This window comes from Eutrigla gurnardus (genome assembly GCF_963514095.1).
Source record: "Eutrigla gurnardus genome assembly, chromosome: 12".
In the NCBI taxonomy this organism is placed as follows: domain Eukaryota; kingdom Metazoa; phylum Chordata; class Actinopteri; order Perciformes; family Triglidae; genus Eutrigla; species Eutrigla gurnardus.
This window is the reverse complement of record NC_139926.1, coordinates 11,778,883-11,850,971: the sequence shown is the minus strand read 5'-3', so window position 1 is coordinate 11,850,971 and position 72,089 is coordinate 11,778,883. Positions and strand designations below refer to the sequence as shown.

General features: G+C 41.7%; 1 protein-coding gene and 1 pseudogene across 2 annotated transcripts; both read right to left on the bottom strand.

Annotated features, from left to right (window-relative positions):
* Positions 1-3,745: 3,745 nt before the first annotated feature.
* On the bottom strand, positions 3,746-4,898 carry LOC311021857 (cyclin-dependent kinase 5 activator 1 pseudogene; annotated as a pseudogene). Its single transcript has one exon. The product of its transcript is annotated as a cyclin-dependent kinase 5 activator 1 pseudogene (transcript).
* Positions 4,899-49,886: 44,988 nt separating this feature from the next.
* On the bottom strand, positions 49,887-71,801 carry wnt10a (wingless-type MMTV integration site family, member 10a). Its single transcript, XM_084023247.1, has 4 exons — positions 71,663-71,801; positions 69,843-70,108; positions 64,484-64,857; positions 49,887-52,158 (listed from the first exon to the last, which is right to left on the bottom strand). Exons 1-4 carry the CDS (start codon positions 71,722-71,724, stop codon positions 51,598-51,600), a joined length of 1,263 nt encoding a protein of 420 aa, XP_083879373.1. The 5' UTR covers positions 71,725-71,801; the 3' UTR covers positions 49,887-51,597.
* Between the last annotated feature and the right edge of the window lie 288 nt (positions 71,802-72,089).

Sequence of the window (72,089 nt, the reverse complement as noted above, 5' to 3'; positions counted from 1 at the left end):
CAAGTTAACAACCTTGAGAAGGAACCGGTGCTGTGAGACACATTGTCCTTAAACACAATAAGACAGGATACATTTTGAGTGATTGTTTTCACTGTGATAGGTAATAGAAAATAAAACTACATGCACTGTAAAAAGGTGAACGTCCTACATCGGTAATGCAGAGCATGAACTGTGGTGTTTGCATCTCTTTCAATACCGCTAAGAAGATAAAGAGGGCACATCTACAGCAGCACTAGAGCAGCAGTAACTCAGAGAAGACTGGATGTGGAGGAGTCAGAGACACGGCTGAACCGACAGACGCTCACAAACGCTGTGTGCATGCCTTCAATTGACAACCACAGTGTGTATGTGGTGTGCAGTGGTTCGGCCCCCGCACAGGCCCACACAGCTTACTTTGTCCAGCTCTCATTCACTTACCTACCCGTTACTATAGAGACACGGCGGAGAAGAATGCAGAAGGCAGGCTGGCAGACATATATGCAGGAGACCTGGGCTGAATTTTAATAATAAAGAGAAGGCTGACAACACTGCCCTGGGAGGCTGTTACATAAGTGCTGCTGCAAGATTCGGCCACAAACGTCTAAAGAAAACAAAACAAGACTATTGCAAAAAAAGCTAGTTTGACCATCGTAATGTGTTGTTTTCCATCCATCCCTTTAGCTGTTTGACCTCACAGATCATGCATCTGTGTGATTCTACATGAAGTTAAAATGATCTGGATGTCATGCATCATCGATGTTTAAAAGACATGTTTCAATAATTAAAGCGGATAAAGATTTTGAATTTCAAATGAATTTTATAGCATGCTTACATCGGGTTTATAGCACTAGAAATTCATGAAGTGACGATATGTTTTTACGTGAGTGTCATTTCAGTATGTCAGGCTTATTAAAAATGCCCCCATCACTTATTAATAAGTCAACATACTGGTACACAATATGCAACAATGTAAAAACTAGATGCTAGTATTCATTCATTTTAAAGGGCTTAGTTAAGAACAAAATTAAAACTTAATGTGGCTACGTTTTCACCTCGATGGTCATTTTGAATAGTTTTGATTATTGCAAGGCAACTTTGATCCTATTATCACCAGACTGACATTAGATGGCAGTAACTCCTCCCTATCCATCTTTTCAATTACCTCCTATCTGTCCACTCTAACTATTTTGCTCCTGAACCCTTTCTGCATCATGACTTTGGTGTCATTTTATGTCTGCCTTCCTTCACTCTGCTCTGTAAGTGAAACTGTATGTCCCTATAAGACATGCACAGATAGAGAAAGACACAGATAGAGAGAGAGGGGGGGGGGGGGGGGGGGGGACAGAGAGAGTCACAGGCAGTTCTGAGACTGCAGCAGATTCTAACCAATCACATGAAGGAGCCCTCCAACCCGTGTGGCTTATTCATAAAACAGGAGGAAACCCTTATCAATTCAGCTCCATTCTCTTGTACAGCATCAGTGTATCAGTGCTCTAAATGAATGAAGCTACGGAAAACATCCTGAACATTTTAATGTATTAGATGTGAAAATCCTTCCTCAATTTTGCATATCGCTGAAAATCGTTAGTACAATATGTGTGTATAATAACATGAGACTAGTTCTTCTGGGATGCATGCAGATTTCCCAGAACACATTTTTCCTATGCACTCTCTTACTGTTTGGTCTCCGTGTTCCCATTTCATGATGTGGCCCCGTTTAGAATATCCAGGACACAGACAGGATACTAAAAATATCCGTTTTTTGTGCCAGTTTACCTGTGTCAGTGCATTCAAAAAGCAACTTTTTCCAGAAGTTTTTGTTCCATGGCAACCACTTAAAGACTCATGAGCTTCATTCCCATGGCAACCCATGGTATCATCCCAGTAAGCATATTCGTCATGGACTTATTTCTATTGCATAACCATGTCTCAAGGGTTCCCTGCAAGTCAATGGATTAGTGGGTGGAGTGGGGATAAGAGGATGTCCAAGTTAATTACTGCTTCAGCAAACTGAAAGATTTGTACAAACATGGGCCGTAAGTAGTGCACTCACATATTAAGACATATAAACACACAAACATTGATGTAATTGTTAAATCAACAAGCAAACAAAAATATGGGAGAGACAAGAAGTTTGTATTTATTTCATCATTGTCACCAGAAACAATTACTGTATTGACCTTTTATTAACATGTAAAGAGAGTGAATGCAACTGTGTGTGCAACCACAGACAACACACACGTCTAAATATCACTTTCCATAGCTGACACATAGCTGAAAAAAGAACCGTACAAAAGATCTGATTCACAGATGATCTTCGTAGAACGAGACTTTATGACATTAACTGCATGGCAAACTCTTCAGTGCCTGACAGGAAACACTGCAAAAAACGTCAAGGGTTTGTTCACGGCTGTGCAAATTAGCAGCGTTATATTGCACTTTCCAAGCAACGGGCTCACAACACGACATCACAACGACCACTCGGAAGCATAATACTGAATGCCTTATAAGCTTGGTTTCGGAGTTGGAGTCAAATCACATTTTCTCTTATAGAAACTGCAACGCAAACGATAGTCACTTAACAATGAGTCCTTCACATTCAATATTTACATCGTGACGAAATACCCTTCCTGACTGCACTGAAACTGCTCACAACACACTTAGAGCAAAAGCAATCATTTGAGCATTGTTTTTAATTCTGCTTGAAGGCAGATAAATATAAATCAGAGAGCACATCTAAAATATGGAATTTGTACATGTAAACCACATAGATCCAGTCCAAGAATATAGGCTAGTTGGCACATATGAGATCTTATAACAATCTGTTCAAACTCTACATTCCATTCAGTTATATTGGCCTCTGTAATGTGCTGGAATCAACACACAACAGGGGGCTTAGGTTGATAATCTTGCTGTATGGCCATCTATGGGCCCATTGTGTACCGTCAATCTCATCCCAGGGGGGAAGATGCCCCCTTCACTACTCGTACATGTCCAGCCTTCACCCTCATGTTTAACTTGAACCAAGGCCCGATTACAGGTCGATTTATCATGGCGGTAGGCAAAAAAAAACAAGTGAGTTAAATTCAAAGCGAGGTGGTTTATCTGAAGAAACTGGTGGTTTTGATCACATCATAACAAGATACCCAAGCACTTGTCACCTCTGTTGGGGAATATCTACCTGTCCCCTTAGAAACATGCTTCATCTGTTGCATGTTCAACAGCTTAGCTATCAGCTGGTAGAGAATCTAAAATAGAAAGAAAAAAAACACACACACTATGCTGTCCACCTCTAAGGCTTAGGCTTATGTGCTGAATGTGTACCGGGCCGTCTCTTGTCCTCTTAAGCCACCGAGGTGACTCAAATAGCAAAGGGAGCGGAGGAGGAATGGCTGCACAGGTCAGCACCTCGGACAGCTCCGCCTCTTGACTCCTCACGGAGCTATTCTGGTCCCGGAGCTCACCTCACTGCGACATCCACGCACCCACCAAGTAGGCTAACCATGAATGGATGTAGGACAGCGATGCGCACAAAAAAAAAACCCCGCGCCGCTCAAAGGTGCACAAGACAGAATTGGAACAATATTAACAATTGGCATGCATTTATGAAATGGCCTACACTGTATACAGCCTAAACACCACACCGAGGTTGTGTAACATCATAAGAGACATAGCCGGCCCGGACGTTTCGATGTTGTTGATGTTTACATTCAAAACCACCGTTGTGTGATTTCGCAACACATTCAACGTTTTTTTTTTGTTGCTGTTTAATGATCATTATAAAACACCAAAGTGTCTTGTTTTCGTCAGCGGTCCAGGTTCGCCTCGCTCGTGTCTCGCTGGTTCTTGAGGTCCTGGAAGACCTCGGTGAAAAAGTGCGGGTCCGCATTCAGCTGCAGCATCCTGGCGCTCAGCCTGTCGATGATGCGCAGCGACGTCTCCCAGAACACGTCCTTGTTCGACTCGTTCATGAAGGGCTTGAGCGGGTAGGAGATCTCGTTGCCCATGTAGGAGTAGGCGAGGTACAGGCAGGTCTGGAAGGCGCCCTGCAGCTCGGCCGGGCTGCCGACGCTGTCCGCTATCGTGTCCTCGCACAGCAGGTACACGAACACCACGTTGGCCGGCGTGATGAAGCCCTGGTCCTGCCAGCCCTGGATCAAAAGAGTCCGGTCGATGTTCCGGAACCACAGGATCACGTCCCCGCTGTTCAGCTCCTTCAGCTTAAAACACCTGCGGCACACGAAGTCCCCCAAACAGCGGAGCAGCTCCCCGGTGGAAGCCTGGATGACGATCCGCCTCGGCGACACCAGGGACAGGTTGCTGGGCTGCTTCTGGACCGTGGACAGCCTCGCGTTCTGGCTGAGAGCGTTGCCGTTCAGCGTGGGGACCGTGGGCACCGGGACCGGGATCGGCACTTTGGGTTTCCTCTCTTCCTGATGCGTCTTCCTGATGTTCTCGCTGTTGAGCTGAGCCACCTGGCTGGACGGGGGCTCGACGGCGGGCAGCGGGTTCGGGGTCACTTTCTTGGCACTCTTCTTGGCCGAGTTGGCCACCAGCTTCTTCCAGGAGAGAGACACGAACATGGAGTGCCGCTTGAGGCTCTTGTCGTTCTTCAGCCCCTCTGCCGCCAGCTCGGCGTCCATGATCGACGCCTTCTTGGTCGCCGGGGAGATGGAGAGGACGGTGCCCATGTCTGCAGCGGAGAGATGCGCGCTGGTATGTGGACGCTGCTGCAACTTCAACGCAGTCTTGTGCAGGGTGAGAGGCGGCGGAGAGCAGTCACGACGACGACGGAGACTCCATCTCCTGGGCGACAAGGGGACGAGGATGGGGTCAACGTTGTATTCCAACAGATAGTCGGCGCCTTCAGCGGGGACGCGCTGCGACACAATCCGACGGTGGAGCTTCAGAGAGAGATTAGTCGCCGCTGCGTTAGGTGATGGGTTTAAACGAGCCCCGACTGACAGCGGAGGCAGCCAATGAGGAAGCCGACACGCGAGCCAATCACCCACGGGCTGTTGATTTGAGTCCTATAGGTGTTTACAGGCTGCAGCCTACAGGTGTAAGACGTACTATTCTGGGTCGTGTGCTCTTCTTCTCCTCGAGTCCAGTTTGGAGGGCTATTTATAAATGCGTCCCATTTATTCTTTCAGCAGTCAGACATGTAGGTCCATATAACCAGAGATGATCGATTATGTGGTGCATGGGGTGTCAGGAGCCCTGCCTGACATTCTCTAAAGGAGAAAAATCAACCAGGAAGAGACTCAAAATGACCATAAATAAACTATAAAAATGGGGCAAAACACACTGAGTCACAAAATTACCACAAATAGACACAAAAGACCACAAAGAGAGCACCCCTCACAATAAAGAAGAAGAAGTTCAAGAATGTTCCCTACAGTTGTGTAGCCTAAAGAAATGAAAGAACATTTGAACTATGTCATTTTCAAAAAGAAACATCACTCGGTGCCAAAGGGACTGTAGCCTACATTTAATAACATTAGTCCCTTGACCTTCTTAAGGCTGTGATCTTTAACTGCAAGATGTCCGATCAGCTCTTAGAAGTGTCCGATTGCCTGTATACTGAGATATCCCTTTGACCACTACATGTGTTTCAAAGCTTTTATTGTTATGATGACTGAAATCATTTCAAAGCATCTTGGTCTACCACCCTACTATGGTTTTGCTTAGTGATTCTACTGACCACAGTTTTAATCCCGCCGCCAGCTACTGTAACATGCCTGTATGTCAGGAATCTCCATGGCTGATCCAATTAGCCTCAACAGAACTGGTCCCTCTCCAGCGAGTTACATGACTGCTGTCTGATCATTCAGAATGAAGCAGAACAGATACAAATAGTGCTGGAAGTGTATGGAGTCTTTTCTGACAGGTAAATCTCTGTAAAATACATGACTTCTGATTGCATTCTTCTCATTGCATTTTGAGATATGGCTCAATCGGTCCATTTATTTAATACGCATTTTTTTTCAAGAATATGGAAAGCTGTAAGAGAAATATCCAACAGCTTCTTATAGCTTTTCTTCTCTTCCTTTTTCCCCAATCCCACAATCATCAGAGCGGTTTGACTGAATTCCTCTGCAGTCACTCTCAGTCTGAAGGGATTGAGCTCAGCACAATACAGCTAACATGTAATGTGACATCAAATTTGGCTGCAATTAATCTACAAAGTCTTGGTAAAAGGTTGACAACTAAAAGCAGACAACATAATATGAGGTACATAGATGTAGTTGCAAACACACAAATGTAGGTGGTGCAAAAGAGTTACATCATGTATGTTGTCCTTTACTGGTTTAACTGAGAAGCAGGATGTAGGCTAATTGTCACATCTGTTTGCTCTGTTTAATATGTAACAAAAACAGATCTAGACTATAAATAACCTTCCCCAGGGATGTTTCCATAACTTAAACATAGTGTGATCCACTCTGTCATTTGCTCCAAAGTTCAAAGTTCAGAGGGTTCTTGCTTGGCCTATGCTTCACCTTTTTCAAGTTTAATGGACATTGGGTTGGTATTTTTCTTCTTGTTCTTTTTTTCTTGTTCTTGCTCATTTTTACATCAACAGACACCCTCCGTATAATCTAAATCATCATCAACACCTTCATATGATTGATTGATTGATTTATTGATTGATTGATATTATTTTTTGATTTAAGAGACAGAAACATAATCCAAAGGATAACATGTTAAAGTGATGACACTTATTTCCAACATGGTCCTTGGTGTCAACATATAAAACACAAAAACAAAGAAACACAAGAACACTGACATCAAACACAAATCCAAAAGAAACCAAAGTTACTGAAAGTTATAAGAATAAAGAAAAAAAACATATCAAGTAAAGGCATAAATAGGGCATAATGATAAATCAGATTCCTCATACTGTCACCTTGTTCCATAAAAAGGTCTTAACCTGACTTCTAAAAGACCGTCAACAATTTAAAAGTTTGGTGACAGGTGGCAAACTGTTCCATAATAAGATACCAGTAAAAGAAGGTATTGTGGCTTCATTGTTAACTCTGTTTTTCAGCTTGATTTAATCATTATATAAGTTACTCAATACAGGCCTCACAGTCATCGTCAGTGACGACATGAGATACTGAAGTGAAGGCAATTTAAACCCAACTTTTCAAATTCAGATGAAAGACAATAACATCCCGAAACCGTAAAGTGCCACCCATTTCACACAAATCCGTTTTATCATGCCAACCTTTGATGTAACACAACATTAATCAGACGGTGAATAGATGGACCTCTTTCATCACAAATCAAACAAAACGCAGCAGGATGTTACAGAGGAATAATCTAAATGTATTAGACTTGAAACATCAGGCTTATATCACTATTTAGGTCCCAGAGAACAAAAGAAAAGTCTAAGGATCATACGGTTTGGTGATGAGGGTGGTAGAGGGTATTAGTATGTATGTTGAGTTATTATTTAGTATCTATATGGCTACATTCAGACAGGCAAACATAGCCAATATCTGATTATTTTGTCCACCTATGTGACTCAAATCTGTTTGTTTTCTTCATAACAGTGAACAGCACAAATCCCACCAAATCTGATGTTTTCCATTCTTATGTGGATTACGTTCATATGGGGTCCTAAATCTGATACTGGTCAAGAACTGATCTCGTTAGGCTTCAGATAATGCCTTTGTTGGGACCAGTCATCATCCTGGTATAAGTTAATGGCCGCTACGGCAGCTCCTGAAGGGGCACAGATGCTGCGATAGGATGAGTTACATCTGGAGAAGTTTGCTCATTGAAAGAATGAATGCATGCCCAGGCATGGCCTTTTCAAATGATGGCTTTTCAGAGAACTTTGTAAAACCATCACCTTTAATGACTGAGTGGAGCCGTAGAGCTGGGGGATAATGGTCTGTGGGTTCATCCCTTCACATGGACATCTGATCCATCATTTATGCAAATATTGATTAGTGCAGCAACACATCTAAACAACATCTTTTCTTTCATTAAATACATAAAACGGTTATATATGTAATTTATTTGCTAGATGATGATACAAAGCACTTCATTTTATTCTGGTTGGTGGCTGCCTGATACATACATATATAGAATCTGAGGCTAATTAACCAGAACTCATTGCAAAGTTAGTAATTAGGTTATTAATGTCAGTTACTTCAAACATTTGAACTGCTTCTTTTACACATTTGTGTTACAGCGGAGTGGGAATAACAGGAAACAGTCATGTCAGAGAATTGTGGCTCATGTATAATGATAGAAAGGCAACAGGCTGGCAGAGGGTTTGAAAATGACCCGTGGAGGGGACAACACAAAGAGAAGGATGAGGCTGACAGACAGTAAATCCCACTGGAATGAAATCCGGCCACACATGAAATATGGACATTAAAAGAAATATGTCAGAAACAAAATATAACAAAGAAAAATAAATAAAATAATAAACTACAGCAAATGCAATACATAAATCTAGACATTTACATTACTATCCTTATATAGACTGTCTCCACTAAGGGGGAGATGTTTTCTGTTCCAGATGTTCACTCATTTTATTCATGTCAGGATGAATAAACTGATGTGTAAATTAATCAGATATACAGAACACCTGCTGTCTACAAATCGGAAAACTATGAATTTCTATTGCACATGATTTTTACCCCTCAGAAGGAATAACCGGTAAAAGGAAAACAGCTTTTAAATTAATTACATTTGGTCTGTCCGAGTATAAGGTGAAGGTAAATGCCTCATTGCAACACTTCCTTCACCTCCCTTAAATGCTGCGCCATACCTACCAAAAATATGTATGTAATATAACCTGGAGTGATTTATTCATATTCACGTCAATATCAACCTCACCATGGTGTTTTGCCTTGCTTATCAAAGTCTACTGCTGACTGAGCTGCTGTGTGCATATGCTGTATTATGCAAGAAGATACTTAAAGGAAGAACATTTAAAAGATTCTCTCTCCATTTCCTGTGGCAAGTTTGCCCCCTGGTGGTGTGTTGGTGATATTGCAGCAGCTGCAACCATTTCCATGGTCTCCTACAGTAGGTGCTTAATGTATATCCAATGCAGTCTCTCTGAGTGTGTCACAGGACGTAGAATACATCTCAGCTTGGTTGGGACACATATTGTCTAGCTTTACAAATACCTTAGTGACTATTGATGCAAAATGTGTAATTATATGCTGTTTATTTATGGTACTCGCCTCACCAATAATACAAGCTTGATATGGTTCAAAATGATTTAAAACTTTAAAACTTCCATTTTGAATCCCCAAGTAGAGTTTTTGTCTTAATTTCATAAAAAAACACTCTGTAAAGACAACACATTGTCCATCCATGTCCTCTCCAGTAGATGTGCACTGTAACATGAGAAAGTGGAAGAAGTTAAAAAGTACCTAAAAATAAAAAAACATTTTATTTGAACACATACGATACTTGCAAATTAGACCCCATGAAATAGACTATTCTGAATGTGCTTTGCGTATTATGATTTATCAATATTGGAGGGAGGGGAGTGTTTTTTCTACTCTCAACCTGTATTTTTTGGGGAGGACAAGAGACAAAATGGACCACTGGAGGGCACTCGCTTCCAGCTGCAAATGAGCCCGGAGCGAGTGAAAATATTTATCATGAAGGGCTCGCTGGTGACATTTCCTGTCAGCAGACATCTTCGCCACCTCATCCTAACATTTAATTAGTTGGAGTGAAACTGTGGGATGGCATATCAGGCAGAAGGCCTGAAGAGAGGAGGAGTGAAGGTTTCTGAAGGCGCTGACTAATATGTGCTTTAGTGACAGAATTCTCCTGTCAGCTAACTCGGGGTCTGCCAGCAGGACAGGGGGAGTAACCAGGGAAAAAAGATACTGTGATGTTTTACATCCTTTGTGTTTAATTGTTGTACACGTATACAACATTGGTGCACACATAGACATGTACAGAAGGTGGAAAACTAATGTTAATATGTAATGAAATGAAAATATTCACTAGTGTTTTTTATTTTGTGTAACTCCCAAGTAGATGTTTTCAGCCCAGAAAGCACAACTCTGCATACAAGCAATGCACATTGAAATGAATTGTGAAAGAACATCTTTATGTATTGTTTCTCTTCCTTAAAGGGTTACTATCTGGAAAAGATTATTTTCGTCATGCACCTCAATATGCTGAACTCAATAGGTGTCTTTTGAAGGCTGCATGAGTAATTTACAGCTTTTGACACATATTGATGAAGGCACGGTAAATAGATTTTTCTATCTGCTGCCTTTTATTGACTGTTTTGGTCTACCGTCTGAAAGCAATCTGCCTCTGTGATTGTATGTGTGTGTGTAAGTGTGTGTCTGTGTGGGTCTCTGTGTGTGTGTGTGTGTGTGTGCTGAGCTGCAGATCAAACGGTAATAAAGGGATTGGGTGTCGTGTCTTATCGCAGACATGTCTGTCAAAGCTGGTGGGAGGGATTAGCATGGACAACGCAGGCAGGTGGAGACAAAATGCAATCTGAGGGGAGAGTGAGAGAGCGGCAGGTGGGATCATACAAACTGAGACACACACACACACACACACACACACACACACACACACACAGGTGGGTCACTATGGTTGTCAAAGACTTGTAAAAGAGCTGCCTCTCCTCTCGTCTGCAGCTGCATGGCCATGGAGTTGCTGATAATGGTGCACACACACACACACACACACACACACACACACACTAGACATTCACATATTTCCCATCCATGACAAAGCCGGATTGTTAACACCACTGAATGGGGCAGTTCATACATCATAACGAGTCCTCCTCTCATTGAGAAATATGCAACTGCCTGCACTGTAGTTCTTTTGAGCTGCTTATACTCACCTACATGCTGCTTATACCCCGTCATGCTAATGCATTCAAATCAGCTGTCATTAAAACTGTTGTAGTGGAAAGCATCTTTACTTAAATAGTGCAAATGTTAGCACCTCATGTGACGTGATCCGCAGCAGCAAAACCGTACCAGCTGATGAAATTAAAATGTGGCACGGCCAACAGCTCTGAGCACACTAAATACACAGGGTTGTGTCTTTTAGTACACAGCTGGATATATTGCTAACGGCTCAGTTAAAGCAAACTGTGGACGCCAGCTTTGAAGCAGGAGCTGACAAAGCCAATGGGGTCACCCTGTCCAGGCACATGTAACATGCAACCACACAAAAGCAGCATCTGGTGTTAAACAACCCGACCTGCTGCTTCCTATTGAATCATGTAACAAAAGACAAAACAGAGATATCAAAACAGGGCTTTAATTCTGTACCCATTCAATCAAACACAGCCAGGTGATCAAAGGCTGTGATTTCTCTCTCTCTCTCTCTCTCTCTCTCTCTCTCTCTCTCTCTCTCTCTCACTCTCTCTCTCTCTCCCTATCTCTCTCTCACACACACACACACACACACACACACACACACACAAACAGAGTTACCGGTGGATGTGGATCTTTCCTCTTACATAAAACCAGCCTGTAGTTCTGTTGTGGCTCATTGCTATAATTAGAACAAGCGGATGATAAGCTTTCAAATGCTTTGATGCTCTTATCTGGAGCAGCCAAAAGGCGGATGGGGACGCACAGACATAGGCTGCATCTCATGCATGCATGCATCCACACACACACACACACACGCACGCACGCACACACACACACACACACAATGGTGTAACAAAAAGTTGTTCTTCATTAACATCACGTAAGGACCAGGAAGAAAAGTATTCCCACAAAGAGTCAAACAGAAATGCTCATCTGGAAATCATTTCTAGCTGATTATGGGATCTGATAGAATTTACCTGAATGATTACAATAATATACAACTTCTACTAGAGGTGTTTAGATGAGCGTTTTTTGAGAAAGCAGTAATACCACAGGCCAAGCTTTTGGCCTGTTGCAAACAAGCGTGTTCTGAATGGGTACAGCAATAGTTTATTGCAATGATCTCACATAAGAGTATACATTTTTTTTTCCTGCACAAAAAGCCTTATCTGGACACTATTTTCTCGTAAGCGCACAGTATGGTGTGCCCCTTCATTGATGTTAAAGTCGCAGTCGGCAAGTCTGGCAGATCGAGTTGACTCAGTCAAATTTTGAATGTTTACAACACTCAGGCCCATGGGCGTCGCTAGACACCTTTTACTGGGGCACGTGCCCCAGTATTGATCTGCCGCGCCCCAGTAAAATCTACCACGAGCTACTATATTTGGCAGTGGATTCATTTATATTGATAATAACGGTAAAAGAATGGATTTTCTTTTTCATCCACAATCTCAAACCAACGCAGTTTAACCCAAAATACAAACTGAGGCCCGCACCTTGTGGTCCGGGTCCGGCGCGCACATTACGTCCGTGCACGGCAGTGTGCATGTCGTAGCCGGTGCACCGCTGTTTTTTGTGATTTTAGTAATAGGGGGCCTGTGCCCCATTAGAGCTTTATGTCTAGCAACGCCCCTGCTCAGGCTCCTCCCCCTCTACCACCGAACTCCTCCGCTCCCTCGCATCGAGTGCTCGTCAGTGCGCGTGCACCAGATTCCTGTGAACGCGCCCGTGTTTTCTCTCATCGATAGACGGCATGGAGTACACGCTACACAGAGGTAGGCTGGCTAACTTACTCATAGATAGCAACTTCTAACGTCATTAAGCGTAGCCTAGCTTGAGGCGTGTGCTTGTGATATTGTATTGCACGAACTGTGAACTGCGCTGAGTGGACAGGATGATACGGGCGCGGTGGATTTTTGCAAAACAAACAACAAGTTTTATGTGCAGGTAGAGGCTAGTTTGATTTACCCCAGGCAGTTTTTGGGCTATTATTATTCCATGTGTTCTTTCGGTCCAGGGAAAAGAAAAAAACACACCTTTGTCTGTAGATTTCTCCTAAATTCATAGTGTGAAGCTTAGTGCCACTGACCAAGCATTGGTATTTGACAAGTTGGGAGTTTGAATATGTTGAACTAATCGTTAAAATCTTTACCCTATTCACCGTCAGTGACTTGTAAAATGTATGGAATTTTTACAATACATATCGTTAAAAGGCGGTTTCCTCAAAATTAGATTTTTCTCATCATCGCAGCTAGAGATCTTCACTTCAGTAGCATTCTTTTTTTTTTTACGACTTTGTTTGTATATTTCATAGCCTGAATTATAGGCAAGGCAAGGCAAGGCAACTTTATTTGTATAGCACATTTCATACACAAGGCAGACTCAAAGTGCTTCACATCATAAAACAAAGTGAGAAGAAAAAAAGAAAAAAAATAGAAGAATTAAAAGAAAATAATAAAAATTTTAAAAATGCATTACAGAAAGAAAATAGAATAAAAACATATTTGCAATAATTAAAAACAGTGCAGACATTAAAAGATTTAGCAGAAAGCTATGGTGAACATAAAAGTTTTCAGTCTAGTTTTAAAAGTGGTCAGAGTTGGGGCAAGTCTTACATCTTCAGGGAGTTTATTCCAGCCATTTGTTGCATAGTGACTAAATGATGCTCTCCCGTGATTGTTGTTTACTCTGGGAATCACTAACAGATTGGTCTCAGAAGATCTTAGTGGTCTAGAAGGCTTATGTAGTGGGAGCATATCAGTGATATACTTCGGCCCTAGACCATGTAGTGATTTATATGTGAGAAGGAGGATTTTGAAATCAATCCTCTGACATACAGGGAGCCAATGTAAGGATTTAAGAATTGGTGTAATGTGCTCACATTTTTTGGTCTTTGTAAGAACTCTAGCAGCAGCGTTCTGAACAAGCTGTAGCTGCCTGACAGTTTTTTTCGGAAGACCTGCAAGGAGACCATTACAGTAGTCTAGCCTACTAGTAATAAAGGCATGTACAAGTTTTTCTAAGTCTTGAGCTGACATGAGCCCTCTAAGTCTTGCTACATTTTTTAGGTGATAGTAGGCTGATTTTGTTACTGATTTAACGTGACTGTCGAAATGTAAATCAGAATCCATAATAACCCCAAGATTTCTGGCTTTGTTTGAGGTTTTCAGGGACAGAGAGTGAAGGTGTTGAATTACTTTAAACCTTTCTTTTTTAGCACCAAAAACAATTATCTCAGTTTTGTCCTCATTTAGTTGTAGGAAGTTTTGGCACATCCAGTCTTTGACTTGCTCAATGCACTGGCACAGAAGATCTATGGGGCGATAGTCGTTTGGTGATAGTGCTACATAGATTTGGGTGTCATCGGCATAGCAATGGTGGTCAATGTTATTATTTTGCATGATTTGTCCTAGTGGGAGCATGTAGATGTTGAATAAAGTTGGCCCCAAGATTGAACCTTGGGGGACTCCACACGTTACATTGGTAGGTTCTGATACAAAGTCGCCAATGGAAACAAAATAGTTCCTATCTTGTAGATATGACTTGAACCAGTTTAAGACTGTGCCTGAGAGCCCCACCCAGTTTTCCAACCTGTCCAAGAGTATTGAGTGGTCGACAGTGTCAAATGCAGCACTGAGGTCTAATAGCATTAATATTGAAGTTTTGCCAGAGTCTGTGTTAAGACGGATGTCATTTACAACTTTAATAAGGGCCGTCTCGGTGCTATGAAAAGGTCGAAATCCTGACTGGAAGTTGTTGTGGCAGCCAGTTGAAGCCAGGAAGTGATTTAGTTGTTGGAGGACAACTTTCTCAATTATTTTACTTATGAAGGGTAGATTTGAAATTGGTCTGTAGTTGTTGATAATAGAGGCATCTAGGCTCCGCTTTTTTAGAAGAGGTTTAATGACTGCAGTTTTGAAGGCCTTTGGGAAATTGCCTGATTGAATGGAGTTATTAACTATTTGCAATACGTCTATTGATAGGCAGTCAAAAACATTCTTAAAAAAGTTGGTAGGTAAAGCATCAAGGCAGCAGGTGGATGATTTTAGATTTGTCACCGTTTCCACTAGAGTTTTAGAGTCTATGGCATTAAAGCTTGCCATCATTGCTGTGTTACTTTTATGCACCATTTTATTCCTAAAAACAAGGTGAAAGTTGATTTTTCTTTTTATGGCAGTATTTTCTGATTTAGAGTGATAAAGAGAGATATCCCAAATTCCCTGAATGTCAACAACATGAGACAATTTTGAAACTGACTTTACGTAATGTTCAGATTTTTCATCTTGAAATGTTTGCAAATTAGTGCATATTTGATAAGAATAATTGAACATAAAATGTCAGTAAAACTTGTAGTACAAACGGTCTTAATTTAATCATAATTTTGAGCCACCTGTTGTAGCTCTACTTCAGGGAGAGTTTTTTGTGAACAATGATTGTTGTTTGCATGGTATTTATAGCTTGAGAGTTCAAGAAGTGCACATGTGATAATGACAGTTCAGATGAGGTGAAACTACTCTTCATACCCACCAGGCTGCGCCCTTGTCTGGCTGTTGAGCAATACTTTTTTAGCAGAGTAGCCTAATCAGCCTTATGTGTGTGTACCGCCACACACACACACACACACACACACACACACACACACACACACACACACACACACACACACACACACACACACACACACACCTGTGTGTACCTACTTGCATGTGTGTGTGCATGAACTACATTCATAGACAGAGTTGAATGCCAAGTCCTCGCTAGACAAAACCCACACTTCATAAAAGCGCCCAAGTACTGTAGATAGCACCGTGACACACACACACACACACACACACACACACACACACACACACACACACACACACACACACACACACTCTCCCTCTCTGCTTGTCATCAACCCCTGCCTTTGATGGCATGCTGTCTAGTCCTACCATCCCCTCTTTGTTCTTCCAAAATAAACCTTTCTCCCTTCCCCTTCCCCTCTCATCCTCTCCTCAGTGTCATGTCACACTTAGTCTTCCAGGCAAAGAAGATACACACATTATTATTATTTGTTTTTATTAAGTTAAAATAACAACAGCAATAATCACTCTATTGTCTTCAAAAATGGCCTTAATTCATCGACACTGTTTAAATTCTGGCAGGGCGCCTTCTTATACATTTTCTAATATGTTGCAACCAAAATACTGCATAATGAATCAAGAGCTTTGCCACTGAATGCAAGTTTTGTGATGGATACCATCCATCTTTCCCTGAAAACTGGTGATCAGTTTCCATCCATGCTGTCCTTGTGCTTTAGGTAAATTAGACTCGAAACAAGATAAGCCTCTTTCCGCTCACACCCTAATTTTCCTTTGGCTGCATACAGCATCAATGTTAAGGTTCACACGCAGGTTCAAATCCAATGTGTTTCACAGTTGGGAAGGACTGCAGTGCTGTTTACACAGTAGGGAGATTCCTGCTCCATAGGACCAGAGTGTTGAGGCTTTGATGCTCAATAGGAGCTACTGAAAGAGAGCAGGAGGAGGACGGGGAGAGAGTCGGGTTGGAGATAGACGGAGACTGACGTGATGATGACCTTCTTAGAGTAACCTCGGTTCGCTCCGCTTGGAAGCTTCACAAAATATGGGGAACAGATGTTTTAATGTTTTTGTCTGTGGGCTTATCGTGCCCACAGGGCAGAGCCACTGATCTGTCCTGGTTTCTGTGAGTTGTATGTGCGTAAATTCAAAATAAAACTATAGATTCTGCATTATGTATGTTTTTAAGGAACTCATCCCTTGCGTGTTATTGTACTTTAAACATTCATTAAGTTGCAGGTGTGAGTCCAGCTCACAAACTGGAAAAACATTTGCGCTGCCATTCTAAACAAGACAAAGACGATCCACTATAGCAATATCCATTTTAACTGCAACAAGACACAACTGCCCCGTGAGCTGCAATGCAAATAGACCCTTTTCAGCCCCCCTCTAGCCTCTGGCTGTTGTATTTTCTCTGAGCCAGAGATCAGGGAGAGCTCCACAGTTCTGCGGCTGCTGGCCAGCTGGCTGATACATTTCTATCAACTGGTGGCCATCTAAATTCCCCTCCCTCCCACATCCTTCTCCCCCCTTCCTTTTTCTCTACATCCCACCATCACATCAACACAAAAATATATGCGTCAATGCAAGGAGTTTCTTTTAGTGGTTTGCCACTAAGAAGTAGTGTTTATAGGCTTTGTGTCATTTATATGCCATTCCGAATTTAATTTAATAAAAGGCTGGTTTCCATCCAGGAGTCAGATATTATCCATGTCTCACCAGCAGCAGATGGCAGCATTGCATCCCACATTTCTCTCTTTCTCCATCTTTGTGTCTCGTACTCTTTCTCCCGCTCTTCAAGCTGGAACACATGACATCAACCCCTGCGTTCTCCCATGTGAATTACCAGAGTCCTCACCCAGGGGTAAGGAGTCATCCAAGGAAAACAAACCATAGCAACCAAAAGGCTCTATTACTGGAATGTGGGTTTGTTACACCCACAGTGATCTACCATCTCTTCAACAGGTGCTGCAAATATGTGGAGGACAGTTTTTCATTAGTTTGACTACACACATTTTACATTTTTTTTAATTGGCTGTCACCACATATAAACATTGGAAGGAAAATGTACACTGGAATCTCAGCTTTTACAGAGTGGTCAAGTATTTGGCCTACTTAAATGTCCCTTTAACACAAAATGCTACTCATATGAGATACCAAATACATATGAAAAAAATTACATCTAAATCAAGCTACATTCTACAGCTGAAAATCATTTACTCCGATCGTGTTCGATTTGTTGTTTTTGTGCGGCAGCGTCACACATCACACAGTAGGCAGCGACACGGCCGAGCTTACTGTAGCAGACAGATCACACGGCTACTGCTAATGTGGATCCTGTTATTGCAAGGGCACCCAGAGGAGCATTTTAGCCCCACAGCGGGCCTCCTTCGCTGGTCTGCTATCGTCCCACATCAGCCCTGGGCTCCTTGATGTGGTTTGGGAGGACATGACGGGGCCGAGCAGGGCCCAAAGTGATCAGTCGCGCAGTAACATCTGAAACCCATTTCCCCACAATTAAAGAGAGAGAGAAACTATCAGGACCAAACATCGCCCGTTTCCACGGTATCGAGTCAAACATTTGCGTGTGTGTGTGTGTGTGTGTGCGTGTGTGAGCTGTACCTCCCCACCACAATCACTCACAGACACACTCACACACTTCGTTCCCACCCTAAACAGTGACAGAGCATTTCCAAATGTGTTTACTTACAAAGAAAACCACTTGCCACCAAAAAAAGAGAGAGATATTAGGACTAATACAGACAGACACATAAATAGGGAGAATAGAAAGCAAGGAAAGAGACGGGAGATTATTTACTGTCTGAGGTTTCCAGCAGATGGTGGCAGGCTTCGTTTCTTTCTGTTCACCTGTGCTGCTAGCGTCACATACAAAGTGTTGGCACAACAGAGAAAAAAACATTCAGAATATGGCCGTTTAATGGCCCTCTGTCTCAGATTCCTCTCCGCCATGTGTGTGTGTGCATGTCCGTGTGTACATTTGTATGCTATGCGTGTTGAGCTGCTCCGTCTGGATGCTCATCGGACATCAAACACAATAAGGCAGCGAGTGGAATGGAGCTGATTTTTATCTCCAAATGTAATCAAACCAATTCAACCCACTAAAACAGAGCCACATACTGTGTCTCTCTGCTACACACACACACGCACGCACACACACACATTCTCTCCTACTCCAAACCCAGACTCAAGGCCACACTCTTCCACTCCTTTTCTCAGTGCCTCCTCCCTGGTTCAGATCATTGGTCATGCTGTGCTCGCTATGTCCTTGGCCCAGGATGTACGGCACAGTCATCGAGTGCTGCTCTTTGCTGTGGTATCAGTGGTCGGCCATTTTACAAACATCCTCCAAGAGAACCTGTCAGTGAAGTACTATCCAGTGGAGCCAAGAGCTGCAGCTTCCCATGACCCCTAACTTTCATGGGGTTGCGTTGACCTACTGTGAACCCAAAGATGACCTTTCTGAGTAACTGTTGCTTTTTTGATCAGTATGTCCATTATGAAGCATGAATACGATAATATCAGACCATCCTGTGCAGCTACTTTTCATGCTCTTCGGGGTTTTTTGGGGTTAAGTGTGCTCTGATTGTCTTTGGCCTGGTGGCACTCGATGATGTGAGCATGTGTGTGTGTGGGTAAGCGGATTGGATAGAGAAAAGGAGTGCAAGAAGAAGGAAAAAGAGGTTGTGTGTGATACAAAGATGAGCTGCGGGATAAGTACTTGATCAGTGAAATGTGGATAATACCTGACAACTACGGGGTAAAATGTCACATTTTGATGAGAGAAAAGCTGCCAGAGATAATTTCTGGTTCAGGGACCTTGGACCTTAGATGTTATAGGTTTGTTTGACAGGTTCAGGTTTTTTTTGTCGGCTTAGCCTTCATGAAAATATCTGTGAGAACATCAGACCTTGTTGAATCTCCTTTAGCTCTTTGATCGTGTTTGAATGAGCAAGTAGGACTGCGTGCCCGAGTATGTGTGTGTCTGCGCATGCATTTTCTTGGATAAGCAATCTTTTGTTGGCTGTAGTAGTAGTAGGACTACTTTATACAGAACACATCCCAATCAAAAACAGACAGCAGCAACCAAACCACTGAAATGTGATGAGGTAAAGAGGACAGAGAGAGAGAGAGACTGACAGAGAAGAAAGCGAAGACAGAGATAAAGCCAGAGGCAGATAGAGACAAACCAGAGATGAGGAGGCAGAGACAAGTTAGAGAGCACTGAGATAAAACCTTGAGAGTGAGAGAGAAGGCACAGGCAAGAGTCAAACAAGAAACTGAGCCAGATCATCATTGTTTGATTCCTCGCTAAGACAAGCATGGTCTAAGTATCCAGGCGTGAGCCATTCTTTCACTGGCCTTCTCTGAAAATACCACCACAGGGAGAGGCAGTCCTTAACCTTTCACCTTTTGTAACTTGGCAACAGCCAGCTATCATCTCCTATTTGCCAATTTGTGGCTGGGGAAAAATAAAACCACTGAAAAGAGAGAATCACAACCAAATGTGTTTTAGTTTTGGATTATGAGGCTTCCTTGAAATGCTCAAAGTATACAGGTTTTACATTTTAGGGATTATTAAAATATATCTATAACCAGGTGTAGGCTGCACTAAGGGATTCAGCGGCAAACCCCTTATGTTTCTGTACATGGAAATATATTCATACCCGGCAGACAGCGAGGTCGACAAAAAAACTCCAAAAACACGTATTGAGTAAATATACCGATCAGCCAAAATATTTTGACCACTGACAGGTGAAGTGAATAACACTGACTATCATGTTATCATGGCACCTGTCATGGGTGGGATAGATTTAGCAGCAAGTGAACAAAAATGGCAAGCGTAAAAATTTGAGTGACTTTGACAAGGGCCAAATTGTGATGGCTATGCGACTTGGTCAGAGCATCTCCAAAACTGCAGGTCTTGTGGGATGTTGGGATAGGGTGCCCATGCTGACCCCTGTCCACAGTTGAAAGCCCCAACAACAGGCACATGAACATCAGAACTGGACCATTGAGCAATGGAAGAAGGTGGCCTGGTCTGATGAATGACATTTTCTTTCACATCATGTGGATGCACTATGGGAAGAAGGCAAGCCGGCGGAGGCAGTGTGATGCTTTGGGCAATGTTCTGCTGGGAAACCTTGTGTCCTGCAATTCACGTGGAAGCATTGTTGCAGACCATGTAGACCCTTCATGGAAACGGTAGTCCCTGATGGCCGTGGCCTCTTTCAGCAGGACGCACCCTGCCACAAAGCAAAATGGTTCAGGAATGGTTTGAGGAACACAACAAGTTCAAGGTGTTGACTTGGCCTCCAAATTCCCCAGATCTCAATCCAATCGATCATCTGTGGGATGTGCTGGACAAACAAGTCCGATCCATGGAGGCCCCACCTGGCAACATACAGGAATTAAAGGATCTGCTGCTAATGTCTTGGTGCCAGATACCACAACACACCTTCAGGTCTAGTGGAGTCCATACCTTGCCGGGTCAGGGCTGTTTTGGGTGTCAAAAGGGGGACTCCACAACATGAGGCAGGTGGCTCTATGACTGAGTTTCTTGTTTGAGATTACCTTTGAAGGAATAGTTTGACATTTTGGGAAATTTGCTTTCTTTCAGGTAGGATGATCTCATACATTACAACAGAAAGCTATAGCCAACAGCTAGCTGGCTAGTTAGCGTAGCTTTGTACAACACTTGAAGACAGGGAAAAGCTAGCCAGGCATATCTAATTTGTTTAATTTGCAGGAACTAAGGTATTGAAATTAGTAGTTTTACACTTCAGTTCCGCTTAATGTGTTAATGTTGCTGCCTTCGGACAAAGGCAGGCTAGCTATGCTAAGCTGACTGTAACTTCATTGTCCAGACATGATAATGGTGTGGAAATGCCAAATTAAGCTTGGCTTAGTAAATCAAATACACAGGTAGTAAGCTTTGGATTATGTTTAGGGGTGAGGAATCATTCGCAGAAGCTGATATACATGGTGTTAATCGTTGGCGCTAACTTTTGCTGCAGGCCCCTTTTGCATTGTCATATGAAACAGATTTACCTGGCCAGAGCCGAGGACTGCTGAGCTCCAGAAAGAACAAGACAGAGCAGTGAGGAGGGGGGGCGAGAGAAGATCCTCTGAGGGCAGCAGCTCTGGTTTCATCCAACCACTGATGCTGACTGGCAGCCATGTCAAAAGCTAAGAAGTCAAACGATGCTGATTCGCAGGTTCATCTTAAGGGCATGTCAAAGTAAAGCTTATTAAACATGGTTCTGGAGGGCCAGGAATGTGCAAACACACTAATTCACGCACACACGTTTGGAGGCACCCACCCACACACACACACACACACACATTTGCAGACACAATTTGAAAAATATATAAATATACCCTTAAGTATTGTTACCTGTGCTTGTGCATGTACAGATGCGCACACATTCGCTGTACTGTCTTAACATCTTGACTGTCAGTATTTAATGAGCTGTAAAAACTTTAAGGGTTATTATCCACACATACTGAAGATTGGATTAAATCACTGCTAAGACATCTTCCTCTGGAGATTATCTCTGTGATGTACAGTAAAAAAAAAAAAAAAGTCAGGATTAGACTTTTGGTAGGACACCGGGTTCATAGGTCACTGGTCATAACACAGTAAGGATAATCACATGTCCTCTATTTTTCTGTATGTGGGGTCGTATATGACCTTGCAACTGTTGGGGTCCAGCTCAAAATCTTTGCCGTGTCGGCTCCATCGCTCCTTTGTAAATTGCATTCAACAGCTGAATGAATACTGTGGTCAGGAACCAGAAAACCAAAACATTTTCCACCTTCCACAAAATTGTTTTCTGCTTTACACCCAATAATATGGAGAAACATCTTGATTCCCATATGATACTGTATCACATTTTTGGGGTGTATACTTTTTAAGGTTTTACTTCAGAGATTTCAAATCTTTTGGGACTGAGAGGTCACTCAGAGTACAGGTGTGTCTGATTATTTATTGCCATGTAATACCGGTGTATTCGATAGCCTCAAAAACAATATCCCCAATAGATGTTGTCTATGAAAAGTATCACTTTTTAAATGTTTCCCATTTTGCACAGTCTTTTTAAATATTTGGGGGAAATCAACTAATGTTATTATATAAATTAAATTATTATTTAAAACTGTAACATGTACAATCCGTATAGCCATGTGTGCATATATCTGTTTTAATAAAAACATGTTAAAACTAGATTTAAATGTTGTCTTTGTTCAATGGAGTCTCACAGGAGAGAAACAACAACAACAAACACACACACACATGCACACACAAACACACACACACACACACACACACACACACACACACACACACACACACACACACACACACACACACACACACACAAATCCGGATGGGAAAGGATGGGAAATCTTTACAAGAAAGAATAAATCATCAACTTTAGGTATTTTTACATAGGGCAAGCTCATGCTGAGATTTTTTTTTAATTTTTTTTTTATCACAACTTTAATGAGAATTTCTTGTGTCTCAGCATTGCTGCCAGGGCAACTAGAAATGTTTGTAATAAAAGAGAACAGAATGGGGGAAATGGGTCTTTGTCTAACACCCAACATGGTTCATTCCATTTTCCAGTGGCATTAACTGTACATCAACGACATTCTGGGGTGTGTGGAGACCACATGTCCATAACATTCTGCTATTTTTCATGAAACCATAAAAATGCTCCATTATGTTTTAAACATTGCACTCCCTTTTATGTTCATTTTCCCTCTGATGGGACGTATAACGCTGGCATTACATCATTTACAGACACAGACATCTCTGGCATCAACGACATCTCAAGCTAAAACATAGGTATGGTATTCACTGGTGTTACACTTCAGACACTGGGACCGGACTGCCAACACATCATGCCTTAATGCTGCAAAAATGCTCAACATGGCGGTTGTGCACCATGATTATTCATATTTGATGTTACCCAGTGAGGGGTGATCAGTCATTGGTTTGAATGGTCCCTGCCTGGACATGTCTTGGCCTGTCCCTGTCCTCAACATTGAGCTGCAGTGCTTCTGAATGACCTGTAGAGGGAGGGGTTCTCTATGCTCTTCCATGGTCTCCTCTTTATACCACAGCTGACTCTGTAACACCTGCTCTCCAGATGTCTTCTTCCGCAACAGGAGAAAACGAGCTTGACTTTCAAACTCTGTGGTGCTGTTTTTCAGTCAACCACTCTCTCTCTCTCTCTCTCTCTCTCTCTTACTATCCTTAAAAAAGTGTTGCGTACAAAGGCGACCTTCTTCGTGAACTCCCCTCACCTTTCTCGTCTCACCTCTCTCACTTTCTCTCTCTCTCCCGGCCCTTCTTTTCCACGGCGTGATTGTTTACACAAGTCTTTATGACGCCCAAGCTGCTCGAAGCGAAGGTGAAGTGAAACATCACCTGGTGACGGAATGCAAAAGACACAAGGGAACCTCTTCACATCACTCCATTGCGCCACTCCCACCCATATGCCTCCTCCACGCTCAATATAGCCGCTTAAACTGACAATGACGAGGTGTCTGTTTTTAATGCCTCTTTTACGCACTTCAGCACCCAAGTGAACTGTGACTTAATTAGTATATTTTTCTTTTGGGGTGGAGAGAGGGAGGGAGTCACCCCACGCAAATGTTCTATGAGTCACATAATGATTCAGAGAGAAAATTAGTCTTAACTTGAAGAATGGATTAAGTGCTAAATGTGAGTTACTGTCAAGCCGGAGAACGGTAACAATGATATTTTAACAGCAGCCAGTGAAGTGTCCTGTGATTCTAAGTTGTTGGAGTGTAAATCCTTTGCCCTCGGTGCAATGATCCCGTGTGTTTGTAGTAAATCTGCACGCATATGCCCTGCCTTTGAAGAATCGGCTACTAATCCTGTAAGCCTGTCAGAGAAAGAGAAGGAGGGAAGAGAGAGAGAGAGGGAAGCAAGGCAAAGAGAGGGAGAGATACCTTCACAAGGGATCAGAGAGCACGTACTTGTAGCTCATGATGCAAAACTCTGCAATGATCGGTTTAAACCATTCAGAAAAATGCATTCTCATATTGTCATATTTGGAAAGTATAACAGGAAAAATAAATAAATAAAAGTAAGCGACCGAGAGTGGTTCAACAGATGTTGATGCTTCAATGTGTTTTGCTGTATTTTTGGATTCCAACAGATTCTTAGATATTACACACGATATCATTTTTTTTTATTTACACCACCACTAAATGGCACACAAATAAAGAATAGCAGAAATGGCCAAAGGGGAAGGCCAGGTCTTTAATATTTGTCAGGAGAGGGAAGCCACAGGGAGGGTGTTTCCCTCTGGCCCAGGGGCCGGTGCTGTGGTGACCGCTGCCTGCCTGCCTGCCGGGGCGCCTGTTCGCAACGATGTTTGATCCCGGGAGCCCGAGATCCCTGGAAAAGCTGAACTCCATTTGCCTGAGTCGGTTGACTTCTGGAAGCAGAACAATCAAAGTCAGCAGCGGATTGGCCCCGACTCTGTGCAGCTGCTTCGGGAGAGCGAACACCACGAGAACCGCTCAAGGAACCGCTCGGGGAACCGCCACGGAACCGCGTGGAGAACCTCGACATGTGTCATAGCCACAATTTACAGAGTTGTGTGTTGTGAAACAGATATATGATACCACGACACTTAACAAAGTTATTTTGGAAACGGTATATAAGTCCTACCAAGTACAAGCGACGCTGCAGCAATGTGGATTTTCTCATTAAACCATGCTCTCTGCTTTGGTTCACATACGCTTGCAGGAATTTCAATTTATCTTCTGCATTGCACACCGTCATGCCTTACGGTTACCAAACAGTAGAGAAAAACATATCCCAGGCATGCATTGGACTGCTCTGTGCTAGCCTACCACTCTGTAACGTGCAGCGTACGGTGACATCTGATAGTCACGTTTTAATAAGTTACATTTTGAATGTGACTATTGTTTCCATCCGGATGACTAATACTCTTCAGTATCAGTCAGTCAGACGAATGCAGCAATACAGAGAGTAGAGCTTACGTAGATCTTTTCCCATAAGCAGTCACCTCTAATAGTTATTAAACTGCCTCTTTGCTAATGATGTGATTTGTGGGTGTATTTGTATGTATACACAGTTACAAAGTGTTGCGTGTGTGTCTGCGTTCCAAAAGCAGAGTTTCTGTGTTTGTCATTCACCGAGTCAGAACTTCCAGAAGAATTGAACAAAAGGGAAAACAAGTCAACCTAATAATGCAGACAGTGTGTTGGGTTTAAGGGACAAAAAGCGGTCGTCCAGGCATTATAACATGAGATGTCAAACCCACCTCTGCCACAATGAACACAAGCTGGACTTAATCGCACTGTTGCTACATGGGAAAACACAACATGTCTAAACAAAAAGGCAAAACAATGGAATGAATTTAAATAATATTAACAAACTGAAATCAAATCAGTAATGTTGGAAGCCGCGCTGATTTGTTTATTTTTTTTACAGGAACCAGATTCACTGTTGCTTAGTGTATGTCCTGAAGGAGAGGTACAGGAAACAAGGTAGGCTACCTATGTGTGTGGAATTGCACCATCACATATGGCAACGTAAATGCATTTCATCGTTGTGTTGGATTTAGTACAACATTTCAGAATCATTCAAATGTAGCTTATAGAAAGGGAAAATTCATATTATGCAAAAACATGCGAGAAACACATGAAGACAGAAGGCCAAGTCCAAAGAGAGATACATTCCCATGAGATTGATAGTGATGGCGGTGTACCATAAGGGGTTAGCTGGGCAGCTGTTCCTAGTATCTCAAGAAAATAATCCCAGGCCACTGTCATGACACACAAATACATAATGATCAGTATGGCCACATCGGCCCATCAAAAATCAGACCGTACACACAGAAGACTCCCAGACATTCGTGGTGATGCGTGGAGCCTCATGCCCCCGTCACCATGTGTGGAAGTAGTGCAGAGGCAACCACATCAGGGTCCTATGCCCCACCCTGCTCACCCACGGCATCCAACACACTCACAAGCACACACACACATACACACACACACATACACACACGTCTGTGAGCACATAAATGTAACAAGAATGAACACAGACACAGACAACACTTTTAACCATAAATGCAAATGCACTCGCAAACCACACACACACACACACACACACACACACACACACACACACACACACAAACAGATGCATGCTCAGGCTGACCATAGACATATGGAACCATGCAGGGGTTCAAACCAATACTGTTTTTCCAACTAAGATTTGTTCTCTGGTTGAATCTGGTTGATGTTACTGTGGTCTTGGTTGGTTTTAGAATGTTTTGTAAATCTAAAAAAAATGCCGTGGGAAAGGAATGCAGCTAGAATTTGAATGATCATCAAAGACAAACATTAAGCACCATATTCAGATGTTTAATGAATGTTGAATGGATGAATGTTTTGTACATTTTTTTACCGTGTTGTAGTTCTTTTTCTTGACTCAGTGACCGAAGCACTGTAATGCAGGAATCTCCAGATTTTCCTTACTTTATAATTTTCCTCAAGACTCAAGTGTTGTTTTCCATATACCTTATATTTTACAGAATTCAGTGCTTTTTTTAATAGCACATTTAACTCTTAGTCTATCTTTCATCATCAGGCCTGATTCTATCCTACCAATGGAATTGACCCTTTATATTAATTGACACAAATTTGTTTATGAGCTTAATTCTTTTCCAATTTGAAAAATGTCATTCCTACATTCCCTGGTACGTTAGACCAACATTACTTTCAAGTTCAAAGCTTTCATTTAGGAATCAGCATCTTCATATCCCTTTACTGACTATCCCAGTAATCCAACTAATTTATCATTTAAGTATAAAAGAACATAAATATTCAATATGACATTTAGCTTTTGCAGATGTTTGAAGCACTTCAAACTCAAACCTGTGAATCCGTGTGTCCACTTCAGATTCTCAGGCCCTGAAACCATTTGGTGAAGAGTGATGGCGACCCTCTTTGACCCTGTAGAGGACCTGCAGGGGTCATACCTATTAGAGTGGTTATAAACTCTTTCTGGTATTCTTTCTGTCTGTAATTAAAGCAATAAATTACCCGCTGATGGTGGCAGGGTGTTAATGGTGGCTTTATGGAGCCAATAACATGCAGGTGCTGCTGTTGGGCAGATGTAGATGTCTTCTGGACAGTGATTTGTCATAGACATTATGACATTATTTTAGATACAGTTCATTGTAACTTATGTAGTAGTTTATTTATTCATTTGAGTCCCACATGTACTTAAAATAAGCTATACACATTTTATAATTGGTTTATTTGGTAGATTTGTAATTGTAATTTGAGTCTTGAATACATACTCCGTATGATTGACGCATTGATGACATTTTGACTTTATTCAACAGTGTATGGTGCAGAGTGCAGAAATCCACAACTCTACAGTACAATAATAAGTGATTACAGTTTGTATTGGGGAATGATTTCAACATCTGAAAAATATTTCTTGACATTAAACTATCTAACATTAGAATCCAAAGCAGATATTTTTGATCCAAACGAGTATTCCTCTCATCTATTTATGTAAAGCAGTCATAAAATAATGAACTTTGTTTTTCTGATGCAAACATAGGGATATTAATAATGAACTGTTTTACCTGCTATCAGTTACACAGTTAAATTAAATATTCGAGATAAAAGGCTAAGAGACTCAGAGGAGCATTGTCACTTAAAGTAGAATAGTGCTGGTCCACCTTAAGTTGAGTCCAGCTTAAAAGGTCAGCCAACCTTAAGTGTTCTGGAGCCAGAGCTTTAATTTAAACATTTTTAAACTTTATTTCTGAGACTTAGAGTTTTTGCTAACTGTGGGGCTAAGTGCTACATTCACAGCTGCAATGTCGTCGCACACTCACTACTTAAAGGTTGAGCAGAAGATTCTATTCAGAAACACTTTCTGTTATAGTACTTGAAATCCCTGTAACATAGCCTACTACTAGCAATGAATAAATGAAATCCTCTGACATTAAAAACAAAGAATAAAGTAATCTGTGGCTGACCGCAGGACTGTAAAACCCCCATCCAATCAAAAAAGTTGGGCCGGAGAAAATAATTGGACCGCCTGCCTGTCTGTCAATAGCCCCTTTGAGAATAGCCTTTTCATTGCAGGAGTATCACGCCTTTTTCCCACCCCATCGTCAGTGTAAATGCTCAATGAGGCAGAAAGGCGTGACAGAATAATATGCCTCAATATTACGACGGCAACGAAGGTAATCACAGAGCCGCATCAGGCAAGAGGCGAGACGAGGTGATATGGTGTTCTTTGTAAATGCTCTGAGCCTCCCAGGCGGAAAAGACGTGACGTGATGAAGAAGTAATATGTGTGCGATGCGACCCTGGGGGGATTTAAGAATCTCAGGACGTTGATCCCAAGATAAAAAGCCATCCATCGTATGCATTGATATGTTTATGATGCACAGCAACTTCGCTTGTGCTTGAAAAGTTGTGTAAATGTACACGACGAGCAAAAGTTTGCTGGGGTCCGGCGTAAATTTAACACGTCAGACAGGCTCTGACGTGCCACGCAGGCGCTGATGCGGTACGTCGCGCCTGCTCGTTCCGCAAAGCTGGGGTGCTATATGAATAGAGACACCATTGTTGAAACATGTTCGATATAAACAGTCCGGTTCGCAACATATTTTTACTCATCTTTCGGCCATTTCGCCAGAATTGTCTGCCTAAAAGGGGCTTCTTTCTCTCTCTCTCTCTCTCTCTCTCTCTCTCTCTCTCTCTCTCTCTCTCTCTCTCTCTCAACCGGACACCTGCTAACATTAGTTGTTTATTGATAGTTCCATCTTTTATACTCGAACGTCCCATCGAGAGAACCAACAGCATTAATGCCCCCAAAAATTAACGCGTTAATACCACAAATTAATCATCTTACATAAATTTTGACAGTCCTACTAAATAGTATACATGTTTGTGCTGGATATAGTTGTAATTATTGAGTGGTAATTATTACATGTTCCTGGATATATTTATCTGTCTCTGTTAGCTGGCAGCTCTCCAGGAACAAATCTACACTACTCTGATGGTAGCTAAATGTCAGGCCAGTGTGCGGAGTGAAGTAACCGTTTGACTTAATGGAAATATTGACCAAGTTGTCAACGTCTCACCCTCAGTCTGGACCTCTAGTCCGCTCGATAAAAACCTTCCCATGATACCACATGTCCACACACTCACACAGCATGATCACATTTTCATCAGCGTCTCTGTCTTGTATGGTTGCCATGGCTATGACTTGCCCTTATTTCAACCGTAACCAACCTCACAGACCAAAGAAGTAGTATGATAACCAGTGACTGTATATTTCAGAGACAGTCAGCTTTGTTCTTCTTTCCAGTGCAGTGATTTAAAGTCCAAAAAAATATGAGAAAATACAGAAATTATGCTTGATGGCCGGCTCATGGCTGGTATGTTTGACTCTGATTTAGTGCAACATTTGTTTTTCAATAGAAGGCCTAAATGAGATGTCATCGTTCTCTCAGTCCCGCAGCGTTGAATACGTTGTGAAATGAGGATCAAATCTGAAACAGAAAATGTCATGATTATGTTCCACTTCCTTGGAGGGATTTTATGTTTACATCATGAATTAGACAGGTCATTTTCAACTCTTCATTATGTGTCAAGGCTCCATTTAGGTAATCAAAACAACTTACTTTGGTTAAATGGGGAACCTTAGACCACTTAACCAATTTGGCTGAGGTGAGGGTGAGGGTCAGCTGAAATCTCTGAAGAAAACATCAACTTGACTTTCGAGTGACTGACAGACTGCCTTTTTAATACCAAAGTATGATTTTCGATTGTCTGTGATTGATTAACTAACTATTTCTTTCTCATTTCATGAAAAACAAGCAGTTATTTCCGATAAGACGAATTAAATTAAATGATGCTAATAGAGCAATCATAGATATATAGAGGTTAAAAGACTTGTTGCTCATGGGAATTTGGACACCCTGATGTAGCGGGTTATTATTCTGTTTGGTCAGGTAATGAAACATAGCAAAATAATGATGCTTATCTCAATCAGAAGCTACATGCCAATTTGTCAGGACTTGGTGCCTCTTTGTAAAACAAGTTCCTGTGAGAAAAGACTTTAAAAGACTCCCCTCCATCACGATCATCTGGATACAATTGTGTCATTATAGCCGACTCCTGTCTACGAGTGAGGGGCTGTTAAATACCCTGATGATAAGGCTTCAAAATGAACTTTTATTTTCTCAATCTCCCTCTTCTCCAGACTCCCTCTCTCTCCTCCAATCTCAGGCGCCACACAAGAAGCTTGGGAGTAAAGGAAATAAGGTCGCTTCGATCGCTGCAAGTGGGACCTCATTTGACTTTTGACCTTGTGTGGTGACTGGTTCAAGAATGGTGACTCAACACAGACACACACAAACTCTTACCGTAACTCCGGCCTCTCGTTCCCGTAACATTGCCAAATAAGTGAACAGCTTGCAGTTGTGTATAGTTGCAAAACGTGCTGGATGTCAAGGAGCAGCTGTGGCAGTTTTACTGGAAAGACTAATGCAAAGCCTAGTATGGTTTGTGTTAAACCACCTGGTGTCTAATGTCTATTTATCAAGAGCACTTTATTATAACAGCCCATGATCTGCATTATGCCTTTATCATTCCTAGAGTGCGACGTTTGAAAATATTTTATAGTACACCAGCCTCTTTGTGCCAAAATGCCTATAATTTTCCCTCTAGTGAAAAGAGAGAGGTTCTCCTCTATTCTTAGCAGATTGGCAATCTTAGCAGAGAAAATGACTCAATTAACATAACTATAGAGATTTTCTCATTCTCCTCCAGCATGTTATGACTGTGTGCTAAAAGTGTTGCTTTCATGCAAATGTGTGTGAACATGTGGGCACGCACATCTGCGTGTGCATGTGTGTGAGTAGATCGTTTAACAAATCATTTTCTCTTAATCCTGAAAAGTGACAACCACTCATTCACCTGATCTTCCAGTGGACCTCACCCTATTATTTGGCTACAGCACATGGCCTTCCCCCTCAAAGCGGGTCAGCACTAACTTCTTCATCTAATGACTCCCAAGTCATTACTTAGTCTGCCCCTAGAATCAAAGACTTCATCCCACATGTAGAGCAATTTATGTCCATTTTAGACATGTTAATGGTCAGAAAGATTTATACTGTTGACCCAGTATAAATATAGTTGATTCTATAGAGAGAAAGAGCAACGACTGGTCAGTCTTTCAATTTTGTACATAAAGCTGATGAGCGGTGGGCAGAGGATTTGGTTTTCACAAGGTTGCCTAAAGTTTTTCTATCTGGCATTGATATTCGGGAAACAATCTCATCCTGGGACCCAGGCCTCATGAATCATATGGTTCATGTGGTGACCCACCAGACACAAGCCTGTGACTCATTTTGGGTAATGGCGTAACATCCAGTGGGGTAGCTGGTTGTTCTTTGTCTTTGTCTGTGTATCAACAGTATTTTAAGTGTATGTAATCTGTAGATTTAATTAAATATATAACATTTTCCTTTAACTGTTGTCATAACTGTCTGACCAGTTTATTTAAATCACTGTACGGTTCTGAATAAAAAAACTGAAAGAACTAGAAAATACATTTCCTGCTGAAAATGTGTTGGAATGCTGATTGCTAGAAAGCTGATACTAACCTGCAGTGCAGGCTTGAATGTGCAAGAAGAAGGTGTTGTAGTATGAATAGTTGGAATAGTGAGAATGGGTTTAATCAGTATGAATAGGAGTTTTTTTTGTGTTTTTGAAAAGCTAATTCTAATCTGAATTGTTTGCTTTAAATGTAGAATAATGTCCACGATGTATGAATGATGTTGAAAAGTATTAGGGTGTTTCTATCTGAATGACATTGTCCATCCCTTGATGCCTGTCAACAAAGATAAATGAGAGCTCTAATGTAATTTAAAAAGCATCATTTTGATCTTGCAATTAAGATACAGTTATTCTATTGGACTTTTATTTTGAAGAGGTGAAGAGTGGATGGGGTGAGGGGGAGAGAGACAGAGTGAGACTATTTGACGTTCCCCGGTATTTTAGTCCTAAAGAACTTGATGAGACAGTTGAAACTGTAGAAATATATTTATTCTCTGAAACTCTTATTATGAAAGGTTAATGGGGGAGTGGGGGAGAGTGTGTGTGGGGGGGAGCAACAGAATCAGATTGTCATTGACCTCCATGGACTGGTTATTCAATAACATGCTACATCATGATCCCCATATAGAGTTACAAACAATTGTTATAGCTCTTATGCCATATATGGCTGCTATGCCTAAATGTGGAAGTGTGTTGGATTCCATAGTTACATGTCTGTGACCAGCACAAGATTAGATAAGTTTTCACCAAAACAGTATCAATCAATCAATCAAATTGTATTTGTATAGCCCTTTACAATAGCCAGACGGTACCCAAAGTGCTTTACATCAAAGCAATAAAATAATGCATAAAAACAATACATAAACACAAGAAAATACAGTACTGCAAGAAAACACAAGAAAGTAAAAGAGAGTAAAAACAGGCAAAATAAGTACACCTAAGAGCGAGAGTATGTATGTAGAGTCAAAATTGTTGCATTGGGAGCAAGTTTAAAATATTTTTTTTATAACTTTTTACACCTGCTCTACACTCCAGTGATGATGTCATCCACTCTAGGTCTGAACATTCAGCGTAATACACACTCATTATAAATCTGAAACGGTCCGGAAAACAGGATCACTTTTAAACTGTGAGAATTTATAAACTGTAGAAGATATCAAAACGCTGAATACATGTTTAGTGAATACACTGAGTTAATACACATACGTTTATTAACTGGTGTGCACAGGGTAAAAATAAATGAATACTGACAGTTACAGACCTTCAGGCTTCGTAGCACAGCCATGTGAATATCACATGAAAAAAAAAGGTTTAGTTCTCCTTCCTTCCCCTCCTCATCAGCTCCCACTGCTACTGATTAACAACATCCTGATGCCTGTGTGTGATCAGTTCTGGTGTGGGATGACAAGATGACTGCTTTGATCACACCATCACCTCCCATGAACAGACACAGCTGGTAATGGTGCTCTGCGTGTGTGCACTGTACATGTGTGTGTATTGTAGATGCTCTACTTGAATGGCATGTCAATGGAAGTCTAATACACAGCATGAACCGCTGAGTTATTCTCTACAAAAGAGGGGGATGCTCATCCCAGTGACCCTTACAATGTCATGTTTTTCAAATGCTGGAATGGTGAAATTGAGGTTTGGTTACAAAGGTGTGATTCAACAAGACGTTTTTCAAAACACGAGGGGGCATTGATCCTGCTCCGCGTTCGTTTCATAAACCAGAAAATCCTCAAGTCAAAGTGTATTTCAAGAAACTCAATATTAACTTGTACCTTTTGGCATCAATGAGGACTGCTTCATGTGTTTATGTGCAGAGAGTGCTCATGCTTTTTCATACTCTATATGTGACTGTAAGGCCTTGATTTTACACTTTGCTGAGCTGGATGACTTCCTGTTGGCTCCACACACATAATGTAATCTGATCAAATGGCTTTAATAGACCATCCAAATCATATTGAACCAAATTGATAAATTCAAAAATATTTTTGGGTGTTTGTGTCACCCAGTCACAATGAAAAAATGCTTATGGGGCCTATGTGTCACACGCTGCTGCTAGAACACCAAGTTTGGCCACTATGCCCAAATTATCTCACAGCCCATCACAATTCCTGGTGCTTTGTTAAAAATAAAAAATCAGTTGGCAAGTTATCAATTGTTCACACAAGAGTAATGAAAATGGCGTATGAAGGCCATTTTACGTAAAATTGATGGCTGCAGTGGATGATTTAATCAAATTATACTATTGTGGCATATACCTTTGTTCCCCAGGGTTCTCACAGCTCAACACATTGTAGGGACACGGGTCGTAATCACTCGCTTGGCATAAGTTTTCCTAAAAGGCTGTCGGTAGTATGGCTTTCTCTTAGCCAAAGAGAAGAGAAGCGGATATATATATCGATATTACTATATTTCACTTTGTGGAATTCAGCAGTGCTACAAACCAGTCAGCAATGCTCACAGTTTTTAAGGCCTCTGTTAAAAACCATTTGCTGCCACTGCCAACCCATGGCGACGTAGAACATATGACAGATATTACCCCGCTTTCTTTATATAGACATAACTGTGCCTAGCCCTGCCCAACACTTTCTTCATGGCCCCAAACCTGACAAGCAAAAAGAGGGACACGCACACACACAAATGCATTCAAAGATGGAGTAATTAATACATGTTTCTGAGAATGACATATTCACTAAAGAGAGCACGTGGGAAGATAACTGAAGGAAAGATCAGAGAAGGGGAGAGAGACGGACAGAGTGAGTCTGGATCCAAGCTCTATAGAGGAGGAAACCACAGAGAAAACCTCTGTGGCCAAGGCATCCATCATCCTCATGTTACTGCGATGGGAAGAGATTGCTGACCTCACCAGCAGATGTGCTGCCTGCTAACTGGGCTGGGCTGGCCAGGGTTGGGCAGGGAAGGGACTGATGAATTTGCATGGGCATTCTCATCCAAGTTCTTCAATGGCTATTTAGCCAGCATGCATCTACTTATGATTTCATGGCTATTTAGCCTAAAGACACTTAGCTAGTACACTGATGCTGAGGGAAGTACACATTTTCTTTTGTAGGGTTATTTGGGAAAGGCAACAGGAATGTAGCTTGTAACTTGATTTTTTTATTTTTTCAATATTTAACCTTCTAGCCATAACCATGCAGGACAACATTTATAAAGCTATCACTTATTAACATGTTTGTTCTACTGAGCAAGCTGAGCAGATGATGGGTTGCACTTCCAAGACAGACAGACAATTTACAGCGCTGACAGTCGGGATGGCAAAATTATAGATAGGTAGAAACAAATTTTGACAAATATGAACCCAGGAGGATGTTGAACAACTTCCTGGTGTCGGCAAAGATATAGGACCTAAACCCCACAACCCCAATCCCCGCCATGGAGACCTGGAAGAGAACAGATTACACAAACACACATGAGGCTAAAATCAAGCACACCATTCACACAGATAGTAGAAAAGAAACAAACTCACAGAGAGGGAGAGAGACAAGAGCACAGGCTAATTGTACTAGAGGATGAAGATCCAGATCCAAAACATCTGGAACGCACCACCAAAACCCTAAGTTCAGTCAGTCCTTTGCTTTGTACTGCATATCCGTGACACTCGCTCATGATGGAACTGGTCATTGTGTAAAGAATGTGCATTCCTCTGTGCTAGAGGATATGAGAATGATTTGAGCCATGTCAGTATCATCACATCTGGATTGACCGCTCCAGGATTTTAAATTAAAAACTCTACTACTGGGTTACTCAAGTTTTTATTTTTTTCTCCTTTTGTGGGCTTCTGCACTTTTCCTTCAATTGCTTCCTCATCTTTCCCACCTTGCCTACTTATGCTTGTCGTTATTACTTTTTAGTTCCCCCCTTTTAGGTCTTTAAGTCACCTTGCACTCTCTCTCCGCTGTCTTTACCTCCCTTTATCTCCATCCATCTCTTGATCCTATCGATCTCTCTCACTTCTCCACTGGAAAGTCCCCTTAGTTTAGCAGTGGCACCAGGAGCTGCAGCAGCAGTGTTTGGGTCACACTGGTGAGGGGAAGGCACGCCACTGGCAGCTGGCCTACCACATGAGAGGACTTTGGTGAATGCATGCATGTATGTGTGTGTGTGTGTCTGTGTGTGTGTGTGTGTGTGTGTGTATAATAATAAGAGCCCTACTGCCTGTCAGCCGCAAGGCAGCAGCTGCTCAGGCCCACAGATTAGAGGCTTGCACTGCACTGGATGCCCTTAGTGAGTGGTTAGATGGATGGATGGATAGATGGATGGATGGATGGATGGATGGATGAAGCGCATATACATGATGGAGGGAAATCAGAACTCAGGGTCATTACTTTTAAGAAAGAAGTAGACAAAGTGGATTTCTTAATTCGTCACCGTTGCATTCCGGTGCTACTGCATGAAGATGTTATTAGTTGTAGCTTCAGATATTTAAATATTAATTCCATGGGTTGGTTGAAATTTTCACCTCCAGCCAACATATTTCCAGGTGAGTCATTTGAAAATTAATATGCAGTTGATGTACATGGTATCATGCTAACTCCACCCGATATAATACACAAAAGAAGGAATGCAATGAGCAGCATAGCTTTGTCTTCAGGGTTGCCAACTCTCACGCTCCTGGCGTGACAATCACGCTTGCCGTGACAGCGTGAGATTGATGGTGAAAGCGTGAGTGTCACCAGCGTGAGAGTTGGCAACCCTGTGTATTGCAGTGTAGAGCTAGTCAGCACATGTTTTATTACTTTGTTAAATTGTAACTTGCAAGAAAACGTCCCCAAATCCAGAGTATGACATAGTATATTAACCTAAACTCTGACATAGGAGCATCTCCTACCTAGTATTGTGACACTCCTGAAGAGGGCTTTTTCTTAAAACCCAAAATAGCCAATTAGCCAGATATGCTAATGTTAGCACTCAAAACCCAAGTTTGATCCACTAAATTGTTGAGAATTTCAAAGCTATGATTGGACAATCGCTGTCTGAGCTACAAGACGAGTCAAACGACTTAAACTTGGGGGGACAAGAAAATCGACAGTATTTTATATTTGTTCATATCCTTCCAGCAACCTATGTTTTCTTGACAAGCACCCTCTTGCAGTTATCCAAATGTCCTCTGTACATTAAACAAACCTCAAACATTTAAAAATTTTAAAAGGAGGCTGGCGTGAATAGTAGTTCATACCATAACAGTGACGTTTTCCTTGATCCCTATTATTTTTGGGGGACATTTTTGCTTTTTGTAGTGTGTCAGTTTTATGAACGTTTTAATTGAAAGTGAGTAAGTAGAATAAATCTAATAAATGGATTTATTCTTTCCACCTGACAACAGCAAAACACAGCAAATCTACTCTGAATTTGATTTCCTCATCATTCATCTCTGACAGTGAAGTAATTGAGTGTCTCAACAAAAGTTGTATTCAGTCAAGAGTCTTACTTGCCTTTGCTGCTCATGAAATACTATTACTGTATACCAAATATTAGTCATACATAAGGCCAGTCATACAGGATGTCATCCACAAACGTCTTTCCTCACTTCTTTCCTTTGATGACACAGTATCGAGTGTATTACAATTATTTAGACGAGCTGAGATGAGGTGGACTCTACCAGCAGCACCTGAGGACAAGTCATCACACATCAGCTGTTCCACTGCATTGTCATTTTCATGTACTAAAACTGGATTCAATGTTGGTTGTGAACTGCACAATAAAAGAGTAGGTATCGGCCGTATATCCCACCTGTGCATGAAATCTGTATTAGTGTGGAATTCCCCTTTAGGCGGGAGCTATCAGTCATGTGCCAGTGGGGTATCACCTCTGATCCTCTGTTGTGGTTTCTCTGGGTGAGATGAAGGCTATTGCTGTGTCACAGGGAAGAAGGCAAACTCTTAAATGCTCCCTCTGTGTCTGATCTCTTTGTTCCCTACTGGCACACATGTGCATGAGTGGAAATACACACACACACCAATGAAATACCTGCAAGCACCCACCCACACACACACACACACCCTGGAAAACACATACATTCATGCACGCACCCACTGTTAGTGATCCCTGTAAGAGTATACTCTTTATGTCATAACCCCAATAAAAGCACAGCCCTCCAGATGTCTGGTGTGTGTATCATTGTGTTGGGCAGATCACGTCAGATGAATGCCCACTCGCTACATCAGAAAGCATTCTCAACATTACACACACACACACGTCATGTAAGCTGTAATGGTGTCAGTGGTAGAGAGGCGGTGAGGCACCAGCAGTGGCCGCCTCGTACAATAAGGAATGCTCTTCATAAGACATCTGGTGCAGGTAAGGCTGTAACATGGTCCAGTATTATGTCATCATGTTCAGGTGTTGCAGATGATGAGGGGGGGATTTTCGTACACCTCATGCTCACACCATGACATACATCGTCTCATTCTCTTTGACACTCAAGTGCGACAAATTCTGGAGATTAGTTTACATGCAATATTTCAATATTAGTAATACATTCATTATGAGGACATGGGGAAAATGTGCCAAATGTAATGGCAGATTAATCTGAGACAATATTTTACACATTGAAATAATCTGTGTGATACCAATCAACATACAGTTTGGCAAGCACTATTCTGTGGTGATCATCATACTGTGATGAGATGTTCAAATATATCTGAAGGCTATTATTATGTTAATCAAACACCTGATCAGAAAACTGGTTGTCTTGCCTTTTTGGCTACCAAAGGGTAGCAGTGTGGTTTTGTTGATGGTCCATCCATCAGTTTGGTTCTGACTGTAATAACTCCACAATGTTCTTGGTCACAATTCCATATTTTGCTTTATGACCAAATACTAAAACTAATGACATTCCCATCAGACATTCCCTCAGCTGTATTGTGTTTTGTGTTAATTCACTTAAAGATATTGAACATTATGTTTGTGTAGCATTGAGATATGTTAGCATGCTGATGAAAGCGTTAAGGTCTAAGCACATCTGCACATAAGTACATTCGAATGGCTGAAGACTCTCATGTTGGTATACAATTAACCTTGTAGCTATAATGGCATCTAAAGTGAGCAATCACAGATGGAGGTCAAATAACGTTTGTTCACAGCACACAACACCCACTATGTGAAGGCCTTATGTCTTCATTTTCAAAATGCTTTGTTTTTCCTGTCCACACGAAGGTCCAACAGATTTGGTCATTTTCTGATTTCAAAACTACATTTGCGAAACATAATTCTGGGATGGACAAAAGGCCAACAGGGCAGCAATTGCATTTTCGTATAAGCCCACTGTGTGTTTACATTAATGGTCATCATTAACAAAGAACCTAATCAAAAGACTTTGGATGTGTGTGTCTACTCGTGCCTTAGGTCTCATCCGCTGGCTGGTCCCTGGTCTGAAGAAATACATACTTTGAAAAGTTTTATGTGTGTGTACATGCATATATACATGTGCACTCAAACACCCGCCTTCAGCATGGGGCAGGTTTGAACACTGGTAGCAGTCGGGCCTTGGCACTCCCCTTCTGACATGTTCAAATCTGTCCTCATCACTGATTCTCCACTTAATCTGCACCTGATCGCCTCTGTCTGTCACATCAAAAAGAGAAGGGAGGAGAGGCCGGAAGAAATTATCCGTTCTGTCTGAGCTTCTATAATATGATTCATTAACACAGTAGCCTACTAGAAGTCAATGAAGCACCTCTGAGCAGAACTAGAAGCCAATGTAACAGCATCTGTAGGCAAAAGGTGTTGGTGGGGTGGGGTGGGGGGGCAGTCACACCTGTATGAAACAGAAGGTGAAAGTTTTAGGCTACATTCCTAACACTCTTCCCTTTAGTTAAACACATGGAATGTACTGCTTTTGCTTTTTGTCTGTAAACGAGTGAGAAACTGTGTGTGTGTGTGTGTGTGTGTGTGTGTGTGTGTGTGTGTGTGTGTGTGTGTGTGTGTGTGTGTGTGTGTGTTTCAGAGGGAGCAGTTAGAGGCACAGACCTGTAGGCTACAATGCAGACGAAAGCTCATGACTGCTTCTATTGCAAAGCAAAGCCATATCAAAAGTGAGGAGATGGAGATGTGCTTGTGCACTCAGACATCAGTGTTTTCCGAGTGCATTTCTGAGTCGTATGTTTTTAGTAAGAAAGTGTATTATACAGGATATACAATTCTGGGCAAGTAGAACAAGCACCAGAGAGTAAGGTCAGGTGATCCAGCCTCTTCCCGGGACAGCTGCCCATGTTGTAGCGCTGCAGACAAGGTTGCCCTGCGGGATCATGGGAGAGGAATAGGAGGGATGGACAGGAGGGTAAGGAGGAGGGAAGAATGCAAGGAATGAAGGGTGAGCTCAGCCCTGCAGGTCTGTGCAGAGACAGCATGCGCAGTGAACTTTATGTAAGGTACTAGAAATGGCCTAAGGACACATCTTTGCCTCCACACAAAGAACTCGCTACTGATTAACATACATCGCATCAACTTTCACACCCAATATTTGACACTGTCGCTGCCTCCGTAGAGAAGAATCACAATATGTGCTCTCACTTGCTTGTATCCGTGCAATGGCTCCCTCCATTTTGACACTGAGGTCACAAAGGTCAAGATGGCTTGCTTTTGGTCTGCATGATTTTGACCAGGAGCGTTACTGGCCAACACCAATGTGTGAAATAGACAAACGAGTCATGACAAGTGACTCACATAAGTCTTGTGATTAATGACACAGCTGATTGCCATTAGGGTCTTGGTGGCAAACGAGTCCTCTGGGCTACCTCTAACGTCTTAAGGCTCGGTTATGCTTCCGCGTAGTGATCACGCAATGGCCACGCAATGGCCACGCAGTTGCTTGGAGACCGTGATGGTTCTGCGTTGGGTTTACGTGTCGAAATGCAATTCAATGCCACACCGGTAAAGGGCGCTATGTTTTTTGTAGAGACTGACCGACCGACCGAGACTCTTGACGTATATCGTCGTAGCCTCGTTATAGCCTATTTGTTTACCTTCCGGCTTTAAACATCCACAATTTTTCAGAACTTGGTGTTTTATTTCTTTGTGCAAAAGCGACAAGGTGCAAACAATAAAAGTAGCCTATTAAAAGTTTAAATGGCGGTGTTTATGAGTGGAAACCGGAAAAGCGGTCTCCAGCGGATGTAGTTAGCGGACCAATCACAGCCAATGCCGCTGCGTTGGTGTTGTGTTGGTGTTGCGTCGCCTCGACACGTGTCTAGGATTTTTGGGAGGTGCACGTCAGGCCCTTGCGTTGGACGTAAGGGGGTCCGCAAGGACGTAAGGGGTCCGCAAGCCCCCTTGCGTTTTGTCAACGCGGAAGCATAACTTGGGCTTTACTGACTGAAGAGCTGCCATTAGTGCTATGAAAGCTTGAAGGAGACCAAGGGTGTAACATCTTAAAATTAAGACTATTCATTCTTGAGAATTGTTGATAATACCGTTCCTGATATTTACAAACTACAAAGACAAGGAGGAAACCTATTTTAAGTCATTATCAAGGCTATGAGTACAGCTGAGAACAGTTTTGGTAATGACCATGATTGAGACTAAGGCCATGACGATAAAGATTTTGATCTTCATTGCAATGGTTAACTGGAATTCCTCTGCCGTGTTGAATCTCTGCACCATAATGTCTTATGAATGATCAGTTGATGTGATGGTGGATGTCCTTCATGAACAATGTTTGAACCCTTAATTGGGATGTGAATCAGTACAATGTAAGGTTTATAAGCTACATGAACAACACATACGCAAAGGGCATATGATGTCACAGTATCACTCTTGTTCCACATGGGCATCACTGACATACTAAACAGTATGCTGAATCAGCCAATCAGGCCAGACCACCAACAGTACCACTGAGTCCTGAGTCACAGGAGAATATCTAAGGAATTAAAAGACTACAAATGAGAAATTACCCATTAATGAAGTTATTTGGCTAACCACTAGTTTTCAGATCTGTCTACAGAACCATACACACACCCTTTCTCTGAGGCTTAAAGTCTGGTCTGGTAGAAGACCGCGGATAGCAGTCCATCATGGGTCAGCAAAGAAGAAGGTGGAAAGGAGAAGGTCGTAAAAACAAGCCTCTGAGCCTCTTAAGATTAAAGGGTACCGCTGCTACTCACATGTTGCATTATTAATGTCAGAATTAGTAATTATACTGTCTCAGATGTTTTCAAGGCTCGGTCGATGATGCAGCAATTTAACTTTGGGCAGATCATTGATCAAACATGACACCAGCCGGGGTCGTAAAGGGGAAGGATGAGGTCCATAAAACTACAGTATAAGAGAAAATAGATAGAGAGGGAGAGTTAAATAAAGACGCTGAATGTTTGGTCCGGCATGCCTGTGCCTTCACCCATTGATTTGGGGGGAGATCAGAGCAGCAAATTAATTTGGTGTAGCAGCTGGCATCACGTCAACAAGTCTGGCAATAATGGGTCCCACACTTTGCAGCAAAATTCAGCCAGATTTGGAAAACAATGTCCATAGAAACACCACCAGTGTCCAGGTATATTGCCTCGAACTGGAAACCTTTGGATGGATTGCACTACTTGCCACGACATACTTGTCTCAGTGGAGGAAGTGGAAAGTGAAAAGTGAATAGCCTTCTTGTCAAAAATGGCTACACTTGTGAAATAAAGACCATGAAGTTGAAAAATAAAATTGTTTTCCTTTAACTGCCAATGTATTCACCTTGGATCCCTCTGTCCTGTATGAGTTAGCAGTTGTAATGATGAACAAGCACTTTGCCTGTATTGTGTAGCTGTCAACAGTGTGGGTGGATAGAAGACGTCTTGGCCTGCTGAGTCACAATTTTTCTAAAACATCCAAGATTCTTGATGGACAAAGAATGAATAGCATTAGATTAATACAGGTATGCCAATTCAGCAGTTTCTTTTATAATATGAATACAAAAAAAACTACAGATGCATAAAAAAACAGTAGAAAGATGTGGATGAAAACTTCCATGGTGGCTGCATTACTTTATATGTGGTGGTTGGAACGGTGGGTTGGAAAGAGTTTCCAGCAATTCAAGAGAATGCGTGACAGATGAGGAAAGAATGCAGACACGAAAGACCACACATTAATGGCACAATCAGTACATTCCTTTGTTCGGGGGCAATAATCAAGATATCAGCCATCCTCAGATGTTTGTTTTTTTAATTAAAAGCTGAGGTCAGTTGCCTGAGGTACAAAACATAGTTTGGCATCTTGTGAAATACACTTATTTGCTTTGTTGCCAAAAGTGAGATGAGAAGATTGATGCTACTCTGAGGCCGATTTGAAGCCATTATCTTAGCTTAGCATAAAAGCTGGGGCATGGACAAAAAGGGGATTATGGCTCTGTCCAAATGATAACAAATCCGCCTCCCAGAACCTCGGAAGACTTTTAAACTCATGTGTTTAATCTATGCAGTGAGATATTCAAAAAGTATATTCTTCCAAAATGTGATCATATTCGAAGGACCGTTGTAGAATCAATGTTAATGTTAACAGCTAGAGTTGATCAATTTGAACGCTTTGGTCGACAACTTCAGCAAATTATGTTTTTAAAAGAAACCTGCTGTATAGGCTTTCAGGTAAGGAATTTAGAAATCAGGCCAGTGATGGCTGTCTTACACCAATGGATGAGCCCATGTCACGCAAATATTTAATATCTTATATACTGTTATCATGTACATTGTCTAATGTTTGGTCATGCACTCAATCTCCGTTTATGTCCGTACTTATGTGTTAACATATATAAAAAATCATCAGTCATTGCTCAGGCACTCTCCTGATTCAAAGTCCGCATTAAGCCAAGGTTGGCCCAAATACCTGCACACGTTTAGCTTTCTTCTACTTGGTTAAACTCAAAGTTTCAACCAGTTCTAGGTGAATCAGAAAAGCTAAAGGTTCCTTCTGGGGAAAACCGCTGGACCAGTGGGGTTGGCCCCCTTCCATTTATAGCCCTTGTGAGGACATGTTTGACCCTCGCTGATCAATATTTTAGGAAATTGCTCCTTGTGTCACTCCCCATCTCCCTAGTTGACAAGGACGTGATTGCAGTATGTGTGTGTGTGTATGAGGGTTGAGTTAAAGTAAATGCGTCAGCAGGCCCATAGCATTTCTCCCCACCATCTCATTCCCTGTCAGGCTTTGAGAAAGTGGAACTCAAATCCAGTGGAGCAAGTGTCAGCTTAGGTCGAGCGGAACATGTTGCAAATGGTGTTAAAAGCATGTACTCGTTGGCCTCTGCTTTTAATAATGAATGAGAGAAGGCCCACAAAAAATGATCCCTGTTTCCTCTTCGATCCTTCCCTGGTGGAAGAGAACATGAATTAATAACACAGATCAAACTGCAGTGTTAGCGCAGATCAAGTATTTGTAAAGAAGCTGAAAGGACTATATACAAGACAGGTCCTATGAGATAATGTGGGTGTGCCAGCATGTTCCCTGTTCCTGTCACATTGAATTTTAATTTGGAATGGAGCAACTCTACAAGGTATAAGAACGATGAATTAATTATCAAAACACAAGACCTATCTTTAGACACAAATGTCTTGGAAAAGAGTTTTCAAAAGCTGTGTTCATAAAGTTTAAACCGGAATACTTGCAACCAGAGAATGGAAATAGCAGTTTTCTGGAGAATGTACACTACTAACACTAATAAAGTTGTTCCACACATTCATAGCCTCAGATTGTTGGTCTGTCCACTATCCACTTTTGTAGTCTTCTCTGATTTAGCCTTGTATAACTTCATTTTATACTTAGCGCATCAGCATAGCCATGTAAGCTGATTGGATATATGTCTAAAACGACATGAAAATGTCAGGGATTGCAATTGTTGCACACAAAATGCATGCATACGTTTATACTTCTTAATATTTGCATTGTGTCAAAGCACATCTAATAAACAAAATCATACAACAAAATAATACAGTGTCTGTCTCTTCATATTCCAGTGTCCATTCATTTTACAAATAAACCATTTCATACAATAAAGTAATGCAGTGTCATGCATGTCCATTAATATGCCCAACATGACTGTGGGTCCCACTGAATGCTTCCACAATTTACTAACCTGCTTGCCAAGCAGTCTTTACTGAACTTGCACTCAGTATAACTAAGTTTCTTGAAAGCACTTGGTGATTGACAAATGTACAAATTAGAGGCTCTAGACAACAAACAACATAAGAAACAAACATTTTATGACATTTCATTGGCATCTTGAGGTATTACTTGTGAGTCGTTAATGTCATTTGTCACGTGACTCACTTGAGTCACTAGTGATGTGACTCATTTGTCACTCGCTAGAAACCGCAGTATTTACTCAGTCAAGTTGGGTTTGTTGCCTAAACCCAACTGCTTGTGAAGACGTTTATTTTTAAAACACAATATGAATGTAACGAGTGCATAAAGTCAAATAAACGCTAAAAGGCTGACCAAGTGTTGGAATGACTTGGAAGAGTTGGTTGAGTTTTTATCGGTATGACATCCACCGGACTTTCACAAGTCCAATGTCAACCCACGGAGGCAGGCGTGTAAGGTGCGTGTCACGTCCACAAGTGATGCAGGAGGGCCTAGAGAGCGACATAGTTTGAAGTGTAAGGTCACTGACCAAGCGTCAGTATGTGACGAGTAGGGAGTGAGAATGTGTTGATGTGTGTGCCCACAGCGTACGCTGTTATAATGCAGAATTCAGTGTTCTGCCTCCTGAGTTTACTTGTAGGGACTGGTCCCTCACATTCGTTCTTTTCAATCCACCCTTGAGGGAAAAGGCAAAGAGAACATTTATTCCCCATCAAGCTTGTAGCAACTAGCTGCCTTTCTGTCTCCTTATCTTCAACTTCCTACATGTCTTTCTTTCCATCTTCACACTTCACATTGCCTTACTGTCGCTCTTTCTCTGCACCTCACTCGGATTTTTGTCTGTATAATTTGGCGAAGGTAACCTGTGTTACCAGTGATACAGTTTAAGGTGTCAATGATAAAGCCTCGAAAGCACAGGAGTGTCACAACAAATGCACACCTGGCTACAAATGCTGTATAAACATGTGCATGGACAAATGCTAATACACAAACAGAGATTATGCTAGAAAGGCAGATGCATGCTCTCCCTGCTATCTCTTGCACACATACTTTACACACACACACACACACACACACACACACACACACACACACACACACACACACACACACACACACACACACCCAACACTGCAGCTTGATGTTTGCATGCTATGGTCTTGTTACTTCTGGGAATATGCTTAATAGAATTCCTTCAATAGTTTGTTTACTCCGTAGATAACTGAGTTATTGAAATGTACTTTACCAGTCATGTTAGAAAACAACATCAATTAAGCAATTCAAGTTTGGATTCAGGTTGGCAGTTTCCACACATGGAAAAAAAAATTCAATTAGTTGATAATCGTTTTACCCGTCAATTTTGCTCCGCATTGTGAAGGCACACATGTCACTACATGTTATGTAAGTGCATAGTTAGTGTCCACTTAGGCATCATGCAAAACAACCTGACCATGTCCTTGAAAACATTTCTAACAAGTGATGCAGACCTGCTAGATCATGCAAAGGGATCATAACACAATAAATCTCAATCATCATCATAATGTTGTTTCAGCTCAAATCTGCACTTTGGGACCTGCTCTCTATTAGAAATAACAGCCACTGTTGAAATAAACTCAACACACAAGTCCAGGCCTGGTGTTTCTTTACAGGCAATCGCTATTCTCAGGAAGATTAATGGTTTTTTTTTCCTTCTTTTGAGTAATCTGATATTAAACAAGTATTTATCAGGGATAATATCTGTTCAGGTTTTGAATAGTCTTATGATCATTTGGCAGTTGTTTCTTTCCACGCGAGATGAAATCATTAAAGCAGAACAAAGAGACTTGTGCTTTTTGATTGATTTCTGCACAATTACTTCTTACACATAATAGAGAGGATCAACTGAACTTTTATTTGGCAGCCATTGAAGCCAACTAGTGGCAGAACCCAGCAGGGATCTCAAGAGGTTTCTCAACCCTGGCATTAGATCGTTGTCGGAACATAAAACGAGTATGCATACACACAGCCTGTCACTTAAACGCATGTGCCCACCAAAGGAAATTTGCACAAACAAACACGCACGTGCAATTCACATATGGTGTTGTCACCGCAAGAACAGATCCACAAATAAACTATTTATACATGTAGAGACGGAGATGAAGAGCTTGTTCACTTAAATCAGTGCACTAAAAGATGCACTATGCATGCTGAACTCAACATACAGATGGTGCACCGGAGGGGAGAGAGGGAACGGTGAAAGGAAGCTTCCTTTTTTTTCTCCCTGAAAGCAAACAGTGTGTTTGGATAAGAATAGGCCCAAATGGCTTTGAAATAGCACCTTTTTTACTGCACATCTGTTTACTTTGAAAGTGTATCTCTTGCATTCTTACACTTGACTTGGTGACTTCATCGCTTCCCCCAGGTCAGAGAATATATAAGTGAGTCAGGACGCTCAACAGGATTTCTCTCTGCACGCAAGCAGCAACTGGTAAGGGAGGGTCTACACTTGACCACAGACTTATGGTCTTATCTCTTCTGGGTATATCTTAAGGTTCCTAACAAAACATCCAGGCTATGTGCAGTCAAAAGCAATTACTGTAATAGCTGTAATTGGAATACAGAGGCCAACCATTCCAATGATGGGTCGTTTTTTTTGTTTGTTGGTTTTTCAGTCAATGTGGAAAGAATAAAGGCCTCTGCACACTTTCTCCACAGCTGATTTGGCATTTCATAGCCAAGAGACCATTTTTAAAGCACAAGAAACATTTGTTCTCAGACTCAATCCTCCCATGTCCTATACACAAGTACATCCTTCCAATCGGGGCAAGAACCAGTTATTATCTTGATTGACAAGTTTATAACTGGTTCTTGCCCCGATTGGAAGGATGTCCTATACACAAGTACATCCTTCCAATCGGGGCAAGAACCAGTTATAAACTTGTCAATCAAGATGTAGCCACGCCCTAAAACATAGTCTTCTATTTTACTTTCAAAGGACCCATAATCGTGCAGTATTGAAGAAAACTTAAAAATTGTTATTGAATGTTTACAATGTTAACTGAGGTAATACTGAGAAGTAGTGCCATTTTCACATTGATCAGACTTCTTTTTTTTGCAACCAGAGGAGTCGCCCCCTGATGGCTATTAGAAAGAATGTAACCCTGAGATTGCTGCCTGAATGTTATTCCACCTGTGAAAACAAGTGTATAATGTCTTCCGTCACTAACGAGGAGTCTAAACCAAGCCTACAAATAAACAGACATCACATTTATAACAGAGGCTGTGTTACAAACCGTTGAGTTTGAGATGTGAGTTTTTACAAGGCAGGAAAGCTCTAACAACACCGTTGGGTTATATTATGGGAAATGTAGGATACCGCGCCGATGGGGCTTGAGCCAAAGGGTGCTTTCACGAGCCAACCATTAATCCATTTAATCGCTAGTGCAAATCTACCCCGGTTGCACTTCATATGGGCATTTGTGAACATAGCAATCTTCCTCGGGTGTGGACCAAAAAAAAAAAAAAATCTCAATCTGATTTCATTTGTGTGCTGTGAAATTGAACCAGACTCAATAGAAAACAAAGAAAAAGTATGAATTTCACTCTGATTTGTTCTATCATGCTGGTCTATCACTTTTGGAAGAGCCCATAAAGAACTTCTGGGTCCTGTTCTGAATGTAAGACTATAAGAAAACCTCATTCATCAAAAATCCCATTCACATCTGTAACTACTAATAATGAACACCCACAAATCGTGCCTTGGAATGGAGCCTATATGTTGTGTGGGCCACTTGAAGGCCACTTTTATTGATGATATGTATCTACGTCACAACTTGACAGAGGAGTGAGGTCCATGAAATGTTGAATGAGTGATTGCATTGAGGAGAAGTTAGTGGAACAGAGGCCCTCTTCAGCTCACTAGAGAGGTTAAGTGACGTCTCTTTCGGTGTCACCCATGGGATCTTATTTTGGTTTGTGTGGCACCATGAATAACAAACAGTATGTCAATTTAAAGGATCATTTTTTTTAAGTCAAGGAAGTCATAGTTGGCATAGGTTTGTTATAGTATCGCTTGGATTTGTTTAAAACCGATAAGAAAACTACGTTTCTCATCTCATGCAGTGTACGTCACCAACACGGCCATTACCTTGGCTTGGAAGCTAGCAAGCTAACTTAGACATGTTCCATGGACAAGTGGAACCTTATCTGACCTGATGCATTTTATCCAGCAACTACTTTTATGAGATCAGTGAAAAGAATGGAAAACCTTTTGTTCGAGTGGGTACAGCGAAACACATAAACATTGAAGTTTCAGCGAGACGTCTTATGTATGTGTAGTCTTATGTATATAATATATATATATATATATATATATATATATATATATATATATATATATATTTAATTAAGCTGGATTCACAGTGAACAGCAAGAGGCATATCGCCTGGGTTACTACAGTGTTATGTACTAAAATCAAACTACTTTGTTGTGATTTAATAGAAATAAACAGATAAAAATGATGCCGAAGTAACGACATATTGATGCTGATTGGTAAATAATCTGAACCCATCGTTTGTTAAGTCATAAGTTAATAATTGTTCAGAGCTCTGAGTAAGCATCCTAAACTATAATAGCATACAATAACAAACGGATTCATCATCATTAGTATGCTGACGGCTGACAAAATAAACTGTTCACTTACAAAATCTGCTTTCATGTATTTTATTATTCATCACATTAAAGCCCCTTTCAATATTATGGTCTTTCTTTATTGTCTTACAAATATTAAGTTATCCACAAAAATAAAATAACTTAGATAATAACCATATTAAAACATAAAAATACATACATACATACATACATTACATTTATGACTTGAAAAAATGCATATTGTTGATATCTCCCAGAGTTTTCCTGGACACAATTCTGTATGTGCAAACTACTTATCAGAATCAAAATAATCTGTTACAGTGGTAACACGATTCCAGATTTGTTCTTATCCTCCTCTGCTTTCAACACAGAAACACATTTGCTTGAAATAAATTACACCGTCTGATAAGGAGCCTCCCTCATACATGTTTCTTGAGACCAAACATGATATTCAAAATGTGCGTAGCCAGGAAGTCCATATCAACTTTTGTTATTTATACACTTTGAAGTTGACATCAGAGTATCCCTATGACGTTTCCCTATTTAGCACACATCAACGAAGTGTGTGGAAGGTGAGTGTAGATATATCACAAGAAGCTTACAGTGTCGCACACAGTACATTGCATCACAAAACAGGAAACACTTGATTGATGGCAGCTTAGGATGTTTATAGTGCGAGGAACCGAAGCCTGTTCACGCGCGCTCAGTTTCCTGAGGCACTTTATCTTTATTGATGGCATTTGTGCAGCATTATTCGCTTTTATTTACAATGCTGTGACGATGAAAACGGTACTTGTTAAATGAAGGTCTACTGTGCACTGAACTCTGACAGTCCTCTTACATCACATACCGCACGCAACAGACAACAGATTAACACAGACTTTTTGGAAAACGCAATGTAGGACAACGTATCTGTGCTCGGTCAGTGCTTGTTCTTACTCTAATGGAAGCTGAATTTATTTCAACACCCTCTGTTAGAGGGGAGAACATGGCTTAAGCGTCTGATGTGAAGAATCGTACCAACACTCAGACTTTCCGATCTGTGCTTCCATTAAAGTCCCTTTAATGGAATTTACTAATTCCAATAGTCCAGTCTGTCTGGGGACCTGATGTGGATTGAGGGTTGTCGTCACTGTATAGCAGGATTACACATTATGCATACAACATAGTAACATTGACTGATACATCTACACAGTGTCAGTTGAGACAGACAATCCCCTGCTGTATTTAGTGGTGTTACATGATAGTTGCTATAGACATTGAAATTTCTGAACTGCCCTTGAAAAAGGCACTAAATCCTTAAGTGCTCCAGGTGTGTTGTGCTGTGTCAAATCCTGTGCATTGTGGATCCTGATGTGTGAAAAGGTCTGTAGTCATCTCCGCCTTCCCACCTTATATACTGCTGGTGCTATGAAGCAATATTATTTTCTTTCCGCATGCAATCTACCGCTTACTTCCTCTTTGCCCAGCTGAATATCATGCAGCTGTATATCAGTCAACATTATGCTGATGATACAACAATACTTTTTCCAAGCTTTCTGAACTGTGGCAGCTTTAGACATATCCCGCATGTGCACACTCTTTGCCAACATGCACATCTATCATTGTGCGGGCTCAAGTGCTTCACACTCGATGTTCTCCATCTTCTAGCAAACAGCAGTCCCCCGCAAAAAAAGGTATTAGGGAAAACATATTTCAGTCATATTCCCCTTTCAAATGGACAGTCTTGATTTTTTTTAAAACAAGTTTCTTTTTCTTTGTTTTCTTTATATTCTTTTATTCTTTACAGTCCTTTAGTGCGTGTTTCTTCATTTACAGACACTGACCCACTCTGTTATCCTGCATTCTTCACACACCACGTAGCAGCACCAGTGAAACTTGCAGTTGCAGCGTTCGCTCCGCGTCTGCTGCAGGATGTTGTGGCCTCTCCCGCAGCACAGGCTCTCACAGTTGTCCATGCCAGGGCTGGTCTTGTTGCAGATCCGGCCCTGCGTGCCCACCGAGTCCGATCCCAGGTCCCGCTCGCAGAAATCTGGTGACTTTTCAAAGTAGACCAGCTCGTTGACGCTTGGCCGCCGCCGATGCGTATGGTGGTGGTGATTGTGGTGGTTGTTCTGATGGTGGTGATGGTGGTGGTGGTGGTGGCTGTGTTGGTTATGGTGGCTGTGGTGGTTGTTGTTGTGGTTGGAGTGGTCGAGCTGCCCGGTGTTCCGGTTGTGAGCCTTGATAAGCGTGGCCACGTGGAAACGCTCTTTGAGGATGGAGCCCACCACCCGGAACTCCGGGGTGACCTGCCAGCAGGTCTTCAGCTGGCAGCTCCCCGACGTCCCGTGGCACTTGCATTTCCTTCTCATGTGGTCGAGCACCACCTGCGAAACACACAGATGGAGGCAGAGAAAAAAAGAGAGAGTGGGATGGGGTAAGGAAGTGAGCAGAGGCGAGGAAGTAAGAGCAGGGGGGTCGGAGGAGGAGGAGAAGAAAAAGAAAAGGAGAAGGATTAATGACTTTCTTGTTTACTGGCTACATTTGAAGTTGAATATATACAGGTCCAGTCTGCTTGTCATATTTCAAACTGATTTTTTTTTTTTTAAATGTGTTTGTTCTTCTAAGCACGCCACCGTATAGTAAATGAAACATAGTGCCCTGGAGGAGTATTGGTCCCCGCATTTAACAGGCCAGGTGGTCTGACTCCGAGCCTGTTGTCAAACATACTGATATCAAATAACACAGATGGATGCAGGCATTACCCAAACAGACAGCAGTGTCATTATTCATCTTTTGGCATCAGGTAATAACTCCACGAATGACATACATGTAGCTGCACATCGGAGCATTCAAGTACTTATATTACTGCATTTTCACTTTAAAGGGTAAATGCTGGCCAGTGAATCAATATCAGCAGCCAACATATATCGTTTTCATTTTATTACATTGCAGGAAACATTATGGACTTGTTCATCTAAATGTGCAGGATTGTGGGCCTGTTTTAGCCTTGTTCTTGCAAATTACAACAATTTAAATCTCAGAAGGGGGTCTTCAATGTCTTTAAAAAAAGGTTGCTGGTGTCTAAAGTATATTTGCATTAGCAAGCATAAACATGACATTTCCCGTTAGACCAAGATGACTAGCACTGCCTCTACACACACAGGTACATCCCACATGGCATCCTGTCCATTCCAACGATATTTCCTCAAGACTATGTATTTATGTGTGTCTGTGTGTGCTTATCAGTCATCACCAGATCTAAACGTGAAGATAAATTACCAACAGGAACATCAGGCCACCCAGAGTACTGACAGATGCTGCTGCAGTTGCCACCCCTATCAACACACAAATGCGTATACACAAACACACACACACACACACACGCACGCTGGACACTCTCAAGTTCAACACATTCCACACATTTACTAGCAATAATGCTCATCTCCACACGTTGTGCTCTGAGTGATCCACACAGAATGAAAAAGAATCGGCATACCACAGGTATAACTAGTTTAAAAAATCAGTCCAGGAAAAGATTGTTTCTGTGTGTGTACATGTGAGCATGTCCACTATAATGTCCATGCTTTTGTGTCATACTGCCTGAAACTCTCCCAAAAACAGCATTAGACAGAATATTTTCCTTGTTAAAATCTACAGAGGAGTAGATTGAGCAGCAGTTGAAAGGTAAAAGACAGAGGGAGAAAAATAGAGACGGGAGAAATAAGTCATGTATCTATTTAGCGTGACAATCCCGTGGCCCACTTGTAAAAGTCCAGGTCACTTTGGGCCAAAAAATGGATTCTCCGGTGGCTGTGGGCTAGGTTTGCATGCTGTAACGCTCCACTACATGCCGTACGGTGGGTTCCCTATTGAGCAAACCACAAGCGGTGTAAAAAGGGAAAAATAACTCCTGTTCCCTCGCTGCTCTGGACCGTGACTAAGAGATGGGTAAGAGAATGTGGTAGTGATGAATGGAGCTACCTGACTCATCTGTTAGGAATGAAGAATGAAAAAAGAGTTGCAAAAGAAAACACTTGTTTGCCACCGAGCCAATATTAATAGTCATCCGTTACAGTTCAAAAGAAAGGTTAGGAAATAGATTTTTTTAGAGAAGGCTACGATGCATCCATCTGGAGCTGCAACTAATTATTCAAGACATACTGTTTAGCTCAGAATTGAAGGCAATGCAATGAGTTTGGGTTAGTTTATGTTAATATTGGTTTCTTACGTGTATAGACACATGTATATAATCTGTAAATATGCTTATACTATGATACGTTTATGTCACTATCATTCATCAAATCTGCCGGTAATGTAAAGCGTTTAAAAATTAAATGTGAGGAACATGGATGCTGCAGCTTTAAATCATTTTAATGGTGAATTATAACACTTACACAAAATTAAACAAAATATTTTTCGAGAAGCATACATTTTGGATAAACATGGCCCTACTGTTATTGAGAGTGTTGAAAACAACATTTAAAGAAGCTGCCTTCGGCGGTGAAGAGAGGCTGTAAGTCTTCATAGTAAACAACATTACAGCAGCTCAAACAGCACTTGCACTGAGTTGAGATTGCAGCGTTTGGTTGGGTTTTTAGGGCAGAGGCAACCCCAGAATCACAAACGTGCTGGCCTTAAACACACAGCGAAGTCTGTAATCATAAAACTCTCCAACCCACTTAAACCTTAAAGGGACAAACTGACCTAGGAGTCATAATTGCATCCACATTGCTTCTGTTTGAAGGTACATTCACAGCAGGATAGGGGTTTCAAAGGACAGTAAAACAACAAAAACAGCCGTAAAGTCAAAATTCTAGTGACATTTTCGACCCGGGAGATTATGAACCACAGCAGCATGACACAAAACAAAACGTCGATTTAAATGTTTTCAAATGTATCAGAGTAAATAGGTTCCTAGGGCAGAAACATATGGAAATGATCTCTCTAAAACTCTGATGCCTCCAGGAGTAGCATGCCTGGTTTCCCTCATGTTTAGAATGCAGCAATATGCGGACAGTGATCACCCAATCATAGTTCAGCAACCGTAGCATGGCCGGCCTGGTAGTGTGCATCAGAACTCTGCATTAAATGAGTTTCGAGGGTGCTGTCTTTGTTTAGCCTTTCCAAAACACAGGAGTTTAAGAGTGTGGAATGGATCCATTCAGCTTAATTGCCAAGCTCGCTACAACTGATACACAGTTGTCATTTCAGAAAAATTCACTGACTAAAGATGAGAATGCAGCTTTTCTCGACTTCTATCTGAAATAAAGGACCTGTAGTTAAAATGCAGAATGTGTCGTGGTAAATCTGCCACTGTTGTAATTGTTAAGTTCATATACTGTAGGTGCTGTGTAAAAACAGAAAGCTTGACAAAAGCAACAATAGGCCTCAGGAGTGCAGCGTTTTTGAATCACTATAAATGCATAATGCTGCATCCATACGCTACACAACATGTTACCAACAGCGAGGCCTGCAGCAGCATTTTTTCTTTTAATTAACAAACATTCTGTGAGTTCTGTTTTAGGATGGATTTATCCATTTACACAAATATAATGCACACGCTGTCTACGGCTCCTAAAACCTCAACAAAAGAACATCATTTGGAGTGACGAGTAAGTTGTGCATCGGGAAAATATTTAAATATACTTTTCACGTGGAGTTGGAAGGCAGACAGGTCCAATCCAAACCCATAACAGGTAATAGGGAAACTTTCTGGCCTTACCATATTAAAGGTGGTCTGTGGTCAGTATGATCTGATCTATCCGACAAAGCACTATGTGAGTACATTTTGTACACAAGGAAGAAAGAAAAACCTTCACAAATGAGCACCTGATTTAACTTAATGCTGTATTACAATTATCACTTTTATTCACAGTATCTGGTGAAATAATAATGCTGACTGGTTATTGATCAGAGAGAGACAGCACCAAAACATGTTGTTGGCCCATCTCCTTGTCTCTGATAAGGATATCTAACCCGACTTCTGCGGAACAGGGGGAAGAAAAGTGATGCAGTGATTTATTGTTGCCTTGTTGTAGACCAAGAATTAGCCCCGGGGACGCTCGGGGCTGGTGGAGGAGGGGCTGGTTGGTGGAGCTGAAGGGGGTGTACAGTAAATGTGGAGGTGAAGAGTGTTGAGCGGCAAGGAGAGAAGAAAAGAGGAGGACTGGAGGGGGAGGTGAACTTTGGATTATTTCGTTGCTGTCCCTAAACCACTTGATACAACTTGGGTGTGTGTGTGAAGATGTGCGAGGGCGTCATGAATCACCTGGCCGTCGAGCTGACATTTCATCACGGCTCAGTGCTGCTGATATTAGCCACATGATATTGTGATCAGAAATCCTATTTAACCTCGTCGACTGTCTTGGAAGTCTGAGCCCGAAATATTATGTCTCGCACAACTTGAGACATTTTGTACAAGCTATAAAAAGCTCGCTTGAAACAAACACTTTGCATAACTTACTGTCAGCTACAGTGGTGCATGTTAATGTGACCAGACCACTCAGCGGTGGCCTGAAGTCTGGGTTGAAGAAGAAGAAAAGAGGCTACCATGCTGAACGACGAAATGAGAGCAGATGAAACAAGTGACAATGATATATAGTACATGTGCCATCGCCACCCTCCGCCTCACGTTACAAGCACGCTGAGAGACGTAATCGCTTCAAAGTCAATGGCGGTCGGACCACAGTTAGAAACACACATCTGGCAAGTTTTAATTGGCTTAGAGAGTAAGACAGAGGCTGCTATAAAACAACCCCAGACAGAGATCAAATGCAACATATTGGTGGCAGATTCGGACTGCAGGCTACATAATACAGTAGACCGGGGAAAAGTTCAGCATACTGGGGTTGAACGCGGCAGACTACCATGCAACGAAGAGGAGTGGATTAAGTGAACTCAAGATCAGAGCTGGTGTCTGGCCTTGTTACCACAATCTGATGCTTTGGCTTTGACTGGAGAGCAAACAGCAGACGGAATCAAACGCCAGAAAACAAGAGCGGAGGAAGAAAGGGCGATGACATGTTGATCCGGTTCGCCAGCCAGGATTGAACCACAAACGTCTCAGTTACGTGGAGTAGTAGAACCAGGGCGACTGTACTCCCACACACATTACTGTTTGTTTATTTTTATATTACACATGTCTTGATGAAGTTCGCCATTCACTTTACAGTCAATCATCACCATTTTTGTATTTTTTTGTGTTCAAATTAATTAAAAAAGAAAAAATGTTTGCATGTGCTGTACAAATTCCCTGTAGCGACAGTCAAATCGCGATAGTCAACGGCTAATTTTCAAAAGCGCATGAGGGCGTTTTTTATCCACTGCATTAAACTGTGATCCACGACTGGAGAACGCAGAAGGTGAAGTGTTCCCACACTTAGCCTGTCTTATCATCCTGACTAAATATCCGATTTGGTTGAGTCACTACGGTTTCAATGGAAATTAATTAGTTGTGATGACTTTCAGCTTAGCTTTGATTTCTGCGGCATGACACAAATAACACCAATATCTCCCTTGTTGGGATCCCATCCCTGTACACTCTGTCAAACTGTGTAGGTGTACGACATGATTAAACCAAAAAGTTTTGTGGAATTGTTTCTTTGAACTTAATCATTGGCTAATTCCCGTGTCATCACCACTAGCCCCTTTTTGGGAAAATCCTTATCTTATGCCTCCGTGTTCCACAATCGACCCGTCTTGCCAATATACAGACGACTAGTCTGCATGCTGCCGTGTGTTTGTCAGTTCAAAGACAATCTACTAAAGGACCTTTAAAGCCAAGCAGAAAGCCAAGGCGATATCAAAGCACACAAACAAATCCCACAGCAGCACATTAAGCCCAGACATCACTTGAAACAAATCAAACGCCTCTCTTCAAAAGAACAGTTAAGCATATGCAGACAAATGCACACGCACACGTGCAAACACAATGACATGCAATTACTGAGCAAAAGCATATCTAGTGAGAACCCCATTACAGTGTGTGTGTGTGTGTGTGTGTGTGTGTATTTGTGTGCAGTATTTACTCACTGTTAATTGCACACAATGTCAACGGCTCTTATTTAGAGACTCTAATAAAATGTTATTACCAGCATAAGCACTTCCACCTGCTGAGCTTTTACTATGAAACATTTGCCTCAGTGTATATTTAGAGTTTGTGAGTAAGGAGAGGCATGTACCAATGCACATGCACGTGTGTGTGTGTGTGTGTGTGTGTGTGTGTGTGTGTACAGTACGTGGTGGGTCAGATCAAATGCTCTGCCGCTGTACTGTCAGGACTGTGGAATGCTCCGTACACCACTGATGATATGAAACACCAACCCCACTAATGTCTCTATTTTCGTTTCCCGTGTGGGTTCTGAATCGATGAATTAACGTGAGCAGGCTCTCCAGAGCAGTTTATCATCGCTTCAGGGTTAAATCAGGCATAAAAAGTTGCTGGTTTGTACCAAGCCAAGAGGGGGGTGATGCTCTAAGATTCATTATGGTTTAAATCACTTTTATAGGAAGTCTGTGCTCAGTGATCTGGTGAAGCGATGCTGTGCTTTGACCCCACATACAAATTCATAACATTTAGTTTGGTGGCATCTCAGCTCACATCACATTTCTCTAAGGTGTGCAATCCAACCGAAAGTCCTTTCCTGTGCCACTGAGCATCACATGCAGATAACAATAGTATCAGCTGATGCAGTAGGACCTGGCATCACACAAGAGTGAATCCAATGTTTGCCAAGAGGAAGCTGATGTTATCATACAAGGGTACAATAAGATAAGTTGCTGTGTGTCTTTGGTCCAAGGGGAACCATTGCCATACAAAGACAATGGCTATGGAAATTGGGCATTCACAAGCCAGTCCACCTGAGCCTTTCAACCACTTGCTCAAGCTGTGAAGATGGTACAATAAGCAGTGCAGCAGAGCACATGAACATCTCAGTCATTGACCATGTGAAATAAAAAAATATGTTTCCAAATGATATGCCTGTGTCACTGTGCTTACTGGTTCATGTCAATTGTAACAAAATCCCTAACTTTTGTATTCCTATATCATTTTGATTACTCAGCTTAATCGAATCAAATTCAATTTGCAGCAACCAAATCACTCCCATCGAATAGAACAACACATGAGCGTTAGCATGGGGGTTGTAGTTGATGGAGGTGTATGTTTGGATGTCAGACACCAAAAGCTTTATTTAAATTTCTCTAGGAGCATGGTTGCTGTAATGTATTGAAGTGTCTTTCCTCTAACACAGGTGAGGGAGGTGGGGTAGAGGCCAACTATCAGATCCAATCAGATCGGAAGGATTTGATTTCAATCCCAATTGTAGTTACGACCTGCCCATGTGCACCTCCACTCCCATTTACTGGTACTATGAAGATCACAAAGAGGCAGCAAAAATGCCAAAGACATAAGCGCCTTCATGAACCTAACCCTTGAGAATGATTTGGAGAAAGTAAGGGCATTGAACAGCAGACTGGCTTCATTACAAATTTGCAAAGGGGATTTAAAAACAAAAGATGAGATGTATAGTTTATTTCCTGAAAAGGGGGATACCATCCCTCTTCACCCCCCCGTAGTCAATCCCTGATGGTAAATTGTAATTACCAGACGACGATTGCCAGTAAAATAGCAGAGTGTTGCTGAGCCAGAACTGTCAGCACCTGCCTAATGAACAGGCAGGATTGAACAGAACCTCTGCATGGCTCTAAGCTGTGCAACACGAACGGCGGAAAGCGAGCCAAGCATTTGTTTTGAGGTGTGATCCCTAAACGATTCAGGAACGCTCAGGAAAGAAAAAAAAGAAAAAAGTTGGCCAAGAGTTTTACTGCCCTGGTGTTTCAATATCATATGTAAACACTTTAAACACACACCGGTAGTCAGGTTTTTAAAACCACTAACTACTGAACAGTAGCTTGTTTTGGTTCCCTGCAATGACATGCAGGGCTGAACTGTGCATCTTCCCAGTAAATGTAGAATTCTGACTGATGCAAATTAGAAATTCATATTCATCTGAAGAAAACTATAATAATTATTATCAGTTGAATAAATAGTCTTTCATTTTCTAGGCCTTAAATATATATAATATATATATTATATATATATTTTTTATTGACATGTTTCAATATTTGTTAGAAAAGAATGTTGGTGCTTCAAATGTATTTATTTTTTCCTACTTACTAACTTACTCTTACAATTTTCTTTATTTCCCAAATGTAAACAAGCAGCTGGTAAAGTCTAACTTTACATATTGATGGGGTTAGTGATACGCTGACATCATATGAAACTAAACCTTCCCTTTGTATTTATTTCATGTGCTTCCTTAGTGTACAGTATTATTGCTCTAATCAGTCCTGCTGGAGAGAATTTAGAGGAGGCAGGGCAGCACAGGGGGAAGAGGGGAGGGAAGGAAGGGCGAATCTCTTTCTACTTTCCGCCCCGGTGTTTGAAGTCTAAAATCTTTTGCAGGGTTTTAAACATCTGTTTCCAAACTGCCAGCAGCCACTAATTAGGGCTAAAAACAAGACGGAACGTCGTGAGAACCCTGGGGTGGGCATGAGGCGACATGCACACCCCGCGAAAAAACCACCGCATTCCTCTGCCTAAAGACTACTTCTCTGAAAAGGGGGAGTGGGGCAGGGGACGGAGGGGAGGAGTGGGACAGAGGGAGGTGAGGCGGTGGTAGTGTCAGGTCGGTGGGAGGAAAAGAGATACGGGAAGTGTAGGCATTATTTTGAAGTCCCACCTGTCAGTCTTTTCTGTTTGATTCTAGGGGTACTGTGTGTGTGTGTGTGTGTGTGTGTGTGTGTGTGTGTGTGTGTGTGTGTGTGTGTGTGTGTGTGTGTGTGTGTGTGTGTTTCAAGGTCTTAGAGGTTTTTGTTGCAGCTATCTACAGCATTTGAAGTGTCATCAAGGTGCATGATATTTTAGACTTCAACAACTCTGCAACAACTAAGTTTGTCCAGTGTCTCTATCTATCTATCTATCTATCTATCTATCTATCTATCTATCTATCTATCTATCTATCTATCTATCTATCTATCTATCTATCTATCTATCTATCTATCTATCTATGAGTTGATATTGAACGCTCCCATCCATTAAGCTCACTTTTGTAAATTTCTCCACACATTGATTGACCTGGAGTCATTTTCTTTTTCCTGTGAAGCACTGATGTATAACCGGCTTTACCAGAGAATTGAGCTGATGGAAGATTTTAAGCTTTGAACCCTACCAAGGTCATCAGGGGTCATCAAGCTTGAGTCGAAAGACAAGAGGCAAAGGTCAGGAGCAGTGGTTCTCATTTAGTCCACGCTGGTCGTAACCGGAATAATTTCCTAAAAAATCAAGATACGACCTCTTTGATGTTGTTGACTTTGAGCCAAAGTTTTTCTCGTTTGTTGGATGCTTCAGTTTGCTTAGCCGGAAATTTCGGCACGGCATGCGGAAAACCACATTATGTTTTGTGAGGAATCTGAGAGCCACTATTCAGTCATTCTAGAGAAGCTTGTGGAAAGATAAAAGTGTAAATTAAAATAAGGTGCAGTCAGGATTAGTGCCCGTATTGTTTTCTCTGCGCTACTGATGACACATTCAGATTTAGAAAGCTTTTCCTTCGCACTTGGTCTTTGATAAACTTGTTCGTGATGTCACATGATTTACTTCATGAAGTTCACTGTTCTCACACATCCAACTGACAATTGTATTTAATCACAGAAATCCACCCATTATACTGCCAAAATAAGCCAAAACAGAAGAGAAACATCAGCCTGATCTTTCTCTGCAGCAATGATTCAGTTTTTTTTGTTGTTGTCAATATATGACAGTGATGTCTTTCTTTGCCGACGTTTTACCAAACAGAACTCAGTCTGTAATAGTCTCTCATCATGTATAATTGAGGTTATGCCTAATGTAGAGGCGGCATTTAAATGTGAGGCTAATAGGCTAATTGGTGTCTGTGTCATCGTGTCTTCTAAAAAGGGTATTATGCAACGTCAGCAGACAATGATGATGATATATGACCATCTCCACATGCCATCTAAAAATTATGGTCTCATGATTTGAGTGGAAAGGTATGTTAACTGAAGAGGTTTTGACGTTTTGACAGGATACACTACTGCAAAAAGGACAAACTAGCAAGGAAAGACGAAGCAGGATCGAAACTGTTCTGGATGTGGAGCGGTGTGTAAGTCTGCCGTCATCCATCAATTATTGGGAAGCATTGGGTGGCCTCAAGAGGTAGAGTAAAGACAACATACATGAGGCCAAACTGTGACCCTGCCTGTTACCAAGTTTCATAAACGGACTTATGTGCACACAGAGAGAAGGGCCCAAAAGACAAATTACTCTCTTTCCTTGGCTCATAACCTCATTACTTCTCATGTCATATCACCTCCCACCCAAAGTTCATACTGCCAAGTCCACAGCACTGGAATTCAACTCAACAGTTCTACATCTATGATGATTTCTTCTATTACAGCCACTGCACAGAGGCCAGCTGTTGTGGAGTTCGGATGACGGGCTCCACATTTGTGTTTTGACTGCATAATCAAGGAAACCAGAAGTAAACCGCTGAAGAGATACAGGCCTAAATTACTCAAGAGGAAACTGGGAACAATGAGCAATTTACTGCCGCTTCTTGTTCCACCACAACGCTGCTTTATCATCAGGGCTTATCACTGTCATTTACATCTCTTTTCTCCCATTGCCAAGACAGAAACCTCAATGGAATATGCTATTATATCGACATTTAAACCTAAATGTGTTTTAATAGTTAATTACTACGGCAACATACAATCTATATTTTTGAATTCATATTTAAACCTGTACTTAAGTTGACCCTTTAACTTGGTCACAAATACCAACAAAAACATAAAGCTGTTGATTAATATTGTCTTATTATCATTGATAATTGTCCTAATTACAACATCATGATTACTATAAGATAATGTATAATATGAAATGTCAGTGTAATATACGTTAAACTGTTGGTAAGGAATAATGCCATTAGCAGTAGCAACTAGCATTCAGGCAGCGGTTACTGATCCAATGGGTCGGGCAGTTCCCCTGGCCTCAGACCCCAAAATATGAGTCTTTTTTTCTGCCATTTTGGATTTAATCCAATAAACAAAGTATGTTCTTCATCCCCACATGTTGGACTGACGGCAAACTGGACGATACAGTGACTCACTATCGCCTCTCGTGGTTCAAGTGATATTTCAAGACAGGACGGGCCTGGGCTAGCTGGTTAGCATACTTATTTCAGCAGATATCTCTGCAACACTATCCATTGATGTCTTTGCCATAACATCAACACTGTAATCTCTACATTCTGTTTATGTCTAGTAACTTTTTTAATTTTACAAACCTTACTCTTTTGTTGCACTGAGAAGGGCAAAAGCTCGGTCTGAACCTTACGTTGAGATTACAAGATGGTTGATTGGACACTTAATGATGGTTTGCCATTTCCCCATGCCACCTCAACCCTAGCATTATTTTTCTTTTGCATTTTAGAACTTGAAGAAAATACACTAGCAATAGCAACCAGGGTAGCAGCCTCACACCCTGTCTCTTCTTCGTTAAAGTTGCAGTGTGTCGGATTTGGTGGCATCTAGTGGTGAGGTGGCAGATTGCAAACAAACGGACCTTCTCCTGTGGCCCAGGTGTGTAGGAGAACTACAAAAATGTGAAAAAAGCAATTGACAATCTCTATAGTAGGTGTATGGTTTGCCTGTTCAGGGCTGCTGTAGAAACATGGCAACTGGCTCTATGAAGAAGACCACATGTAGATATAAACGGCTCATTCTCAGGTAACGGAAACACAACACAATTCTTAATTAACTGCCATTACACACTAAAGAAAACAGTTCTGCTAATGGATCCGCCTAAATGCTCCACACTGTACCTTAAATGAGGTTGTTTTTTTAATAATTCTTCTTTCAGAAAAACAACTTCTGCTGCAAGTGTCCGCTAGTAGAAAGCAGCACTGTAGCATTACTGTTGGCCCAGTTACACTCAAACCACCCATTCACCACCTGTTTTCATTTGTAATGTTTTCTTGGATAAATCATATTAAAGATAGTGTGATAGTTACATTCATAGTGGAGGAAGATAATGTCTGCTTTACCCCCCAAATATCTTATATCTCCAACAGTATATCTTTAACACTAGGCAATATGTCGTAGCATAATAATACCAACAGAGTGTTCTGTTCTTCACAAGAGCTATTTTCTATTTAATGGAGGACTTAAGTGAGTTTAAGTTCATAAAGTTGTGAGAGTTTTTTTTTAAATGGTAACAACTGAAGCAATAAATTCCTGGGTGACCCAGTAGTCGAGTGGTTATGGCGCATACCACATGGACACGAACGCCCTGAGCAGCGAGTCCCCATTTTGATTCCTGACTGGCCAGTTAGCTGCATGTCTTTCCCCAATTCTCTTTTCTCACATTGTCTATTTCCACTGTCGCTAACAAATTAAGTCTTAAAATGCCCTAAAAATCATCTTAAAAAAAGCAGCAAAGGCCTGACCGTAAGTCCGGGTGTGGATCGAGCTCCAAATACGATTCCTAATTGCCACAATGCAGCTAGATATAATCTTTCATCAGACATCCCCTTCCTGGTAAATGAACGTCTTTCAAATTCCATACAACCAAGAGAAACGCATGCACTCGAACACCCACGTCCTCTTTCTTCCCATCCCGTCCCAACTCACCTGTCTCCCAACTCTATTATTATGCAGCCTCATGCGGGCATGGATGTCCTTGTAGGTTTCGCGGGCATCCAAGAAGTCCCTCGAGAACTTCTCGCCGAATTCCACATCGGGACTGCACCCGCCCCACTCCCAGGAGTCCTGGGGTCCCGGCAGGTCAGCAGGGAAGTGCTCCATGACGCCGTGCACCATACCCTTCCCCCTGTGGATGGCCTCCAGTTGCAAACGGTGCAGTTTGATGCGGAAGGCCTCCTCGTCCCCACGCCGCTTCTCATCACAGCTGCACGCCTTCAGTTTGCCCATGGAACAAGCGTTGGCCACTGCGTGCACGACGCCTGCTGCTGCGATGGCGTATGCAAAGGCGCTCTCTCTGAAACCTGTGGGGTGAAAGGTCAGGAGAGTGGTGTTGTTATATCGCCTAACGTGGAAGTTGAGGGGATATAAAAATCTGTCACAATCAGGAAACAGGTTTTGGGAATGGAAAGACTGGGGCATTTTGTATCAAAAGAAATGTGTCCCAACACAGTTTCATTGCTACGTTCAAGACAAATTTTCAGTCACAAAGTCAGTTACTTAGAGGAAGATGGGATTTAAATTCTCTAAAATGACAGTGCTTCACTGCGATATCCAAAATGACACATAAAGAACTTATGAAAGCCGATACAAAGGGTGTGTTATATAATGGGACTTTTTCCTTTTAAGAAGCCGCGACTAATGATCAATAACCTGCAGGCAAAACAAATCAGTGCATGTGTCATGAACCTGTCAGGTGTAATGAGAGGATTACTAGGTTGATGGAAGATAACATTTGATAACAATCCAAATTCACATTACTAAGGTGCTGTTTACAAGTGTTTGATTTTTTCATTGTGTTACTTTTTCTATTTTTAACTGAAATAGCATCAGGAATTGCAACAAAACGCTTTAATTCCCCTCATTAAAGTTGGGCTATAAAACTGCTGGATGCAACTTTAAGATGTCAAGTGATTTTCCTCGCCCTAAAACTGACTTTAACAACAGCCGAATGAGCGAGACAAAGGCATCTTTTAACTTCTGTTAGCGACGTGTCGAATTTGTGAGTGCTGGCCTTGTTTCATTCACAATCGGTAACACTGGAGCAAAAGTGCTTCCTCGATTCGATAAAGATGCACATAAGAGTTTATTCACACGTTTATACTGCATGCCAAGGCTCATAAAGCCTGGGGAAACATCTGGGACAATAGCAATTATGTGTTCCAAACACTTGCGTACTTTGTCTCTGCGGGCCATCTGAACATTAGCAGACCACCACCACTCCCATCAGAGGAGTCGCAGAGGACCCGCGCACTAAAAAAGGCTGAGTCACCTTCTTGTGTGTGTGCAACTCACTGCTGTCTACTTACATGGACTATCTATACAAGTGGGTAGAATGGTGTTAGGTCCTGACTTAAACATGTACTAAACATCCAACCTCTGCCCAGCTTCATGTATGATTTCCTCCACAAGTGTTCCTTCACCCATTACCTTCACCTTCATCCTTTCATCTGTGTTCGTCTTTTCAGGGACCAAACTACGCCTGCATGTGTGTTTAACTGCGGCTCTCGCCTTGTAATCACTTACAACCGGCTCAGACGAACTACTGCATGTCGAGGAGGCGGTTAAATGTCTGCGTGCATGTAATCCCTGCGTACGACGCGTGGCCGCTTCTGCCTTTACAGCGAAACACATCCCCCGTCTCCTCGACAGCAGGTCTAACTCGCACGCGGCACATGTAACCATGCAACTCGACCACAACCGATCTGTAATTCAGCAGACGAATGTCACAGTGCTCCTCTCTCACACACATGCACCGGCAATATAACACACATACAGCACACATTCTCCCCGTCCATATTGATATATTTCTGTGACCGGAAAAAAACCCATGTCAAATTGTGGAATCCGTGAATATTGAAGGATGAAGTGCGACAACAACGTTTGCACTCGTACCCTCGACCGTGTTTGTTGTTAGATCTCAGCTTACTGCCTGTGAGAGTGGTGCCCTCAGGTTCTATAAAAGCAGCTCCACTGGCAGCCACTTACTTGTGTAGAAAACAGTGAAGATTAGAATGGAAACTTGTAAAGAAAACATGAAAAGAAACCACTTAGGAGTTTATAGCACACTGCTCGAAGGGGAAATGATTCAGGCTCCTTGTTGGAGTCAAATAAAAGGCGATTGACTGGAACTACCCCTTTGAGCACTGTTTGATGTGTTTCCTCATTTGTATATTTAAGTCAACTTCATATCATTTTGTTTTTGTGAGGTATGATGTCAAGATTTACACATATGCTGTCATGCTGGACACATAAAAAGTCAATTAAGAGAAAACGAGAAATTCATCAACACAGCAATTGACAGTCTATAGTTGCTCCCATGCTACGGTACTAGAGGTTTGTAGTACTAGAAACGCTATTGTCAATGTGTAATAAAAAAGACTCAGTGAAAACCAAAGCCCTCTCATTTGAATGGAGCCAGTCTGTCAAAACAAGGGGCTCTGGCAAATCAACGCAGCGTTGTCTGTGAAAAAAGTTGAAAAGTCTGAACTTTTGTTGCAACACAATTTAATTCAGCAAGGAGACCGCATTAAGCTTAAACAGGACTTAAAAAGCCCCCCACCGAGGGAGCCCCCTGCACCACTTTAATGTGCGGCTGTTTTAACGCTGGGCTGTTTTCAGTCTGAAGCCCTGCTTAAATTGGACCAGATATAGATTATCATTTAGCAAGAACCTGCAACACAACCTGCACCTAAACCTGCCTTGCTTTATTTCACCACAATTGGAACATTAGCATTCACATGGAGTAATATTTGTGTCCACCCAATGAACGCGAGTCTGATATTCACTCTCCTTTTAGTTCTGTTTTGTCCTCCACCAACTGAAGAAAATATCCGGCTCTTCGGCCGCTAATTGATTCCCTATGTCCACAAGCTAGTTACTGACTTTGTCTGCTGTGTGTCTTGTCTTGTGTGTTGGGAAAGTAGCACATAAGTTGAGCAGAACTTTATTTGCTGAAAACAACTTTACTACATCTGGAAACATGAGAAAAACAATGAGCTTTAAGACCCTAAAACACTCTGTGGAGCGAAGGGGAAATACAGAATTGGTCGATCCGTTTAACAACACACAAGTAGTCATTTGATCCATGGTTATTATTTATTATAGCATATATATATTGACTCATTAACTCATAATCTGCCCCCCCAAACCACCACCAGCCTAACACCTTGACTCACACAAGGTGGGGAGGAAGTGAAAGGGATTGCACTTAGGCACATTCTTATACATAGAAAGCCTGTTTTAGCTCTTGCCCCGCTCTGCAACGCAGGCCCCCGGAAGACTGGGAAAAAAATCAATCTAACAAATAATTTACCGGCTGCGACACGCCCGGCTGAACTGACGGCAAAGGAAGTGACAAAATGAATTAAATATTCAAAGGAAACTGTCACTTTGTGTTACAGAAACCGACTAAACAGGTTTATGCTTTTGCCGCCGAGAGTTGGGAAAGTGCTGAGAGCAAATTCACAAGCACTTGCACTGGCAAGGGAAGTAAAAGCATTAGGAACAGCCCAGCGAGGGAGGACACAGACACAGTGACAGAGAGAGACGGAGAGATTCTCCTATTTCTGTCTATCCATGTTTTGCCCAACGTCCTCTTTAGCCTAGTTTTTGATGCAAGCTAAACGGGAATGCACATGGGCCCACAAAAGTTATCCGAATCCATCAGCAGAGAGATACGTGGCAGAGCCAGAAAGGATCCGAGTGGCATCTGATGTCGTAAAACTAGACACCCAAACAAACAGAGTCCCCGATGTGCAACTTTGTAGAACATCAGATGATTTGAGAACACTATGTAAGAATATTTAAACAGGTGAAGTTCTAATTCCCAAATGGTATTTTATTTGGATCTTGTTTTACTAGAGTGGCTTTCTGCTATAGTGTAAAGATAGATAAACATATATTCATTTAAAAACAATACAAGCTGGGGGCAATTACATTGAAGATGTGTGTTATCCTCCACCTCTCCACCTAATCCCTGTGAAAACGTCCCTCTCCATGAGACTGCCCCTTCACAGTAACCGCACACGGCAATGACGGCAACATGCCAACTTGCATCCATTTTCTTTTAATGCTACTTCTGCTTCTGTGAATGTATCAACATGTAACAGATGAATCATCCAATCCAAGTTGTTTATGACAGGGGTTTGGAGTTTCTACACCCGAGGCGAACCAGGGATGCCAGACAACCAGCAACAGCCGCTACCAATAATGACAGTCTTTCAACTATTCAGCAAGGAGTGAAAGTAATGAAGGTGTGGAGGCAAACAGTAGTTACTAGTAAATAGCTCTTTTTTTCCCCAAGATCAACAGAGATGACGGTTATAAAGTCCCGAGTGAGGGTTACAAAACAAAAGTTGCGTAATTGCATCGCAGGCAGATAATGGCTTTCATTTTTTTTTACGATGGGAATTCCATCAGCAATTAAAATACACGGTCTCATCATACGCTTTATTTGCTTTTACATTTTGCACTCTTTTAAACACTAAAACATTCAAATGAAACCCAATAAGTGCAATTCCAACATTTTGTCCCAACATGACAAGGTGATGTCAGTAAAAATGTATTTACTAAAAACATTTCTAGAGCCTTATTTATCAGTCATTTCTTAAGATTTTGATCTTCATCCACCCTGGTGCTTTGACAAAATTAAGAAACTGATGCCTTTTCCAGTCATGAACTTGGGATGAGTCGTTCTTAAAGGGCTTCCCAACTCTAAAGATCCTCTTTCCTTTTTTTGCGGCCTACTTGCAAAGCTCCAAGCTCTACGAATCATCAGAGAAAACTGATCCGCAAGAGATTTGGTAATCTTGAGGTGACTAACTGCTTTTGAAGTCAGCTGCCCTTTTGGGCGAGCTACGGAAAGTTAAAAGTAGACGCCGGTCTGCTATAGTCACTAGGAATAACCTTGCCATTTGGAGAAAACCATACCTGTCACTCAAGAATTTCACCTATGAAGGAAAAGTATTGATAACCCTTTGACTGTGTTTAGAGGATAATATTATGCCAATGTTTGTTTAGGACATGTATCTTTGTGGCAACTAATCTTTTAAGCCAACTCTTTCAAGATGTCCTATCAAAGTGTGTTTGAGGATGAAACCACAACCTGTTTGAAGACCGAACTTAAGCACGCCTGTACTTCATTGTTTTTCAACAGGTACCTTGTGTCGACATGTCACCCCATTGCCCTAAAGGTTTTCTCTAATGGGACTTTTTTTAAAATTTGTATCATTCTAAATCTACATTATGCTCACAAACACAAACATTGTATCGTGGCCGTGTTACTCACCTCTTTTAAAGACGATGCTGTCGTAGGGTATTTTGTTCCGAGTCTCCAGGCTGGAGCAGTTCCAGCGGTGGCCTCTGAATTGGTGCTGGCACTCGTGGATGGCAATCTGGATTCCCTGGATTGCCGAAGCCGTCACATCTGGGTTCCTCATGCACACCTCCAGCTGGCGCCGCGTCAACCCAGGCAGCGTGAGGCACACCGTGTTGGCATTCAGGATCGGGTCGATGTTGGGGAGCTTCAGGCCCAAGATTTCATTGGAGTCTACCCTGCATGGAGCACACAGGTCAGGTTATTGAAAAGACAGACATACAATTCCTCAGGAAAAAGTCCAATTTCAGTTGCTGTTCCTTGCCTGTTGCAGCAATAATTCAGTACCAAACAGACTTGGCGGTCCCCAGTGTAGCTGATTCCTCTAAAACCTCAACAATACACATACTGAGGGTTGCAAAACCATCTCCACATGGTTTAAATGAAAATGCACTTGGAGCTATTTTTTATGCAAAGTTGTCACCAGTTTAAATGGAAAGCTAAGACGTTGATATGTGCTTTAAATGTACCATGCTTTGCTAAATTCAGGTTCTGCATCCTGATCTTCACTGTGAAGCTGTGCAAGATGGGTCAGGTGAGTTGAAGTGAGGGATAAGGGACTTCATAGGCATGAATCCAATAGTCCTTGTAACAGTTTGGTGAGTTTCAACGACTTGCCAACTCTCATCGTAAAAAAAAATCCCCTCAGGAAGTTTGCATGTAAATTCGATGGCTTTTTAGCTGCGAGGAGTGTCCCTACTTGACTGTCTGTTGCTTCTGTTGCAGATCAACCATGTGAACGACTGGGATTCGGCTGACAGGGGTCACAACTTTGTTCTCCTTCACAGAGAAACAGCACCGGCAGTAACAAAGAAATCACATGCTGCACTGATGATGGCTTTAGAGCTGAAAGGTGCCCAGCTTTTTTTTTCTCTTTTTCTTCCCATTATCATTACAAGTAAAACACAGGTTTGTGTGTTGCAGTGTCTGTATGCATGGACACACGCACATCTGTAAGCACACGTGCTCACACGCACAAATCGCCAGGTGTAGGGAGGAGTGTATGGAAACACACGCACACACACACACACAGGCACACACACAGCTGCAGAAACTTTGCAGACTATTTATTTCCGTGGTTACTTCAATACAACTGCAAGTTTCTCTTCTGTGAGCCTGTTCAACAAAGAAACACACTTACAAATTCAATCTCTGTGACTGAAAAAGCAACCAGTAGTTTTGGACTATAATTACAATCTAAAGCACAACATGCCGTGACATCAAATGTCGTTCATTTGCATATTGGTGCCCTATTTTTTAGGTGGCATGACATGTGGAAGTGTGTGCCTCTGTAATTCCAGTTTTTGTTGCTACCTGTTGTGTCTCCTGCTCTGACAGGAGACCTGTTCCAACAACTGTCTTTCCAAAGGCGAAGTTTTTTTTATTTGCAACATTGTTCAGGAATGACGGCTGCATGGTAAGCGGGTAATTAGCAATAGAGCGTAACCTTGTAAAAAATAAAAGTAGACTAATATTAGTCTTTCTGTGTTCTACATGTCAGCACTAAGCCCTTCAGCCAGAATATTGTGATTTAACTACTGCTTGCATGAAGGAAAGCTGCATTTAATGGGGATAATATACATCATTATTTAATTCATTTAAACCAACAATTTGGGCTATGATGAAAATAGATACATGGGTAAAGTTGTTAAACAGATTTATGAAATAGAAAAAAACACAGAGAATAACTTTTTCCTATGTGAAGTTATAATTCATATTAAACTCAAACTCACCTTTTATACAAGAGACAGATGACCACCAAGACGCATGTTATTCTGAGGACCGAGTGTTCCATGTTGTGCCTTGTAATTATGAAGAAGAAGAAAAAAAGAAGAAAGTTTTAAAAATAAAGAGACAAGAGTTTAAAGTCCAGTATTCCGCCTTAAAGTTTAGGGAGGGAAAACAAGTAAAGGGGGTCAGGTCAGGTCCGGCTAAACGTTGGCGCTGGACTTGACAGCTCCGACGACGTCCAGATGTGCCAGCCAGCGGCGGGATACTCATTCACAAAAAAAAAAAAAAGTTTCATCCACCTCTCAACTTACTGAATGGAGGGGGTTGCTACAAGTTTGAGGGGGGAGGGGGGAGGAGAAGTCAGCGTTGTCTTTTATCCGTACACATCCCGGTATATCTCCGCCGAGGTCTTTGCATTGGCGTAACATC

What these genes read in the sequence shown, in the direction of transcription:
- wnt10a (XM_084023247.1), bottom strand. Translation starts at nt 71,724, where the DNA reads ATGGAACACTCGGTCCTCAGAATAACATGCGTCTTGGTGGTCATCTGT. An exon ending in ATCTGTCTCTTGTATAAAAG is followed by an intron (nt 70,109 to 71,662) that starts GTGAGTTTGAGT and finishes TGCTCCATGCAG; the next exon opens with GGTAGACTCCAATGAAATCT. An exon ending in ATAATAGAGTTGGGAGACAG is followed by an intron (nt 52,159 to 64,483) that starts GTGAGTTGGGAC and finishes TGTGTTTCGCAG; the next exon opens with GTGGTGCTCGACCACATGAG.